The sequence below is a fragment of the Culex quinquefasciatus genome, chromosome 3 (assembly GCF_015732765.1).
Source record: "Culex quinquefasciatus strain JHB chromosome 3, VPISU_Cqui_1.0_pri_paternal, whole genome shotgun sequence".
Lineage (NCBI taxonomy): Eukaryota > Metazoa > Arthropoda > Insecta > Diptera > Culicidae > Culex > Culex quinquefasciatus.
In genome coordinates, this window is record NC_051863.1 from 113,397,230 (window position 1) to 113,469,318 (window position 72,089).

General features: G+C 39.1%; 3 protein-coding genes across 3 annotated transcripts; all 3 read left to right on the forward strand.

The window, feature by feature from the left end:
* The first annotated feature begins 3,796 nt into the window (after nt 1-3,796).
* Nucleotides 3,797-11,974, forward strand: LOC119768986 (agglutinin-like protein ARB_02240). The gene is made up of 2 exons (XM_038260853.1): nt 3,797-4,051; nt 10,652-11,974. The coding sequence occupies exons 1-2, from the start codon at nt 4,049-4,051 to the stop codon at nt 11,771-11,773; spliced, it is 1,125 nt and encodes a 374-aa protein (XP_038116781.1). The 5' UTR covers nt 3,797-4,048; the 3' UTR covers nt 11,774-11,974.
* Nucleotides 11,975-22,671: 10,697 nt separating this feature from the next.
* On the forward strand, nt 22,672-28,239 carry LOC6042845 (mucin-2). The gene is made up of 2 exons (XM_001853548.2): nt 22,672-22,960; nt 26,892-28,239. Exons 1-2 carry the CDS (start codon nt 22,958-22,960, stop codon nt 28,017-28,019), a joined length of 1,131 nt encoding a protein of 376 aa, XP_001853598.2. The 5' UTR covers nt 22,672-22,957; the 3' UTR covers nt 28,020-28,239.
* A 2,502-nt stretch (nt 28,240-30,741) lies between these two features.
* Nucleotides 30,742-59,372, forward strand: LOC6042844 (cadherin-23). Its single transcript, XM_001853545.2, has 7 exons — nt 30,742-31,768; nt 50,240-50,383; nt 50,630-52,622; nt 52,682-54,048; nt 54,106-54,347; nt 56,892-58,318; nt 58,677-59,372. Exons 1-7 carry the CDS (start codon nt 31,552-31,554, stop codon nt 58,786-58,788), a joined length of 5,502 nt encoding a protein of 1,833 aa, XP_001853595.2. The 5' UTR covers nt 30,742-31,551; the 3' UTR covers nt 58,789-59,372.
* The last annotated feature ends 12,717 nt before the right edge of the window (nt 59,373-72,089 follow it).

Here is a 72,089-nt window from a genome sequence, read left to right on the forward strand (position 1 = left end):
ACTCCTACACCTGGACTGAGCTAACGACCTAACCTTTTTTTTCAAATATCGCAATAGCTGAAATTTATGACATGACCACTCAGTTGGAGAGCCCATAGTTAACTTTAAAAAATCAGTTAGGCGTCATCCATAAAGTACGTCACGCTCTTGGGGGGGAGGGGGGGTTGTCGCAAGTGTGACAAAGTGTGACAAGGGGGAGAGGGGGGGTACGTGAGACTGTGACGTCACGCTAGACTATTTCTTTAATATTGTTTTTTTTTTAAATATAGTTTTAAAAATTTAATGTTTGATAACTTTTACTCATAAATCAAACACGATTCAAGGCTTTAAGAAACAGAGTTTTTGATGATAGATTTTATATGCTTCAAAAAACTGTGATGGTGATTTTTATCACTACAACATTGAACAAAATTTATAAAATCCCAACGCAACCTGTAAAAATTAAAAACATTCTCGAATGAATTCCGAATTTCAAAATCGTCCTTTTTATAAATCATGCCACACAGTAAAAAATGTGTTAATATCGAAGCTGTGATTTCTGAAGGTTGAATTTTACAGATTTATTGATGTAAATTTACCTCAATTTAGACTCAAAAAGTGTCATTACACCAGAAAAGTGGTGAAATTACTCATTTTCGGAGGTAAAATTACACATTTTTTCTGAAATAAAAGAAATTGTACAAAACACAAGATAGTGCGGATCGGGGGTCAGACAAAACGTGACGTACTTTCTGAGAGGGGTCAGAGCCAGCGTGACAAAGTGTGACATAGGGGAGGGGGTTAATTTTGGCCGATTTTAGCGTGACATACTTTATGGATGACGCCTTACACCCTAGAAATAAAAAAAAACTAAAGTATTTAAAATGAAAAGGTTTATCTACTTAAGATTATTTCCTATTTTATCTTTAGCATATAATCACAAATAATTCAAAAATTTCAACTAAGACCCTACGACCCAAAAAGATTCATTAAACTCAGAAAAATCATTCTTCATTTCATTTTTTAGGTTGCTTTAATAATTACATTGGTGCAGTTGTTATCCTGAGCTGAGATATGGACTACCTTTCAACAGCTGATTTGTTCAAAATGGGGAGAGAGTTTACTGGTACTAAGGAGAACGAATTTGACAGAGAAGGAAAAAAAATGCAAAAATAACCTTCGAAATAGCTAATAGATGTGGGATAGTTAAAGGTAAAGAGGCATTACTTATTCTAATATCACAGCTCAAGGGGACAACCGCTGCAGCAGGAGATTGACTGAGGTGGCGCACCCCATCCAGAACTTCGGTTGCACTCGCTGGAGCCAACTCCAATCAACTCCATCTTCGCCATCCTGTGGACGTCGTCAGTCGGGTGGAAAGGATCCAGATTTAGCATCATCTTCAACAGCCGGTTCTGCTTGACTTGAAAAATCATTCTGAAAAAAATAAAAAGCGAAAAAAAATAATTCAGTACAGTTTTATATGCCAATAGCTAATTGAATTCAACTAGAACTTGGAGATTTGGACAACTTTTTCAACAAGTAGAAAGCATTCAACACAGTTGATGAATTCTCATGCGAATGAGTATGAGCATGCCAATGCTGCTACTCCGTTTTTACAGATCAGCCGAAGTTAAACAATGAATAAAAAAATATCAGTGGGAGCCAACCATCGTTCACTGTTTAACCCTCTGGTCAATACCGGCGCCCTCCAAAGAAGCCTACAGTTCAACTTAAGGGATGAATGTTAGTCCGATAGTTGAAGTTGCAGACTCATCAAAGACACAGCTTTTCGCTATATACCTGTTGACACCGCATGAGACTGTTGAATTCACAGCATCTCCTTCAAACATCACGGATTTGATTTATTTTTGGTTAGTAGGATAAGGTATTCGATGCCTACCGAGCTACGATGCTATGGGGAGGACTTCCATAATAAACCCGTCGCCGAGAAATCGACAAAGATGCGGACCTATTATCTTGTTTTTTTTACAAATTCTATAGCATTATTTATAAGTTTTCATCAAAATAACAAAAATTTCAAAAACTTTGTTTTTTTTGCTGTCAACACATTTCGCGCAAACAAGAAATCCGCTGCACAATTCTTGAAGGCCAAATTCCATCCGTTCTGTCAACGCCTCTCCGCACGTCCGTTCGAAATGATCCAATTGAATTCGATTTGCATTAATAAGAGCGAACCGTAAGTCCCAACAAAACAGAACTATCGCTAATCTAAATCGAATAAAACCATCTCCCCGTCGAGCGAATCTGTCGGCTTAGATTCGCACCCAAAAAACTGCTCGCGGAAACCAGTTCCAACTTTTGGAAGCATCTTCGGGGGGTTCGTAGTTTAACGATTTTTCCACAAAATTTGCGCAGATTTGGTTGGGGTTTGTTTCAAAAAAGGATCGATGAACTTTCCAAAAACTAGTTTAAGGAATTTTGTTCACAAACCAGATTTTACCTTTTCGTGGGTCTCTTAAGCCCGCCAGAAGATGCTCCCAGAATATCCCAAGTGGTAAAGGACAAAATTTGCATAAAGTTCATCGCGAAACCATCCCACAGGTACCGACTTGGCCACTTCTATTTGGTTTCTCGTAAATTAGTATTTCTTAGCCCCGAAAGCGAGATATACTGGCCGGGTTGTGCTCTTTTTCGGCTGTCTGGAACAACACTTGGGCAGACTCGCGACTTGCAGGTGTCCTCGGGAGGTGTTCGACGAATGCTTCTGATTTACTTGGATTAGTGGGCGTCAACGACGGATGTTCTGGGGAGGAATCTTTCTCGCTCTCACTAAACCAGCGTCTCGCGCTGCGGAGTGCAACAGCACAGGGGCCGTCCATAAACTAAGTAGTCAATGACTTTTTCTACAAAATCACAAAACACATTTTTAAACATAGTTAGTTTGAAATGCTTAGCAAACAATGAATATAATTGACCCATTGAACGATCATAATGTAAGATTGAGCCATAGTGATCATTTATTCAATTAATATGAGCATGAGCATGAGCATGTGCATGGTTATAGTCTACATTTATGCAAAACTTGATGATATTTTATGACAACTAATCAAATTTGACCATCAATGTTATTCTAACTTTCAATTAATCGCGCTTATATGCGCGTTTTGTCAGAAAACATGTTTTATTAGTTTTATGAATATCGTAAAAAAATCAATATAAAATGAACTAATTTTGGTATTCCATTAAGCCATTTTATAATCAGCCAAAACCATTATGTCAATTTTCAAATCAATCAAATCAAATCAAATCAAATTATTCGCTCCCGGATTTTTAAAACAAGGAGATTTAAAACAAAACTAATAACAATAATAACAGTTATATACATTACTGAGAAACAGCAAAATGCTGTGGAAAAAGAGGAGAGTTGAAAAATGGCCAACGATAAACCACATAATTTATGAATGACCCCGTCAAGAAAGTGAGCAAACCTGAGGGACGCTTACGGTTCCATTTTCCAAATCTTGAGTCGAGATATAATCACGCAGTATTGTTGTTATAGATCCCATCAAAAATAGGAGACGCCACGCGATGCTCTTGATAATATGCAAAACGCTACCGATTGTGAAAACTGGCTTTGTTATCAATATCTTAAAGTGAAGAACTATCCGGCGATCGACGATATGCAAATTCATCACGGAAAAACGGACTCAGACAAGCTTCCGAGACACTGCTAAGCAAATTGGAGCGTTTTATGGTTTTTGGAGAGAAAAACTTGATGATCTGATTCGGATGGCAGCTCGCAGCAGCAACTTTTGTGTTAAGCATCCAGAACGATTAGATATAAATAAGACCGAGCTGCTAGTCGGGGCTTTAGTATAGAATTGAAAGTTTGTCGCCGGGGTATCGATGGCAGCAACGGACCCGAAGCTGAACCAAACGGCAGCGGATTCTACGACGAGCAGCAGCAGCTGAAGGAGCTTCAGCAGTTTTAAGGATTAAAAAAGCTTGGCTGTGTAAAACGACACCGGAAGTGACGGACATAAAGTTGTGAAGAAAAAAAACTTGTGATTTTAGTGATAAACTGTTTTAGAAACTTTGCTCAAGCATGGTGAGTGTGAAAATCACTAAAGAAAGTGAATGAAATTGTTTGAAGTGGTAATACATCGATATAAAGAAGAATTCATTGCGTGCCTAAAAAAGGAAATGAACAACTTCTGGTGATCGCAATAGTGCTGAGGGGAAACTGTATCAAACGGTGGATCCTGTTTATTTTAAACTTATGCTGATTTGCTTAAAAACATCAACAATAAACTACAAAAAGCAAAAAAAAAAATACTGGAAAAGTGACAGCCCATAAAAATGGAACGGGAAACGGCTATTTTTTTCTAGAGATTTCATCCAATCGAGCTGGACGTCAAAAATAGTATATTGAACCGCCTACCTGGGGAAAAAAATTGATCAAACTTCAAGAAATCTAATTCAGTAAGAGAACTCGGTGTTCAGTTCCAGTATTTTCTAGTTGTGATACATGTTTCAATCAGGTTGTGAAAGAGTAAATGGTCAAAAAATTAAAGAGATAAAACCATTAAAAATATAAACTTTTTAAACTTCTCAAAAATTGTCATATTATTATGAATTTAACCAACATTTATTTCGAAATAAAGTTCTTGTTAAAAGATTGCTTTTATAAATAACATTTACAGAGTTTTTTTTTTAAGAAAAGGTCCTATAATTTATTGTGCTTCAAATGTTAATAGGACCTTTTCAAACAAAACTCTAGACTTGTAGGTATGTTATGATAGTTTGGAAAAAAACTGTGTTTTCTTTAATATTTGTAAAAATGATAACCACTTCGATCATGAATATAAGTCTAAAGTTGTGTTTAGGCCAAACAAAAACGGCATTAAAGCAAGGCAATTGTCTAAGTCGGCCGCTTATAGGGGAAATTCTCGTATGTTTGGCAGGTTAAGCACTCGCTCCTAACTCCATCCAATTTACTGATTTTCACTATTTAAACAACTAATTTTGCAAACTTTTGATAGAAACTTGCTTGCTCACTTCTTATTGAGCTATTTATCACTCGAATTCAGTTGAAAACGCTTTTAATTAGCTTTAATTGAATGTCAAAGTTCTGACCTGCCAACATTAGAGGCACGCTGGAATTAGATGCTGTTCCCCTATTTCGGCCAAGCTAGGCCGTTGCAAATATTTTTTGAAGTTTATGTCACCGCCCCCTCTCCTTCAAAATCGGTCCAAAAAATCATGGCGCAAAAAAAATCAAAAAACATCATGTTAAGCATATTTGTGATTTATCAACAAAAATTTTTTTTATGGATTCCAAAAACTTCAATAAATATATGCATCGGCCTTATGATTTTTTCAACAATAGATAGTTGGTTTTCGACAGTTTCGGGAAAACACCCGAAAAAAATCACTTTCGGATTGCTTTCGGTTGTTACATTGAATTTGTAGTCGTAAAGTACTACATTGAAAAAAATATAAATACTATAAGCACACATTTCAAGAAATGACATTTTTCTAATATTTGTAAGCCCGGTGGGCCTAAGATGGCGGCCTTCTATATTATTTATCCAAGCATTTGAAAATGGCGAACAGTTTAAATTGATAAAGTCTTTGCCTCACGGAAAGGAGTTCCATATTAAATTTAACAATTCAAATGGCCGATGCAAATATTTAAAAAAGTTTTTGTCCCTCGGCCCTGGCCGAGGTCATGGGGGGGGGGGCAAAAAAATAAAAAAATATAAAAATTTTAATAACAAGCCATAGTCTTCACATTTAAATGAAAAAAGTGTTTTAAAATGCATTTTACACTAGTTCAGTTGTTTTGCAATCATTAGTTTTCAAAAAATCTAAGATCTGACAAAAACAAAAATTGTATCGAAAAAAAAGATTTTGCACTTGAATTTTCATTGAAATTTTGAAGTTTATTGTAAAAATATTTTTTTGCCCCCTGATTTTTCGGGCCAATTTTGAAGGGGGGGGGGAGGGGTGACAAAAACTTTTAAAAATATTTGTACCAGCCTTAGCTGACTTCAAATTGGTGAAACAGTGATTTTTTGGCTAAATTAGCAAAAATTACAAGTAAATTTACCAACTTGGGATTGGTGAAACAGCTAACCCTGATTGCTGATTTGCTATCCAAAACTGACAGCCCAAATCAAAATGACAGGAGAGATTTTACCAAAAATAGCAGCATGGATTTTTTGACAGATCATCACTTCGAGACCAAAACCAAGCTTGTTTTAAAACAGCAAAATTATCATTTTGGAATATTTTTTTTGAAAAACTTTTTCAGAAAAAGCCATATTCAAATATAAGTCTAGAACAGTTTAAGGGATCGTACCGTCAATCGTCGAAATTGTCTGGAAAATCGACACAACATTACGAGATACAATAATATTTAAAAAAAAAAAACTTACACCCTTCTCAAATTCCATTCTCATCATAAAATTATCCAAATAATTAAATACAAAATTAAAAATCCCGAAACAATGCTCATAAGTCGGTTAACTTTTTTACTTTTCATTTCCGGTTTTTCAAGATTTTCCGGTTTAGTAAGTTTACGTTTTCATATCAAATGTAAACAAACAATTACATAGCAACGTATAACATCCCAGCAAGTTTTGTAGATAACCGCACAACGTAACGTGCTTTTTCTACACGAATTATCTAGTCTAGGGGAGTTTGGGGTAATATGGGCGGTGGGGGTAATTTGGACACCCCTTTAAAAATCGATTTTTCTTCGGATATAAAGTGAAAACGGCAATTTAAGTGATAAGGCTAGTACTAGTAATAGCCTAGGAGTATGGACAAACCAAAAAAGTCGGAATAGGTTAAGTAGTTTTGGTATAATATGTAAAAGTTTCCAAAGGCAGTTTGGCAGTTTGAGGGTTGGGAAATTAGGTTTTGCAGGGATTATATGGCAAAAAAGTGGACAATTTTTATTTAAGGGGGTTGCTTCGACGATGCCTGAGATATGTACGGATACATATTGTGCATTTTATCCATTTTTATCATCAAAAATGGCAATTTTTGATAGAACATGCTATGGGGGTAATTTGGACATGCCTTGTGGGGTAATTTAGATATACCTGAAAGTCTACCTGTCAGACAAAAAAATGTAACTTTCATTGTTTGACTTTTTAAAGGGATTCAGATAAATTTAGAGGGATTTAAAATGTCAAAACACTCAAAAAGGAATATGAGCAATGAGAACTTTCACAAAACCCCTATTTTGTAAATTTAGATAAATTTATTTCAATATTCGAATGGATGAAAATCTGATTACTGCACATTTGGCGTTAAACTAGACTCTAATGCTGATTGTTTTTATTTAATTTCTATTTGATGCTTTACAATAAGGTTACGGAATGTCAAAATAAAAAAAATGCATAGTTTCTGGTTAATTAGTTCTATATAAAGATGGGCTTGGATAATTCTAAACGATACCTTAATCACTAAAAACTATACTTGTGCCTTATCCAGAATCAATGTTTAAGAGGCAGTATTTGTAAATAATGCTCGGTTTGTTCTAAAGGTCGTATCGAGGTGCTCCGATGTGGATGAAACTTTCAGCGTTTGTTTGTCTATGCATGAGATGAACTCATGCCAAATATGAGCCCTCTACGACAAAGGGAAGTGGGGTAAAACGGGCTGAAGTTTGAGGTAAAAAAAACATAAAAAATCTTAAAAATGCTCGCATATCCGTAAAACTTGTTTTTATTTAATTTCTTTTTGATGCTTTGCAATAATATTTAAATTTGAAGGGCTACGGAATGTCAAAATAAAAAAAATTAAGAGTTTCTGGTTAATAAGTTCTATATAAAGATGGGTTTGGATAAATCTAAACGATACCTTAATCACTAAAAACTATACTTGTGCCTTATCCAGAATCAATGTTTAAATCATTTGAGAATGAATGATTAAATTATGTATACTACCCTGAACTTTTTGTTATCTTCCTATTGAATTATAGTTCTATCACAAAATCATTATTTAAACCTTTAATGAAATATTATGAGCAAAAAAAAAACTTAAAAATATAAAGCAATTACAACACCAGGTTGAAGGATATAATAAATGTTCAAAAAATCAAATGATAAACTTATTCTTCAACATGTGTCCAAATTACCCCAAAAAAGGTGTCCATATTACATATTACACCACAAGGTATGTCCATATTACCCCACAAGGCATGTCCAAATTACCCCACAAGGCATGTCCAAATTACCCCATAGGGGTGTTCATATTACCCCCATACAAAAATGTGGGGGTAATTTGGACACCTTTTAATTCAATTCAATTCAATTCGGTTTTATTGGTGAATAATCAAGATACAATGAGTTATTTTGAAGTGCATAACAGAGTTTTGGAGTTCCTTACAGCTGTGTGTTGCATCATAATCCATTTAGGAACAATTATTTCTTTAACTAAGGCACTAGCAAGAGTAAGAAAAACTATAAAAAAACTTACAGAAATTGCAAAGGAAAGGGGATAGAGGAAGAAAGCTTAATACTAGATCACAGAAAATTTATCCTTTGTAGATGTGTTTGATCATCAGTTCCCCAAGGGCCAGGAATTGTTCTGCCTTGTTTCGGCAGCTCCGAAACCGCGTCATCATCTCCCCCGCGAGAGCAAAGAACTCCGGCAGGGTGAAGAGATCTTCCCGGTGACTTCTTGCTGGGCCGTACTGCCGCTACCGGCAGCGACCACGCTGGCGAACGAACGCCCCCAACCAGGAGGGAACGCTGAGTTTTCCGCTGGAACCGTACGCTGTCCAGCTGCAGGAACGGCTGCGCTCGTACTTCGCTGAGGAGGGTGGGACGCTTTCTTTTTTCTCTTTTCCTGCTCCTCGAGGTAGGCCTTGCGCGCGACGCATCCGCGGTAATTGCCGGTATGGTTGCCGTCACAGTTCGCGCACTTTACGCGCGGCTTGGTTTGTTCTGCCTTGTCCCCAAGTCCGCCTTTCGTGGCAGTGCGCACGCCTCCGAGAGGTGTGACTCACCGCACTTCACGCAGCGGGGCCGGAGGTTGCAGTTCCGCGAGCCGTGGCCGAATTTCTGGCAACGGTGGCATTGCGCTACGTCCGTCGGGTTCTTGGTGTAAAACCGCCAGTTTACCCAAAAACCGTCCAACGTTTTAGTCCGCCGCAGGTCTTGGATCTTGACGGTGCCGCGGTCGAAGTACAACAGGTACAGTGTGTGTGTACCTGTTACCGTTGTCTTGCGCGAGAGCACTTTAATCTCCCGCGGTTTTATTCCGGCATCCGAAAGGTGACCCTTCAGGTCGGAGATCGGACGGTCTTGATAACCCTGCAAGACAACCTTAACAGGGGGCTTCTCGGGGTTGAATGTGTAGAAGTTGAAGTTGCTTCGCTTCAATTCTTCAAACACCAGGTCAAAATTCTTTTTGGTCAGTGTGATCACTTGCACTGCCGACTTACCGATTTTCAGACAATATCCGAGGCCTTCCAGCAACTCGTCAACATCGTCCGCTAACGTGTCCAAAACAAAAATTGAGGTGGTCTACGTTCCGCTGGAGAGTTGTTCTTTTGACGTCGGCACTTTTTCCGTGCACGACCATCATCGTCGTCGTCGTCGTCGGTAGTGCTGCTACCGTCAGAGTTGTTATTTTCTTCGTCGTCGCTCAGCATCTGGAACTCGTTCCTGATGGGGATGTTGGCGGATGTTGATGTGCCACTGGTCGTGGCACCGGAAGTACCGGAACGGGTTCGCACTGGTGATCCTGGACATATCCAGGATGTAGTAACTTTTTGTCGATGCCTTCAGCGCTGACGCTCCCCTGCGCGATGGCGGCCGACACGGCGTTGGTTTGTTTACCTTTTTGCACACGGCCGGTAGACGAACTTCGCGGGTTTTTCGAGGCCGCACTCGAACTGCCACGGCCACGGCCGGCCTTTGGCATGCTGGAGAAGCAAACTCGCGGGTAACCACAATCAATTACGGCGAAAAAAATCGAAAAAACGATGGAGCACTGAGCACTAGCTGCATGCTCTCGTGCGTACACGGAGGGAGCTGACACCTTTTAATTTTTGCGTTAAAAATGAGGTTTTCATCAAAATTTATCGAAATAAATGATTTTTTTCCATAAAATATGGTCTCTATTATCCTCTGGTGTCATCCACATTCCTTTAAAATATCCATACAGCCCGTGGCAGAGCAATTTCCTTAGAGCAGCGATTCTCAACCTTCTTCTAGGCTGGTACCCCCTCCCATGTAAATCAAGTAGGCCCGGTACCCCCGTTGAGAATCGCTGCCTTAGAGTGTCCAAATTACCCCACACTCCCCTACTTAACTTAGATATGCTAAGTTAGGTGATTGTAGATAGCGCATAACTGATATTCCTTCTCTCCAAAAGTCCTTACTCCACCAACAGTGACTCTGACTCCAAAAGAAAAAAAAATATCTGAAAAATTCAATGCAGTTTTTTCTATAGAAATGTCCCATTTATATAAAACGAGAATTTGAAAATTAGTATAATTTCCAAACTATTGTTTAAAGCACAATTACTGATCCATATTTCGAATTGTGTCTGACTCCAACTTGTTTCTATAAAAAACGGTATAGACTTGATAGTTTACTGATCCTTTGCTTTCCATTAAACACCAGATTAACCCTATCCCATTCCAGTAACAAATTACAATTTAAATTATCTTCTCAATTTTCAGAAAGCCATTATAGTCATAGTCGCTGCACTGGCAGTCAGTGCGCGGTCGGAGTTCGATGGATACCACTACACCACTCCTGCCTGCCCGTTGACCGGACCAACAACCATCACCCAAACAGTGACTGATTACAAAACGCAGATTCAATCGAAAACGGTGCAACTGCCTGCTGTTACCAAAACTCTGGTCCAAGAAAGAACCGATATTATCTACTCGACCATCGTTCAGCAGGTTCCTGTGACCCAGACCGTTACACGCTCCAGTACCGTTACTCGGACTCTACCAGCCCCACCAGCGCAAACCATCACGACTGTCGTCACTCAACCTCCAGTTGTTTCGACTGTTTACAGCACAGTTGTTAAACCAACTCCCGTTTACAGTACTCTAACGAAAACAAGTACCATAACTCAGCCACCAGTGACGCTGCCCCCACAGGTCATTGTTGAGACTGTGCAGCTTCCGGCTGTAACTCGTACGCAGACTTCAACCGTCATCAGAACTACTCCAGTTATTACCAGATTGACAGAAACCGTCGATGTTCCTGGACCTACTGTGACTCTTCCTCCGATTACTAAGGAAATTACCAAGACTGCTCCCCCAGTGACTCGTACCAACACTGCTTATGTTACCAAAACGGAACAAGTCATCAACTACGAGACCATCACTCTTCCTCCAAATACGGTTACCCTCCCGGCAAAGACTTCATACAAGACCACTACCTTGCCAGCTACTACCATTACCAGCACATCCTTGATCGCTACTCCTTCCCCGGTATACAGAACCGTAACGGTGTCCACCACCATTACCCCTGCACCACTCCCAGCATCGACCAAGATCATTACAACCTCGGTCACAGCTCCTGCAGTGACAAAGACGGTTTCCAGCATCAAAACATTGACTCAAACCCAAACTAAATCCCTAACTCAGACAGTGACCAGCACTCAGGTCTCCCGGATCCCGGAGTATGTCACCAAGACCTTCACCGCACCAGCCGTAACCAGCACTGTCTGCAAACCCAACAACGAATATCTGCCACAACCAGTAAACCCACCACCAACGGAATACCTGCCCCAGGCTAAGGACTACCAGCTGCGGTACAACGATGTCTACCCGTTCGGAGGATAGAATCATCCCGCCAACCGAGATGAACACCTTCCCGGCTCTCTAAAGCAAACAAGATACTCATAGGATGAGCGAGGAGCAAGAAGAAGCAATGTTATGGATGATATTGTCGGAGAATGTTGTCACGTGTCGTCGGAAAGATTTTTGAAACAAACAGTTTGACTGATGGAAACGAATAAAAACAAGATTGAATTTTTGTGGCAATTGGGTGTGTTTTAGTTATGGAGTGTTAGGGTAGAGTAGTCATCAATGAGACACGGGGAACAATGATAAAATGGCTCTCACAAGTCGTAGTTTCAACCAATCAGGCTCATATTTGGGGGAAAGGTGTAACTACTGGATACACGTCTGCTATAATAGTGGCTTTGGTTATGGACGCTCCCTTGAAAAGTTAATCATAAATGTTTGATTCTGGGGTGTAAAAGTAAATTATGAACAAAAAATACTTTTTCGCTCGTATGCTGTCATTTACACCAAAACTAATATTTCTTCAAATTTCTTTCGACATTCCATAGGTATTAAGTTGGGCTACAATGTCCTTTCATTAGGTTTGACCAAAATTTAGAATATACCTAGAATCCAGGGCTGTCTCATTGTTCCCCACTCATTTTTGCCCATGGGTAACAATGAGACACTTTGATTTTTCTTCATTAAGCATTTCAAAATCCATGTAAATCTTTAAAAACATGAATTGAAAGTGATTTTTGGGATATTTATAAAGTTTTAACTTCATTTAACCACACATACAAAGTTATTTGGTATAAATATATGGATTTTACAAAATTTAAATACTTTTTAGTATAACTTTTGTTAATTAAAGTTTCATGTTGACAAAATTGCTCTAAAATGTTCAAGGCAAGTCACCTGTAATGGAACAATACAAAAACATGATGTTTTTCTAGAAAAGTATTGATTTTCGTAGAGTGTCTCATTGTTCCCCAGCTGTCTCATTGTTCCTGCCAAGTGCGTCTACAATGAGACAGTTGAATAACTCTGGCTGTAGATGTCCGATCGATCTCATATTTTTTGGTCAATGTTAGAACACACTAAAAGAAAGAAAATGCAACAAAAAGCTCATCAAAACATGCTGAAGAAAAAAATAGAAAAAATGTTGAAAGTTGAAAACCAAAAGTGTCTCATTGATGACTACCCTACCCTATATGATTTATTTTTATGATGGGCAGTTCCTTATCCCCACGCGGATGCATCTCATATTTGTAATTGTGTTTAAATTCATTATGGAGTTATATTCAATGGAATTATTATTTCTCCAAAAAAATATATTTCAAACATGATTGGCAAATAAGACAGCAAACATATTTAGCCTTTCAATTTGCTAACAAATAGCCTGTGAATGTTCTAAAGTACATTGACTTCAAAAATCGCGTCTCCTGGAGAACCGAACATTATCATTTAAATTTAGGGATTCACATCTTAGCCAATATTTCAAAAAAACATTTGCAAATCATTAGCATACGCAAACACACCTACTGGTCAATAACGATAAGTCCACCCATAGTAATGGTTTCCTAGAATGTTCAAGTTTTGTTGTCCTCAGCTAAAAAAAGAAAGGTAAACATTTTTTTATGCAAATATTGCGAATGTAAGTTATTTCAGTATTCACTAATTTCAACCTTCTTTCAAACTTTCGAAACATTATAATTACAAATATCACTCTGCCTATCTCATAACCCGTCTAATTTTTTCGTACGATCATACTTCATGACATTTCGAATTAGGCTCTCGATTGTTGTGGATCTAATCTTCTTTTAATTTTCCAGCTCGACTCCTCACCTTCAAGAGGTGTCGACTACCGCGTTCTTCGTTCTTCAATGAAATAAGCCTTTTCATTGACCGTTACGTGATAAAGTGCCCAAATGGTAAAAATCTAAAATTGAGTTGCATTAGGGGAAGGTGGGGCAAGACGACCATATGGGGCAAGAGGAACAATCGCTCGTACGGCCGTAATTTTTACAATTTTGATTATTTCCAGTATGAGGAAATGTTGCTAGCAATGCAATTAGCTGATTCTACTACCACATAACCGCCAAAACGACGTAAACGCCACGGAGCATAAGATTTAATGAAGTTTTTTTACAAACCTTTATTTTCTTATAATATTTGGAAAGTACAAAATAAGACTTTGGGTTCGTTTTAAGGCTCATTTTATCAAAATGCAATTTTTCCTAGATCAGTAGTGTCCCTATCAATGACTTGCACCTATTATAAAGTATGATTTAACTTTTGGTTATATTTGTTGAGAGCTTTTAAAAAAAATTGTTCAGGTGGGGCAAGTGTACCATATGGATTTTTAATACGGAAAAAATACGAATTGCTGCAACAACATATTTTATTGGGAAATAAATACATAAACGTACTTAATAACTGATAAACAATTGTTAAAAAAATGTCCATACAAAATATAGTGATATTATGAAATTTTCCTTTTTTTCATCTAAGTAATAATCTTTTTCGTAAAAACGATCAAATTTTTGGTAAAATAATATTCTTTAATCTAAAAATGAAAGAAACGTTTCAAATACATCCTAATCTGATGTATCTAAGTGATAACAGTTCAATTGTCAGCAAATTAACATGTTTTTTCATGCATTGTTTCTCTTGCCCCAACGGGTTGTTCGTCTTGCCCCACTAGTTGAGTAGAACATACGGAAAATAAAAAAATTAAAATCATTTTTTGCATTAAAAAAACAGGATTTTTTGAAAACTTGTTCTATCAAAGTCTTAGTCAAGACCTGGAATACCCCCTCCTAACCAAACATATTCCTAATCTCCCTCCTAACCAAACATATTCCTAATCCCAACAGTGATGTGCAGGAACATAAACAGACGGTTTACACATATGACAAAACAAAACTTGACAAAGAACAACATCCTTGTAAGTACAAAAAACACACGACTAACACAGAACAAATAGTAATAGCACACTGATTTTTAGTGATCCAGTGAAGAAGGCTTCAAAATATAAGCCGAAACGTCGGTAACGAAGGGAAACGGTTGTTACTTTTATTCGACGGACTGAAAAGCCAAATATGAAGAAAACGGAAAGATGATTATTATAAAATCCGACACATTTTTAACGTTTTTAATGGGTTACAACGATCATTTCCTTAGCTTGTTACACTTGCCATACTTTCCCCTATGCCTGAAGTCAAAATCGACTAATGTGAGCTGCGTTTTGTTTGCTGACCTTTAATCTCAAAACTGTGTGCTATTTCGGATCTGAAATGACAAATGGCAGAGCTCTTATGAAAAGATAGTCTTAAACATTTTACACTCAACAAGCGACTGATTAGGCTGGATCTGAAAGTCACGGTCCTATGAGGCCGTTATTTTATTGGTTGAAATCTGTCATGTGGTGTGCTAAAAAGGCAAACTCTTGATACTATGTAGCTCCTAAATCAAATAATTGATGGTGAAAACTCTTACATTATTTCGATTGTAAATAAATCAAACGCAATTGCAGGGTAGCGTAAAACAACAGCATCAACAATGAGCCCTTTCAGCTGTAAAATCCTAACAACTCATCAGGCGGAATGAACCCGCGGTCAGTGGCTAGGTAAGTCAGCACCTGTCAAACAACTCCCATGCGACAAACGATGCCACGTCGCAAACACTTGAGTCGGTCTATATGCAGAGCAAACAGCCATTTATGTTGCCCAACGCGAAATGTCTCCTCTTGGTTGATGCGGCTAATGAACATGCCCACAACAATTCCCGCGAGAAGTTTGATCATTTCGATTGAAGCGGAGGAACCTCTAATTCGAAGGATCTATAAAGCTTGCTTTTATGATAGTTCGCTTCCAGTCTTGCTTTACACCCAAACTAAATACACATTCGATGTCAAAGAATTTGACATTTCACCTCTCTTAGGTTGTAGAGGCTCCTCACATGGAACAGGTTTCTAGAAATTGCTCATGCCAGTTCCGCAGTTCTCCAGTCGGCCAATATTTGTACATGATTTTTCGCTGGCTGACACCACTTGGGTTGCCGAATTACCACCACCAACCGTGTAGTAAACCACATGTAGTTCGCACCGGTGGCCTTGACGCCCGGTTGACTCCGCCGGGAATCCCCCACCAGAAATAATCCCCAAATCGCCAAAAATCTTCTGCAGCAGCTCATCTTCGAGCAATTATGATGGTACGGCAAACAAATTAATCAAACAGCGCCAAAGCAAACGAATTCGGATCAAGCCACTTCGCGGCGTAAAGGTCTTGGCTGCTTGTTGGTACAGGAATGTCGAACTCGTACTGTGACTGATTGGAACATATATGGGTATCGGCTGCGACGCTTCGGTACGCACGGCAGAACAAGTGATATTTTACGGCTGGGTGGATTCCAATGGTTCAGTGTGTGGCTAGATCGAATTTTCCAAATGTCAAGCGATGATCTGGACATACTTATGAAATTAGGGTTACGAACGTGATAATGAATCAATTATTCTGAGTAGGGGAATGGGCGGTATTTCCATCATACATATTTGGCCTTATAAGCACTTTGAATTTTTGATACATCTTCATTTAAGTTGAGAATGATCATGGTTGACTGCCAATGAGCTGCTACTCCGTTATTGACAGATCAGATAAAGTTAAACAATGAATCAAAAATGATCAGTGGGAGCCAACCATCCGTTCACTGTTTAACCTCTGAAGATCCCTACTTTATTAGTCAATACCGGCGCCCTCCCAAAAAGCCTGCAGTTCAACGAAAGGGAGGAATGTTAGTCGGATCAGTTGCAGGCTCATCTCCTTCAAGCATCACGTGATTATTATTGTTTGGGTTAGTTGGATAAGGTATTGGCTTTTCGATGCCTCCCGAGCTACGATGCTATGGGGAGGACTTTCATAACAGACCCGTCGGCGAGCTATGGGAAGGTCTTTATGGTTAACATACAAAATCACTCACACAAAATTTATTTTGCTCCACGATTAACTCAACGATCCAAAATGTCAGTGCGTCTTTCGATCATTATATAGAACTAGCTTGTTCACCATAAAAAATTAAACCTTATTCGAAAAAAATAAATATAATTTACCCGACGCCGTGCCTTCCGATCAACGATGATATAGGAAGGACTTTGAAAATCACAAAACAATTGATTAAGATTACAAAAGCACAAAAAAAAACACCAATTACTCAACAAAAATGACGCTCAAGGCACAAATAATTCAGTAAGGCAAGGGCGTGGCTGGTTCTATCCCATTCCCCGGAATGCCATTCCCCAGAATGACCCATTCCCCAGAATCCCACTCCCCAGAATGGTCCATTCCCCAGAATGATCCATTCCCCAGAATGACCCATTCCCCAGAAATATTTATGACCTTGAAAAACATGTTATGTTTCCCATTTGATACAATGCCATTTAGTATAGCGCCGTTTGGCATACCATAATTTGGCACAGTGTTTTCCCTTCTTTAAAGAAGGAAAAATTCTACTTTAAAGGGAAAATTAAACTTTCGGCAGACAGTCAAAAGAGTTATCTATTCTTTAAAGAAGGGAAATTCAACTTTAAAGGGAAATTTCAACTTTTGTCCGCAGTTATGACAGTCACTTCAAAGGGAAAATTAAACTCTTGTCAGCAATACTGACAGGCAAGAGAGTTTTCCCTTTTTTAAAGAAGGGAAAATTCAACTTTAAAGGGAAAATTCATCTTTCGTCAGCAATCATCACAAGTTGAGCGTTTTCCTTTCTTTAAAGACGGGAACATTTAACTTTTGTCAGCAGTTATCACAATAAAGGCGAAATCTAAATACTTCACACTTTAAAACTGATAATTTTTTGAAATAAAGTACATTCATAATAAAAATAAAACTTTTCTGGGGATTGGTTATTCTGGGAAATAAGTTTCTGAGGAATGGACCATTCTGGGGAATGGAATTCTGAGGAATTGGATTCTGGGGAATGGGATAGAACCGCCCGCAATCGACTGAAGTAGGAAACACAATTAACACCCTGTTACTTTGGAACACAATTACTTCGACAAACTCAACCGGCGGCGTGCTCTCGGATCAGCGATGATAAAGGAAGGACTGATATTATCATTGCTAGCAAGAAATAGCACACATAAATACACGACAAAAGCACACACAAAAAAAATCACTTTTCACTCCGAATATTTTTTACGACCACGCGCCCCTTTACAAATTATGCACTCACCCCATACTAACAGTGACCCAAAAGCACACACAAAAAATTAACCTTAATAATCACGATTTCGCGTCCCCACTTCCAGCGCATCAATCTTTGATACATCTTCATTTAAGTTAAAAATAAAATAAAATTGTTTATTCTGTAAGAAACAGCTAATCTTCATTATCATACGCAGTTATCGTACTAATCGTACTAAAGCGAATTGGACTCATGTAATTTCAAACTTGGGGGTTTGGATCCTTGAAGCTCTTCTTTTTATATTTCATACAAGTTGGTTACAATGACGATGGCGATAGTTTCGGTTTGATTCTAAGAACATTTTTATTAAACGGTCGTCATCACTAGAGCAAAAGGTAGCACCTTAGACCATTCACCTCTCAAAAAACCTTCCACTTAGTCTCCATTAGCCCTTATCCTTAATTTCAATTAAATAATTATTATAATTTTAAAATTGGTTCAAAATCCATGAAATTTATAAAAAATTTCAATGTTTTGAAAATACAAAGTTGCAACTAGCAACTGGAATGTTGCAAATGTTAAAAACACCTAAACTCCCAAGCTCAATAAAAGAGAGATTTTATATGGAATAACATTTATTGCGACGGTTTCAGTAATTTCAAAGATACTAAAATGTTTTAAATAACATCGTTTAGTTGTATGGATGGCAACTTCCGATTACCTCAGCTATCGGAATTTCCTTCAACGAAAAAAAACGAAGTTGACTTTATAGCTGTCGGCCACCATTTCTAGTACCAACCACTAGTGTCTTCCTTTTATCTACAAGGACTTCGCCGCCCTGGGCTCCTAAGTGTATGAAAGTATGGCACGGAGCGACGGCGCCGAATACCCATATTTACAGTCATCCCACACATTCGGAACACCCACAAATTCGGAACACTTCTGTAATAATTTGTCAATGGCACGCCAAATGCAGCTTTTCTCTCAACCCTACTATTTTTAGGACCTTTATTTGGACATTCTCTTGCTATTTCACTAGTAAAAGTAGTACTTTTTCAACAAAAAACTTAATTTTTAGACTATTTTATCCATAGCATCAAAACACTGCCTCCAAATGGCTTGTTCCATAATTGTGGGATGTTATTGTGCCTCCCACAATTGTGGAACACCTGAATTTAACTGATATTTTCACAAAAAAAGTTATCAAACCATGTATAAAACATCACTTAGCCTAAGTTTCATTGGTTTCAGTGTGTGAAATCATTATTTGGTAATAAATATGTACTCCTGGAGAGATCCAAAGTTTGTTTACATTCGTAAGAAAAAAGTGTTCCGAATTTGTGGATTTCAAGGGTCAATGTAATTCTTCAAAAACTTCATATAAAAGTAAAAATTTGCAGATGTTCAATACAGCATTCGAAAGATCGCAAGAAAAGCTTTCAAATAAAGGTAAAAACGAATCATTAAGTTCAATTATCGATTTGCTATGTTTTTTTGAACATTGGCCAATCTGGAAACCGTTCCGAATATGTGGGATGACTGTACACAAAGAATTTTAGAGCGCCCGCCGCGGGATTCGAACCGCAATCATGAAAATAATATGCTCCCTTTTCGAAAAATTCTGCTTGCAAAATGTATCAGATATCTTTAGAAACGTTAACCTATTCCATCAGGGCCTGAATAAAATTAGCTTTTTATAGTTTCAATTTGATCAATAGATGCCAATACGTAATACGGGTTTCATTGATACATAATCTGATTAGAGAGTTAAGCATACTAAACCAGTTTACAACAGCCATTCAAAGAAAACGCCACACGTGCCACAAACGCTGCTGGCGCTGCCAAAAACCAGTGGAAATACGACGAAATAGCAGCATCTAAAAACTAATATCCGAAAATCGTTAGTTGACTCAACGAAACCAATGAAGACACGTCGATTCGCAAGGACCAAATTAGCATTTAGTTCAATTAGTACGAGCACGATAACTAAGCGCGAAAAACGCTGTTTGTAGGAACCTCGTCAATGTTTAGGATCCGCATGACGACGTTTCGATTGAAGATGCACTCGCCAAGAATGTGCCAAAAAATCGACGGCCAAAACTTGTCCACGCAAGTGGTCAGTTTCAATTCTCGATCATCTGATCTGTTTTCAAGTGGCCATGAATCAAGCGGTTCGTGAAATTCCAAAATTTCGCCTAGTCAGAGCGTTTAGCCCCGACTCACGGCGTGGAATATATTAAAGTTGGCCAACAGCAACGGCCTGAACCTTATCACTCCGCACTAATATGGGATCAACCGTGGTTCACGAAAATTCGCGCGCGACGTATCGGTCAGAAGCTTTTTGGCCCGAGGAGGGGGACTCTTATGTTTGTGTACGTTCACAAATACCTGCTTGTTTGGCAGCTCTGAGCTTTTTGTCAATAGTGCCCTCCTGCTGAAGAAGACATTGCGGAAGGTGGGCGATTCTCACCAACATTCTCACATGGGAGGAAAATCACACAAGAGCCGACAGTTGCCTGGCTGCGGCGTCGTCGGCATGGAAACGCGCGTGGATGCTGATTGGATACTTTTCTTTTGCATTAGGAGTATTGTTTTCGTATTTATTTTAAGGATCAATCAAATCAAATTATTCGCTCTACAGCATTGTCCTGGCGTTTTCGATTGCGAGATTCCTACTCGTAACTAGGTGTCCGAATGCTTGATTGTTGAGGCAATTGCAAACCTCTTTTTACACCTTAGCTTCCTTCCACCCAAGGATTCGAACTGACGACCTTTGGATTGTTAGTCCAACTGCCTACCAGCGACTCCACCGAGGCAGGACCCAGGGAGACGACTCCTACACCTGGATTGAACTAACGACCTAAACTTCTAGGTTAGACTGGGGCCAACATTTACTTCCCCATCCGACGGAAGGCGTGATCAGACAATTTTTGTCTCGAAAAATGCCACCGGGACCTTCTGGGATCGAATCCAGGCCGACTGGGTAATAGGCAACCGCGCTACACCACGGGTCCCGGCAATTCTGTTCTGTTATTTTCGCAGACTTTGGATTAAAAATATCACCTCAAGCACTTTTAATGTCAAAAATTTAAAAAAAAAAACTTCATCATCCCGGTACGAGAATCGAACTCACGACCTCTGGATTGGAAACCCAGCACGCCGCTAGTCGAAACCCATCCCCTACCGGTCAGTATTCCCAGTGAGCATATTCACTCTTTTAAGGGATCTGACTTTGCCGAGCCAGACAGGAATCGAACCCATCACCTTCCGCTTACAAGGCGAAACCAGTAACCTCACGGCCACGGAAGCTCGGCTAGTCATTAAACCAATCTGAGTGTTTCGTAGCAGATTCGAAAAAACACTCGATTTTTTTCCAAAATAACCGTTACCGATCAGTTTAATGTTGAATTTATTGAAAAAAAAGTTTTTTCAAATGTTTAAAATAAGTTCCATTATTGTAAATTAGTTAAAAAATATGTTTAATCAGCTGAGAACAACAATTTTGTTTTTATGACATTGTTGATTCTGCCATAAGATTGAGAGACTTTTTTCAGAGATGCACGAAAATGAATACTATTTCGACATTGTCGTGCTATCTTTTTGCACGTCGCATTTTGACGTTCCGAGAAAAATGTTTGATCTTGAAAACCCTAAAACTAGAGCACTCAATGGAAAAGGGTAATTCTTTACCAACTCACACGATTTGCGTGAAACATTGTCCTAAGGAGTAACTTTTGTCCCTGATCACGAATCCGAGATCCGTTTTTTATATCTCGTGACGGAGAAACGCCACGACCCCTTTCATGTTTGAACATGCGAAAAAAGAGGTGTTTTTCAATAATTTGCAGCCTGAAACGGTGATGAGATAGAAATTTGCCGTCAAAGGGACTTTTATGTAAAATTAGACCCCCGATTTAATGGCGTACTCAGAATTCCGAAAAAAACGTATTTTAAAAAGTTTAAAAAAATTCTCCCATTTTCCGTTTGTTAACTGTAAAAAAATTTGGAACATGTCATTTTAAGGGAAATTTAATGTACTTTTCGAATCTACATTGAAAGGTCATTTTTTCATTTTGAACAAAATTTTTCATTTTAAAGTTTCATGTTTTTTCTAACTTTGCTGGGTTTTAGAGTGGAATAATGTTCCACACAGCTGTAGAGCAGACAATTACAAAAAATGATGCATAAACATAAGGGGTTTGCTTGGAAACATCATGAGTCATCGAGATTTTACGAAAAAAAAGTTTTGAAAAAGTTACTTTTTACGACCAACATCTTGTCAACCCTTCCCTCCCCTCTAAAAGCATACGTACTTTATGGATGACGCCTGAGGTAATAAAAATGTCTTTATTTCATTTTATACGCATTATACAGTGTAATCTTCATAGTTTACAATCGAATTTACAAGTTTTTTTCGCAGAAAATTTAAATTTTATTCAACACTCTTTTTGCCCCCTTTTTTATGGACAGTTCAATAACCTAAATTAAATACAAAGTATTTTAGAGTGATGATCAAATTTCTTTCAACGTAAGGTTAAGCCTTCCCCTCAACTAAATAATGATTTTCTAGTGATTTAAAAGACCCTGCAAAGTGAATCAATCTCACACTGGCTTAAGCCGACGCTCACAGATGATGACGATGATGGAGATGTCCAGTCCCAACAGAGCATCATCTCGTATGTCTTGGGCTAAAACTGCTGTCTTCTCTGTAGTTGGCGCAGCTCCGTGATGCTTCTTGACCAATTAGATATAAATAAGACCACCGGTCATAACGAGCAACTTAGTTCGCCGGTGACAGTTGGGTAGAATTCTTCAGTTCGGTGTCGAGTTCCGATAGTGGGCGGCCAGAGCGGGGGTGTTTCGCAGTCTAGTGATATTCGCGGGTCTTCGCGAGAAGAAAAAAAAAACACTTGCAGCAGGTGGAACAAGAAAGCAAAAGTGTGATAAAACGTGGTTATTCAATTGCGTAATTGCGAGCGTCCTTGGACTGAAAGTGAATCCGCAATCGAACGAGAAGTGAAACCCAAGAACTAGAACATCCAGCAGCGGTGTGCAACGATGGTGAGTGGAAGTGTGAACTGGGTATCGTGTTCTGTTAGGATCTATCGGAAGGCACATGGTGGCACATGGAAAATGAGAAACTTTGTGGGATCTAGTGTTACAGAGAAGATCACGTGTTGAATTTCGTAACGTTCGATCGTTCTTGGAATTAAGTTTGAATGTTCGGTATTCGAAGATAACTCAAAGAAGCTGTAATGCGAACTATAGCAAATTCGACATTTTTAAGTTGATGTCAGTAATCGCTTTAGTTTCATCTAGGTATGATAAATGTGGACTCCCTGAACATGCTCCAATCGACAGAATTAAGTTTTAGTGAATTCTCTGCCAATAATTAAAATTGGAAATTCCGGGTATAAATGCTATGGAATTATCTTTAGCAACCATGCGCACCCACGTTAATCTATGACAATAATATGGGGGTTCGCATGGATGCTTAACATAGCATTTATAACCAAATTTGCAAAACTATGTATTGGCAGGGAATCGCCTTAAATTAAATGCTGTCGATTAGAGCGCATTTGGGGAGCCCAAATCTATCATACAGGTCATTTAAAAAATTACAGGCCATTTAAAATGCAATTTTTGTCTGCTGTACGTTATTTTGCAATCTTAAGTTTTCAATAAATTTAATTTTGTATTCAAAAAAAACTTTACGGTACTTTATATCGGATTTTTACAACAAAAAAAAGCTAAATATGATTTTAAACGCAAGAAAATGCATTTATAGTAGTTTTCAATTCACAAAAATTCTATTTCAGCTCAAATATTAAAATTTTGTTTTTGCCACAAAATGTTTTTTGCTCCATGATTTTTCGGCAGAGGAAAGAGCTGTAAATTAAAAATGTTACAATGACCTAAATTTGAATTAAATTTTAATAAATCGCAAAATAAATATTTTCAACGAAAGGTCAACAAATTTCACTAAAAACAGTCATTCTAGAATATTTATTACTGCACAGTAGCCATTCCCATTTTGACATCATGTCGAGGAATTTTGGGTCTCCCTTCTTAGACAAGAAAAAATAATAAAATACCTTCTCGCACCTTCCCCTCTTCAATTTACTTAAAAAAGTCTATTTGAACAAATTTTCTAAAACCGCTTGGAATCAATACATAAACTGTTTCAATCAGGTGTGTATTTTTTTCAAACGATAGGTTTTTATCCATAGATTAAAATGCACTATCGATATTGGACTTCAAATGAAGTTTTCGGTCTCTCCCAGGTGGATTTATGTATTTTACTGAAACTTTGTTCAGACCGAAAAAAAAACATTAGACATAAAAAGTTCTGTGAGTAAAATATCGATCAAAGTGGAACGAAACCCGAGAAAGCATGACCGAACTTGCAAGCGATTTAAATTGCAGCTATTTAAACACGCAAATAACATTCCAAATGGGCATATCTCTAGATTCAGATTCAGCGGCCAACATTACTATAAGAAACATTTTGTATCACATGATTTATGGCCGAATACTATTATCCGAAAAACTATCCAATCCGTAACATTTTTATGTTTAAATCTATTTTGGGTTCATCAAATCATTTAGCCAAATAATTCTCAATTCCTAAATTAAGTGAGCATTTTTTGAAAAAAGTTAAAAAAAGTGATTTTTTCGACATAAATACGCCTGGGACAGACCGAAAACTGCAATTTTTTGTTCCAATATCAATAGTGCATCTTAATCTACGGATAAAACCAATCATTTGAAAAAAATACACATTGAAACAGTTTTTGTATTGATTCCAATCAAAGAGGGGGTGCAAGAAAGTATTTTATTATTATTTTCCTGCCTATGAAAACATTGTTCCTAACATCATGATCTATCATTTAAGAAGTGAGCATTCAAAATTCCTCGACATGACCTCAAAATGGGACAGGCTACTGCACAAGGATTGCAAAAAGTAAGATACCTTCATTATCCTCATTTGTCTTTGAGAAAACTATACTGTTTCCAAAAGATTGCCAAAACTAATGGAGAATACCCTAAAAATATGCCGTTTATCAGCAAAACTAAAATTGAAGCTAATCATTTCTTTAGCCAATTAAAAAAAGTTAACAAATATTCCATTTCAGTTTAACGTAAAGCATTTTCAAGCGATACAAAAAAAGATTTTTACCCATGATTCCTAAATAATGCAGTAATCTCTTCTGCATGAAGTCACTAAAAGCAAATCTAACCTTAACCCTTCACGATGTAATCAACCTTGCCCCTGGATTTGTACCTCGAGTTCCACTGAAGAATGAAGTGAACAAAACTCATTCAGCTAGATATGGTAACGAACGGCAATAATTTGTCACTCTTCACACCCACATCACGCCCCGGGTGATGAGTTCCGTCGAAGAAGCTGTGAAAATCCCCCCTTAATGGCCATTTCAACTCAATATCGCAGCTCGCTGGTCGAATCATGATGTGTGTTTCTAAGTAGATGATCACGTTCAAACAATGTAGGCAGAGGTGCAGTTCTAAGCAGAAATCTGAGAAATTAGCGACATTCATCTTGCGTACCCCGGATGTCTCATCGAGAACCAGGTTTAATCTGATGATCTGATTAGGATGAGCAGGATCTGGTAATCTTGCGGTGCGTGGGGGTACCGCAAAGCTGTTTGCAATCAATCACATTGGTGATATTAACGTTGATGAGTCAGTTTTACAATACACAAGGAAATACTGATGGAGTATTATTTCTGGGATGTTCATGATATTCAAACAACTTAAAGTCAAATTAATAATGACACCAATATTTAAACCCTGGCATTTCGAATAACCAAAATTTCAAAATCTTTAAATGCGTGTTGATTTATAATAAATAGTTTGAATTAAAAGTCAGTTAACAACTGTGATGATTCTTTCTCCTGAATATTATTTTAATAAATATCTGAATAACGCTGCTTCAAACTATTCAAAGTCTAAATATCGTTATGTTATCATTTTGAGCATTAATGAACCAGTTTTTTCCGACTTTTTTAATTCTTTCAAAATAAAAAAAAATTTATCCATAAAAATAATTCAAAAGTATCTTTTCTAAATAATTTACATTTCAAAATCAAAACCTAAAAATTAAACAGGTTAAAGTATCTTGAATTGGAAAAACGATATTTCATTCAAAGAATAGGAAAAAACATAAAATGACTTTGTATCAGATTTCTTAAACACCACAAAAACAGACTGTTTTCAATTCACAATAAGGCCGATGCAAATATTCAAAAAAGTTTTTGTCCCTCGGCCCTGGCCGAGGTCAAGGGGGGGGGGCAAAAAAATAAAAAAAAATGAAAATTTAAATAACAAGCCATAGTCTTCACATTTAAATGAAAAAAGTGTTTTAAAATGCATTTTACACTAGTTCAGTTGTTTTGCAATCATTAGTTTTCAAAAAATAAAAGATCTGACAAAAACAAAAATTTTATCGAAAAAAAAGATTTTGCATAGAAAATTTTCAAAAAATCTTGAGATTTTTTAATAAACCCAAACATGCTAAAAATGATTTTAAACGCAGGAGAATGTATTTTAATTTGATTTCAGCTGGTTGCACTTGAATTTTCATTGAAATTTTGAAGTTTATTGTAAAAATATTTTTTTTGCCCCCTGATTTTTCGGGCCAATTTTAAAGGGGGGGGGGGGGTGACAAAAACTTTTAAAAATATTTGTACCAGCCTAATAACGTCATCACGATCCGCAAAAAAGCCACTCAAAACTAGTTCCACAAAAACAGCAACCATTAAAATTTCGCGATGCAACATCTTGTTCGGATCGATTACAAAATCCGCTCGATTCTCGTCCGGCTGATATTTGCCCAAATTCAAATGAAATGGTATACTTGAGAACCATGACCTTCGAATACATTTGCCTGCGTCCAGTAGCGCGCTAGGAGTGTGCATATTTGTCGACTACATTTTTCGCTAATGTTTATTTTTTCAATTTACACTTGCAGAAATTCGCGATACTACTGGTGGCGGCACTAGCTGTCGTTGCTCGGGCCGAGCAATTCTCGGGATATTTTTACCCGAAACCGAGCTGTGCCTTCAACCCTGCTCAAACGGTTTACGTAACGCAAACCGTTACCGACTACAACACCTACACGGAGACTGTCCAGGGACAGTACCAGCGCGATGAGCAGACCATCACCGAGTACTCCTCGATTTACATCACGTCCGCGTACACCCAAACCGTTCCGGTGTACCAAACTTTGACCCAAACCAACACGTTCACTGTGACGGCTCCGGCTCAACCACCACGTGTCGAGTACCGTACGATCACCCAGCCACCAATCGTTTCCACGTACACCACCACGCTCATCCAAGCTACTCCGGTCATCCAAACCGTCCGCGATGTCAGCACCGTTACGCTTCCGCCACAAGTCCTGCCAGCGCAAACCATCTACAACACAGTGACACTTCCGGCAGTCACCCGAACTTCAACCTATCTTCAAACTACCACCGTCCCGGTCGTACAAACCGTCCGAGATGTCGTTACCATCACGGCACCACCAGTAACTCTTCCGCCACAGGTCGTCTACTCGACAGTCCAGCTCCCAGCCCAGTACATCACAACGACCTCCTACATCACCACCACCACACCAGTTGTCCAGACCATCCGTGACACGATCACCATCCCACCGGTAACGCTGCCCGCTCAAACCCAATACCAGACCATCACCCAGCCTCCGGTGACCGTGGTTTCGACCGTCATCAACGCAACTCCAACGCCAGTCTACCGAACCATCACCAACACCCAAACCGTCACCCTGCCAGCTCCTCCAGCCCAGTACCAGACCATTTACTCGACCGTAACCCTTCCACCCCAAATTCAAACGGTCAACAACGTTGCCACCACGACCCTGCGTGATGTTCAGTACATTACCAGGACGATCACCAACACGCAGCCCGGAATCCAGCTGGACGCCCAGACCATCTATTCTACCATAACGCTGCCGGCGGTCACGAAAACGTTCTGTGGTCCGGAGAACACCTACCTGCCCGCTGCCGAAGGACGAGGATTCAACGGATTCGGGGGATTCAGTGGCTTCGGGGGACAGCAGAGGTTCAACAGATTGTACTAAATAAATCAAATTTGTTTCGTGAAGCCCTCAGGCCTTGCCAGGTTATACCAGGAATCTGCACTAACGCTTGTTTGTAGATAGACACGTTTCGAAAAAAAAAACAAACTGCCAGTACCACTCATGTTTTGTAAATATTAAATGTAGGAAGCTTTACATACGCGTAGTAAAGCTTGCCTTTTTGTAAGAATCATGAACGAATAATATACTAGATCGAACAAAACCTCCTGTGTCATACTTATTGAGAACTATGCCAAGAACTTCAATGCTTCACAAAAACCATTTGATACACGGAGGAAAAAGTGTTTCCAAAATCGTGAACAAGCGTTCATGAAAATGGGCACCACGAACAAAGTGTTCAAATTTCATAGTACTTTTTTTTCAAAATCGTACCATGGGATATGAGCACTTTGTTCGAGGTTCTCATTTTCATGAACGCTTGTTCACGATTTTGGGAACTCTTTTTTCTACGTGTAGACCATCCTCAAAACAAAAAAGTTTAGCAGATGCTACATATTTTGCTCATTCTACCAACACAATAGAAAATCAGCTAAATCACATTAAAACTAAACATCACTCAAAACACCAACCCATCAAAGCACTTTCCACATCAATTAATAAAACTTAACTCATTCGCAAAACAAGCTTCCAACAGACATTGTTCACTCATCCAAAAACTGTCGCAAAAGACTTTAACGCGTCCATCAAAAGGTGACGAACCTTTTCTTGGGCTTACGAAAACTTCGTGATGACGAGACAAAAAGAACCTCGCGCCTGTTAAGATGATTATTATTTTTTAAACACATTCCCACGCATTTTGGGCTGCCCTACGAGCGACAAGTTCACAGAGCAATAATTGGAACATTTTAAACCGCGTGGACCCAGCATAAAGTGCAGCAAAATGGCACTCGGTTAAACACAATTATACACGCTAATAACACCATGAATCGAAAAAAAATTCTACGGTAGAACAATCAGCACTCGGATGCAGGGTTGTTTCCAGTTTAACGCTTAATTAGATGCAGATCGCAGCGGTGGACCAAAAAGTGTAAACCAATTCATCACCAAATTCATGAAAATTCTTGAGCTTTTAGGCAAATTGGATGGTAAGCATCTTTGCGTATAATCTTAATGGATAGTTAATAACTTAGTCACGACCTCTAAGTTTTCTATATAGTTTGCATTCGTAAATTCGTATATTTAAAACACTGTATTTAATCAATTCTATGCTAGACCACATGTAAGTAGAATTAGCTTCAAAACACAGTTTCTTCAATCCACGAAATGTAAAATAACAAAATGAAAATATTACGAAATCGGCGTGATCTTGTCGCATGTGGCTTTTTGACGTTCTGAGAAAACGCGTTTTAATGTTTTTAAACCTTAAATAAACAAAAAATAGAACATGCAATGTAAACAATAACAATTTCGTTTTGTTTGGTTGACAATTCTATGCATTGTCCCGAAGTTTGGTTGAATTTGGTTGCCGGAGTTCTGAGTTATAAAAGTTATAAATGTTCACAGTAGTCGGGCATGGATGTGTGTCAGACGCGTTCGGACTAAAATCCCTTTGGCCAGTTGTCGCATTGAGGCATTGAGGCATTTAAAGTTGCACAACATGGCGTCCTTAACTTAATTTGACCAAAAGTCGACGTGTAACAAGATAGCATAAACACGACGAAATCATAAGTTTAGGGAATTTAGATAATTAATTCAGAGTTCCACGAGAACCATGATAAACGAACATCTCACGTAACGGATAAAAGAGGCTAACGAAACGAAACTGGTTTGAAATCGCCTGTAATTATGCAACCGAAAAACGGGTGGTAACGCTATTAGGGGGTGTTCTTTAATTATGTAACTCAAAAATTTTGATTTTCAGGAAACTTCCTCGCTTTTGTTGTCAAAAATAAGACACAAAAAAAACAAATAAATTTAATTTAAGAAATGGTTATAATTTTTCACTTAAAATGTTAGAACAAAGGATTAAAATAATTCAATATAATTCAATATAATTTTTTGAGTTTTTGATTTTTTTAATGATTTCTGAGTGATTTGCCCAAACTGTGTGGAATCCCAAGAACATCCAAAGACTTCCTGGACTTTTGCTTTTTGGGTGTTTTTTAATACCTCTAACTCAACGACATCCAAAAAGCAAAAACTGTTAATTTGGTTTATTGGACCTTTTAAAAAAAAACTCCAGAAGTGCATTTTGGTTTGACCACGTGTCATATCAGGATATCCTTGAGCACGCCACGTGCCAGAATAAAACTCATTAAATAAGGCTGTGTTATCTTAAACTAAAAAAATGTTGTAAAATTATCAGCAAACAAAGTATTTATAAAAATTTCATTCAATCGTTCTATCTAACAAGCCATAAACAAATCACACTCACGTGTTTGCAGCATCCACTGACTCAGTTCAACGACGCGAGAATGAGATACCTTTGGAAAACTCCGCTCAACGCTCAACATGCGATCGCAGAGATCGATTCACTCCGGGCCACTATCAACACCACCGGGCTCAACTCGAACTCCACCGTTGAACCATCTCAAACATCCACAATTCGGCACGTTTTGTCGCGCCGCGCAGACCAAAACAAAACAACACTCAAGTTTACATTAACGCTGCGAGCAAAGTTTACCTGTTGGATTCTCTCGCGCAAGCCGCTCACACTCACCTTAAGTCAGCCTGGCCGTCCACGACCGGAGTCAATCCGTGAGAAACCTTTACCGCGATAAGACGTGTCTGTGCCGGTTAGTTCGGGGTTCGTGGTCTTTGGTCGCGTTCAACAGCTTCAAGGGAGTGCAGAAGAAAACGCTGCCCAGAAGAGAAAGAAAAGAAAGATTTTTTTTCTCGTGTTACGACTTGGTCGCCGTATTCGTCGTCTTGTACGTGGGTTCCTCACGGAACCAATCGACAGAGATGTGGTGAAGAGGGCAAGTCTCGAAGCTTTCTTTGGGGTCTTTAGGCAGCTGTGAAGGAATGTGTTTGAGGTATTTCGTGCTGGCCTGAATTGGTTGCGGATTTTGGTCACTTTCTACAGGACGGCTGAGCGTCCTTGATCCTGATTTCGTGATGTGTGGTGTGTACAACTTGTCATTCAGCTGGAAAGTGTCAAGTGATGATCTCAGTTGAGACGTGGTGATTCAAAGGTCTCGAATCCGTGTTCAAAAGCTGCAAAAAAGAAGATTGTGCAACGTAAACTGGTGTCCGAGATTTTGCGTTCGTGTTGGTGTCCAAGAGAGTCACTTCGTCGTACAGCTCTGGTCAATGGCAGGGGGTTGTAAGAAAACGCTCAACCAGCAGCACTAGGCATACACAAAAAAAATGGCTTAGGAGAGGTCACCCTGGGTTAGCCAGCTCGATTTCCTCTCACCGTGCATGAAAGTGTCCCCTGGTGTTTGTGTGTATGTGACGGTGTATTGATCACCATTTGTTTGAGAAACGACGTTTGAAGGAAACCGCACAACCAGCAAGTAGTGAATAAACCATCGTCGGAAGCCACAGCATCCGCTAAGCCACTTTGCAAGTAATGGCGGCAGTACGGCTGAAAGAAACGACGACTCCGAGGAGGATGTCGATCGGACAACTGGTTTCGGCGACCGTACTCTGCACGTTGATTCTAGTGGCGTGCGTTGAATGTCAGATCATCAACCGAACGCCGCACTTTATCCCCAGCTCCGGCGACATGTCTCGGTTCAGTCTACCGGAGAACACTCCAGTCGGTAGCGTCGTGTACCAGCTGAGAGGTGAGTTCACTTTTGGTTTCACCCTAACCCCTTACACCTGCAACTTACGCACACAAACCCTGCCATTCAGCAGGTTCGTTCGTTTCGGTTCGATTCCTTTCGCGCAAGAAGGCTAGCAAGTTATTCATCCGCTTCTTTCCTTCTAGCTCCGGTTTTTCAACTTTTGCTTCCCACATATAAGGAGGGAACTTCTTCTTCCTCTGTTTCTCCTCGAGAGCAAGAGCCACTTTTGCGCCACCACTGAGTAGAGCTCTTTCGGCTATGGTCCGCTGAGTACCGACCTTCGGAAGAGAATAATGTAGTAATGGAACGATTGGAAACAAAGACTCATTGCATTCAATGCACTGCATTCAATTGTGTGCATTCAATTTGTGAGCACTGAACTCGATCCGAGGTCAGTGGAAAATTTCGTCCACTGGAAGATCGCGCCAAATTTGTGCTATCAGATTGTCGAACTGTTGTTGAAAATTGTATCGCTCCGTTGTTTTTTTTTCTAATTTTAGGTATAACCTATCAATACATTTTGTAAATATGACCACTTAAAAATTACACTACATGTCGTCGTTTTCGTACGTGCATTTCGGGCCAAATTGGGTTAAGAACGCCTTTTTGTGTTGTTGACCTTCACAGATCCGCAAAATTCGATTTCAATCCGAAGATATTCAATAAAAACCGAAAAACTCAGTCTTGTCAATCTTGTCGTGCTATCTTGACACACCCTGAAGATTGCTGACAGTGCGACAACTGGCCAAATAGATTTCAGGTCAGAACACGTTTGACACACGTACAAGCCCGAATACCGTAAACAATTGTAATTATAATTCAACCAAACAAAACGTGCTTGTTGTTGGTGACATTGTGTGCTCTTTTTGTTTATTCAAGGTCAAGCAGCGACGTGCGACAAGATAGCACGACAGCGTCGAAATGATTTGTTTTCAAGTTAGTTCAGTGTAAATTTCAAGACAAAAACACATTAATTTAAAAAATTATATTATTCGCTCTACAGCATTGCCTTGGCGTCCTCGATTGTGAAATTTCTATTCGAAACTAGTTGTCCGAAGGCTTGATTGTTGAGGCAATTGCAAACCTCTTTTTACACCTTAGCTTCCCTCCACCCCGGGATGCGAACTGAGGACCTTTCGATTGCGAGTCCAACTGCCTACCAGCGACTCCACCGAGGCAGGACCCAGGGAGACGACTCCTACACCTGGACTGAGCTATCGACCTAACCCTTTAGGTTAGACCGGGGCCAAAATTTACTTCCCAATCCGACGGATCAATAAAACTGTAATTCGAATCGAACCAACACGTTAACGAATCTACTTGAAACTACCCTCATAGCTGTACTCAAGATAATCCATTATTCAAATATTACACAAGCTTCTATATGAGACAAGAACTTTCTCACTGAGTACACTGAAATAAAAAAATAGTACCAAATTCCTTTATTCTAGGAATTTTGCCTCTTTTCCTAATTTAGTAATCGGGTTTTTTGGATTACTTAATAAGAAAAGGAGCCAAAGTTCCTAGAATTTAGGATTTTGGTACTATTATTTTTTTACAGTGTAGTATATTCACCTATACACAGTTTTAGATTTCTACTGGAGAACTTTGATAGACATTATTATTTCAAGGATATTGTAATTTTCTAGTTACAAGCCTGCGCAAAAAGTAATTGAACACAAACATGTTTTCTTCATTCAATAATTTGATACATTCAAACCCAGTTTATGGATTTACTCCAAACAGTTTAATTGCCCCAGATATAACTAGCTGATGCTTCATTCAAACCCATTTCCCAATTACTACAATTGGCATCGCAACGATGGTGGTTTAAGCTAATTTGATATTAGAACGAATCAAGAAACGAAATAACACACCAGAGATGCTAGTCGAAACCTTAACGAAGTGATAGAAACTGCAGCGAAAATAAAACCACAAAACCCTCTCCTTGAGAGCTTTGCAGGCCCAAGTGTGGTAGTAGGTAATAATATGACGCAATGGAAAGATTTCATGCTAAACGAAGCGCGTTCACCTGTTTGAAGCTGAAGCGCTTGGGAAATAAACACCACACCACGGTCCGTGCACACAAATTTCCGCACCCTGAAAGGCCACCAAGATGTGAATTTGAGATATTTCGGTGCACTGCACACACGCATATGGTTCAGGTTCAGACGTGGGGTACTTAGCGCGTTCAATTCCACTCTGGTCGGTCCTAACGAAGTTTGAACGAGGTTTTAAGCTAAGTGTCGTTATGGATCGTACCTCTTTGAAAAGTGTTTGAAAAAGAGTCATTTGTAGCAATGGAAATTTTCACACGACCTTAGTTGCCTTTCTCATTGAGCCTGCTCTAAAAATGAACTATTTATAAGAACTTCGTAGACCTACCTTCATGTGTACCTATTGACTAAGGATCACCAAACTGAACAAACGTCTGTATGCATGAATTGTGACCAACAATCAATTCACATAACCGACATTCGACTTTATTTAGGGTCCCATACATCAAGTTCCAAATTGTGTGTAGTTTTGAAAAGTAGTTGAAAAGTTATGCATAACATAAGTTTTTTCATATATCTGGCAACCCTGCCTCAAGTTATGACCACTTATGAGTACACTCAAACCCAGATGGTTTGACACCAACTGTTGTCAAACGAACGGGGTCACTTTTTAGTTTGACACCCCTTTTACACGGAGTTCACACACTCTACCAAACGTTTGATTTGATAGTGTGCGTAAGCGCCGTGTAAAAAGTGACAATTCGTCACTTTTTAGTTTGACTTTGACCAACCAACGGGGTACAAACTAAAAAAGTGTCAAACGAAAAAGTGACCAACCACCGGGGGTTGAGTGTATTTAAGTACTATACCGAGTAGCAAAATGTTTCAGGAGTTCTACAAGAACTCTTCAAGATAGCTACAGCATAGCAGTTTGGACCGTGGCAGAAATATATTCTTTTCAAACCTTCTTCAAGAGTTTGGAAGAGTTTTTGGAGAGAGTTTTATCCTGCCGCCTCCACTGTATGAAAACTTTATCCCGCTTCATCATCCGACCTATCGTTGGTTAGGTTATCAAGAGACCTTCCAAACGAGTCTAAATGTTTGAATATCTGGCAACCCTGCCTCAAGTTATGTATGTAATTAAGAAATTTGTCAGCAGTCAAGTCAAAATGAATGTCAGAACGTCGTCTTCCGACAACAGTTGTCAGACCGAGCCCACTTCTCCATGGATCATGAAATCTCTTTGAACAGATTTATCTCATGACTCACACTTTAAACATATTTCGAGGGAGATTTTCGTAGGTTGTGTGAATATCATCACAACAGAGTTACCAAGCAAGGTGTGAGCTTTGGAGTCAAAGAGGTTCCAATAGGTCGGGAGACGAGCTCTCTGCAAAGGGACCAAGTGGAAACGGTAAGCCCCAGCTGAAGTAGCGGCGGTGATGTTGTTGGATGTTTCCATGCTTTGTTTTGGTTCCGCTCGCTTCCTTGTTTACAATTCAAGTATTTATATTGGATGTTGAGCTCTCTCCATTGGAATTTGAATTCGATATCAGCGCTGAACGGGCTAACAGTTTGATTCGCTTTGATTTTTTTTTTGTCTGAATAACTTCATTTGTACTTAAAACATGGGCAATATGGGTATTCAAACTCATGCCAATCAAGCTCATGTTTTTTTTGTTTAAAGAATAACAGAGCTTTAATTTAAATTAACATTTATTTGGTGATATAATACTAATAAGTACAAATTAGTGAAAAATGATCCTATTCTCAGCACGACATTCAATTGGAATCGCCGATTTCAATTTAAATTCCACATAACAGTTAATTATCTCCCAACAACATGTTCCATTGTTTCAATTCCGAACAACTCGCTCGGTTTTAACTCGAAAAAAAACGTTTTCTAAAATTCCCAAAATAAAACAGCTTCTCACATTGGCAAACAAACAAAGCCGGACGCGTCATCTCCGCCACCAACAACAACAGCCGGTGAGATTTCCCCGCGGTCAAATTTCTCATACCAGAAAGACAAGTTTCATGACCAAAGCCAAGCCAAAGCACCAAAGACTCAAAAGATTCACTTTCACGGATCAAATTTTTGAGGAACCATACGCCAGCCGGCCAGGGTCCATTCACTCGGCACACTCACTCATACCACAAACTTGGTGCTACCAGCAAGCATATTATTTTATGGAGATGAGAAAAGACACGACGAAATTGTGACTTGGGCTGAACGCTGCAGGCCTATGTTGGTCGTTCATCTTTGTTGTTGACCGCGGATAGAGAGAGTGTCTCTTGTTGTGTTATGATGTTCAGTGAATTTCTTGCAATTTGAAGTTAAAAAACTAACTTAATCCACCTATGTGGTTGGAGCCTTCCTCACAACAATGGCTGTACACAAGTTTCATCTATTTTTTAGATCCGGCTTCCAAAAAGTACATCGATATCACTTAAGTGGCCATATCTCGAGACAGGGTTGCCAGATCTTCAATGTTTTGCACTCGTTGGAAAGGTCTTTTGATAACCTAACCAACAATGGGTCGGATGGTGGATCCGGACATAGTTTACATACATTTAAGTGAGATCCGGCTTCAAAAAAGTACATCAATATTACTTAAGTGGCCATATCTCGAGACAGGGTTGCCAGATTTTCAATGTTTTAGACTCGTTGGAAAGGTATTTTGATAACCTAACCAACGTCGGGTCGGATAGTGGAGCCGGACATAGTTTACATACATTTAAGTGAGATCCGGCTTCAAAAAAGTACATCAATATCACTTAAGTGGCCATATCTCGAGACAGGGTTGCCAGATCTTCAATGTTTTGGACTCCTTGGAAAGGTCTTTTGATAACCTAACCAACGATGGGTCGGATGATGGACCCGGACATAGTTTACATACAGTTAAGTGAGATCCAAATATATGTGAAAACACATTTTTATACATAACTTTTGAACTACTTATCGAAACTTCAATCTGTATAAAACTCGATCTATGGGACTCTAAACCAAGTCGAATGCAACAAGTTCGGGTCAAATCGGTTCAGCCAGTGCCGAGAAACATGAGCTAGTTTGTTGGTCACATACATACATACACACACACATACACACACACATATACACACACATACACACACACATACACACACACATACACACAGACATTTGTTCAGTTTTCGATTCTGAGTCGATATGTATACATGAAGGTGGGTCTACGACGTTTTTATACGAAGTTCATTTTTAGAGCAGGATTATAGCCTTACCTCAGTGAGGAAGGCAAATAATCATGGTAAAATGTATTTTGAAGCAAACAAATTTTATAATATTTCGTAACACTAATTTGTTGGTCCAACCCGGTAATGATAAACAAAAAGAAATAACAAAAAATACAAGGAATTAAAAAAGGTCGTCATTTCAAACAGGGGTTAACCAACTTAACAAAATTAGGCAAAATATTAAAAAGCAGTTCAATGATTTTTTTTTTTTAATTTATATTTATTTAAATTTCTTTTCCATGTACATTCATTCAGTTAAAATATTTTTTTGAGTGTCCAATCACAAACGATGACTTTTCACCTCAATTTTAAATACTAGCAACTTTCATTTGTTCATGAAATATTGTAGCTTTCGCTATTCAGTGATTTCAAATGTAGGAGGTCCTACATGTACAAAAGGGAAAAGGGATACCTTAAAACTAACTTATAAACTATATAAAGAGCGGATCAATGCAGCTGAAGACTGCAATGATTTTTGTCGAAATGCATCAATTATCTTATTGGACATAACATCCAAAGTGTCAACTTCGGCTAATTGATGAAGTTCACTGGTGCTGAACCAGGAGGAAGTTTCAGAATCATTTTCAGAATTTTGTTCTGAATCCTCTGAAGTTTTTCTTCCTGGTTAAGCAACAGCTTGTCCAGATCGGCACAGCATAAAGCATGGCAGGTCTGAAAATTTGTTTATAAATTAACAGTTTATTCTTGAGACAAAGTCTAGAATTCCTGTTTATAAGTGGATACAAACATTTAATATATTTGTTACATTTAACCTGGATACTTTCAATGTGATCCTTGTAAGTAAGGTTTTTGTCAAAAGCAAGTCCAAGATATTTCACTTGATCCTCCCACTTTAAATTTACCTCATTCATCTTTATAATGTGATGACTTTTGGTTTAAGAAAATCAGCCCTTGGTTTGTGAGGGAAAATAATAAGTTGAGTTTTGCAGCATTTGGAGTAATTTTCCATTCTTTCAAATAAGAATTGAAAATATCCAAGCTTTTTTGTAATCTTCTTGTGATGACACGAAGGCTTCTGCCTTTGGCGGAGATGCTTGTGTCATCAGCAAAAAGTGATTTCTGACATCCTGGGGGCAAATCAGGCAAGTCAGAAGTAAAAATATTGTATAAAATTGGACCCAAAATGCTTCCTTGAGGGACGCCAGCACGTACAGGTAGTTGATCAGATTTGCTATTCTGATAACATACCTGCAGAGTACGATCCGTCAAATAATTTTGAATAATTTTCACGATATAAATCGGAAAATTAAACCTTTTCAATTTCGCAATCAAACCTTTATGCCAAACACTGTCAAATGCTTTTTCTATGTCTAGAAGAGCAGCGCCAGTAGAATAGCCCTCAGATTTGTTGCTTCGAATTAAATTTGAAACTCTCAACAACTGATGAGTAGTTGAATGCCCAAGGCGAAATCCAAACTGCTCATCAGCGAAAATTGAATTTTCATTAATGTGCGTCATCATTCTATTAAGAATTATTCTTTCGAATAATTTACTAATAGATGAAAGCAAACTAATGGGCCGATAGCTTGAGGCTTCAGCAGGATTTTTATCCGGTTTCAAAATCGGAATTACTTTGGCATTTTTCCAACTACTGGGAAAATATGCCAAATCAAAACATTTGTTGAAATTTTGACCAAGCAACTTAAAGTTGCTTCTGGTAATTTTTAATTAAAATGTAAAAATGCCATCCTCACCAGGGGCTTTCATATTTTTAAATTTTTTGATAATAGATTTTATTTCATTCAGATCCGTATTAAAAACTTCATCTGATGAAAATTCTTGTTCAACAATATTCTGAAATTCTATTGAAATTTGATTTTCAATAGGACTCAAAACATTCAAGTTGAAATTATGAGCACTCTCAAACTGCTGAGCAAGTTTTTGAGCTTTTTCCCCATTAGTTAATAGAATATTATCACCATCTTTTAAAGAAGGGATGGGTTTTGAGGTTTCTTAAGAACCTTTGAAAGTTTCAAAAGGTTTGGAATAAGGTTTAATTTGTTCGACATCTCTTGCGAACTTTTCATTTCGCAGGAGAGTGAATCTGTGGTCAATAACCTTTTGCAAATCTTTTGAATTCGCTTCAGTGCAGGATCACGAGAACGTTGATACTGTCTTCGGCGAACATTTTCAGACGAATCAGAAGCTGAAGATCGTCATCAATAATGGGAGAATCAAATTTGACTTGGACTTTAGGAATAGCAATATTCCTAGCATCCAAAATTGCATTAGTTAAAGATTCCAAGGCTGAATCAATATCAGCTTTGGTTTCTAAAACAAAATCATGATTTAAATTATTCTCAATATGATGCTGATACCTGTCCCAATTAGCTTTGTGGTAATTAAACACAGAACTATTGGGTCTGGTAACTGCTTCATGAGAAAGTGAAAAAGTTACTGGAAGATGATCAGAATCAAAATCAGCATGAGTCACTAAAGGACCACAATACTGACTTTGATTTGTCAACACCAAATCAATTGTTGATGGATTTCTAACAGAAGAAAAGCAAGTTGGCCCATTCGGGTATAAAACCGAATAAAGACCAGAAGTGCAATCTCTGAACAGAATTTTACCATTGGAATTTACTTTTGAATTATTCCAAGATTGGTGTTTGGCATTAAAATCACCGATGATCAAAAATCGAGATCTATGCCGAGTAAGTTTATTCAAATCCCCTTTGAAATAATTTTTATTTTCCCCAGTGCATTGGAATGGCAAATATGCAGCTGCAATCATAATTTTCCCAAAAGAAGTTTCAAGTTCAATGCCCAAACTTTCAATAACTTTTAACTTAAAGTCACGTAACGTGCTATAAGTCATACTACGGTGGATAACTATTGCAACTCCACCGCCATTTCGATTCATTCGGTTATTAGTTATAACTTTATAATCTGGATCACTTTTCAAATAAGTGCCAGTTTTTAAAAATGTTTCGGTTATAACAGCAACATGCACGTTATGAACTCGTAAAAGTTGAAAAATTCATTTTCTTTCGCTTTTAAAGAGCGAGCATTAAAATTCATAATATTGATGGAATTACTTAGATCCATGATTAAACTTCAGGGTAAGAACAACATCATTCGCAAATTTTAATCCAATCTGGATTGCTTCCATCATGGATGTAGCATTACTCATTGTTTGAATCAAACCAAACAGTGAGTTTTGCAAAAAGTCATTTTTCAAACGTAACATCGCCGAGATCAGAAGATCCCAAAGCGTTGCCAGCAGAAAAATTTTCAAATGAGATTTGAGGTACCTGCCCAATTTCAGAAAGATTGGTAGAGGATTTAAAATTCGTGGATGAACCCGAAACGACGTTAGCATAAGAAATGCCATTGTTGTTACCTAACTTTTCCACGGTAGGGGTATTTCTAGAATTGTTCGAGTGAGACAGCACGAACGTTTGATTTAAAGATGCAGGTACAACCTGACTTTGAGAAAATTTCGGTTTGGATTTCGGCTGATGCTTAGCACGAGAATCCAAAACCTTTTTCTGATGGGGCAATCCCAAAATTTGATTTGTGATTTCCACCACAATTTGCACATTTAAATTGGGTGACTTCTTTCACGGGACAATTGTCCTTGTCGTGAGAAGAATCCCCGCAAACCATGCATTTTGGAACCATGGCGCAATGATCAGTACCGTGACCGAATGCCTGGCAACGCCGGCACTGGGTCAGATTCTGGCCATTACCGCCATGTTTCTTAAAATGCTCCCACTTTACCCGTACATGGAACAAAAACTGAACTTTGTCCAAAAGTTTCAAATTGTTGATTTCATTTCTGTTGAAATGAATCAGATAAAATTGTGAAGTCAAACCAAAGCGAGAAATATTCCCGTTTGATTTTTTCTTCATTGGTATTACTTGGGATGGGGCAAAGCCAAGCAACACCTTAAGTTCGTTTTTGATCTCATCCACCGACAAGTCGTTGGAGAGACCTTTCAAGACCGCCTTGAATGGCCGAGCATTCTTGGTCTCATACGTGTAGAAATTGTGTTTGTGGTTTTTCAAATAACCAACAAAGTTTGGTGATCTTGTAAAGATTCCGTCAACAAGCGACATTCTCCTCTTCGACCAAGCTGGAACGAAACCTTCAAATTGCAAGTTTCCTTGCAATTCTTCAGTTGCGTTCGAAAGCTGGCCAAATCGGAGACGGAAGTCACAACAATTGGCGGAGCCTTTACTCGTTTCTCGACGGCAGAAGGCTCAGTACGAGGAGAAGGTTCCTTGTCATCAGTTTCGGATAAAACACCGAAACTGTTTGTCAATGGAATTGGAGGATTGACCTCACATTCAGAATCAGAATCAGACCTCAGAAGAGGCTGTTTTCTTTTCTGTTTCCGTTAGCCGGTTTAGCGTTCAAACGCTTCACCGACGTAACGACCAAATCTTCAGAAGATTTGCGTTTACCTTTGTTTTGACGCATTTTGCAAGCAAAGTTCTCTTAAAAAGATGGCTTCGTTTGTAAAATACAACAAAATTTCAGGCGGGGTTAGTCTTGAAAAGACTGTTTAGAATTTTGGAAAATAACTCAGGTAGTCTTTAAAAAGACTGTGAATTTTGTTTTGAAATAACTCTGAGCTTAGGTAGTAAAAAAAAAAAAAAATACCGCAGCTCTAGTGTCCGTTCACCACGAAGGTTCGCAAGACACTGAGCAGTTCAATGATAATAATAGAAAACTATATGATGAAGTATATAAATCCCATTATTAACGAAATTAGAATATAACAAAATATAAGAAAGGAAAGGTAATATGAAAAAATTCAAAATATGTTGAAAAATGAGAAAAAAATAATTCTGAAAACTTGAACAAATTATTAAATACAATAAATGATTTTTTAAAAATACAAACTAAAATATCAATCATTCGAAGCGCGTGTCTGTTAAATATTAAAAAGATAACCCAAAAAGACAGGACAAAGTTTTCCGGGAATGCTTACAATTTGAAATTTCAAAATTGAATAATTAAAAATAAATAAATTCATAATTTCAAAATTATTGATTTTTCTTTCCGATGATTAATTTTGCATGATGTTTAGTAGATATTTTTGTATTCAATATGGTTACAAACTAAAAATGTCCGGGTTTATTTTTTTCAATGATGATTTTAGGAAATATTGAACAAATGATCCTTCAAATATTAAACAAATGACCATTGAAAAAAGTGCTGTTTTCACCACTAGAAATGAGTATTCTAAAGTTGAACTTTTAAAATTTTGATGACTCATGAAGAATACATCCAAAACCCTTATGTTCATACCTCAACATTTTTGTTTTTGCTTGTCCTACAACTTTGCAGAATATTTGTACACTCTAGAAAGGGTTAACCAAATTTACCGCTCATAGCAAAGTTTCACGCAAATCGAAGAGGAGTCGAGGCCACTTTATCTCATTTCATGTGAGTTTGCGGAGAATGATCCAAGGTTGTTTTGATTTTTAACACAGCAAACGGTGAATGACTACACGCATGGACGTTTCACTTAAAATCTCATTCATAGGGTGTTTTCCGGAATCTTTAAAAAATTGTATGAAACTCGATGCAAGAACGATTTTTTTATCGCTTGGCAGAGCCTCATTGGTTAAAAATCGACTCGTGCTGAAAATATCCTCATTTTGCAAATTGTTGCATAAACTACAATTTTCACAAAATCATTTATGAATGTTTTCCAGAAACCACCTGTCCAACCACAGAGTATTAAATAGAAAATTGTAGAAACATTTTCAGCCTTTCAAATATTTTTTGTTTGGAGTATGACATCACGCATCTTCTTTTTGAATTTTTCAAAATAAGTATAACATTTAGCCGATTTCGACTCTTTTCAAAATTTTATTACTCCGATTTTAAAAATCACCGACTCCTAGCCCTGACTCCCCATCTTGATTTTAGTTTACTTTAACCCTCTGCTCCCCTAATTTTTTGCTTCGATTTTTTTTTTCTATTTTTCTCGTGTTCAGAAGGTTATTTTGAGCAACTTTGTTTTACGAAAAACTTCACTTCTCTTGGTTTATGTTTTTTTTTTTTCATTTTTAGTATTTTAGTTTGCATTTATCTGGTTTGGTTTATGTTTGTTTTTGATAGAATTTGGCCTATTCTACCACCTTTAATCATTACCTCTTGTCTTTCTAATTTTTTCATGTTACAATCATTTTTTCATTTTTTTCCATGTTTTTCACATTTGCCGCTATAGAATGATACCATTATCATTTAAATTGTTAGAAAGTGCGTAGAAGCATTACTGCCTACTTATCTTAACATAATATAGAAGACATGTTAGTAAGAAACACAGCCAGAGTGGACCCCAGAAAAAAATGACATTTTTAAAAAAACATTGTCAAAGTTACATAAAACAAGTCAAACTTCCAACCTTAAAATTTTCTAAAATTCCAAGAGTTCAAGAGTTCAAAAATGTCAAAAGTTCAAAATTGTCGAAAAATTCATTTTTAGCGAATTTTCAGATCGAAACCCGTCTAGAGGCGGTGTTGGGTTGTAGAGGGTTAACTTATTTAAACATTGTTTCTTGATTAAGGATTTTATGATCTCATGCAATTTTTTGCCAACCTTGGCTGCCAAGCGGCATTCACCCCGGTCAATATTTACCATCCTCAAGATAACCACCCAGATGAAAGCACGAACGCTGGTGGTGGTTATTGAACTTGCTTTCGGTGAGCGAGCCAAAATTCGTCCATAACCTGAAGCTGCGCGGCCAACGGCTTCCGATCGGCATCAGCTGGCGGGAACTGGGTCAATTGACCAAAAATACAAACGCCACTGGCTGTCGGTCGGTGATATTTATTTAGCGGGCGCTTTCAACATTTGACTACGCCCAAAATATAGTGGCCATGTTGCCTGTGATGGCCGTTTGCGGAGATCATTAGAAGAGTTCAGGTTCGTCGCTTTCACCTGCGAGATGCCGACGTTGTTTGGTTGATAGGGGACTTTGACTTTGGGGTGGTGCTGAATTGGCGCGGTCTATGCAAAGTATAGCTCAGGTTGGTTGTTTTCTCTATCTATCTGTTGTTTTTTTTTCGGTGGAGCTATTATTTCGCAAGATGCACAACCCACGAACCGCCAAAGAGATGAAGGAAACGTCAGTTTGTGTGTAAGTGGCTGGGAAAATCGATGAACGTTTATGGAAATAGTCGTTAATTTTCTATGGACGCCATACAATAAAGCTGAAGATCGAGTGGGGAAATTGGAAGAAAAGTAGCTCTGCTTGTGCTTTGAGTTGGCCAAATTGTTTGTGATGCGATAGTTTTACACAATGTCTTGCATAAACGTAGTTTTAATGGTTTTACTCTAACTGGCCGCATGGGTAGTTATGGCATGTATCGATGAATCAAAAATTACGAGCTAATTTGGGTATCTCAAACTGCGATTATCAGACTATGGATATGTTTAGCCACTTTTGTGTTACGCTTGTGTTTCACGAATAAAACTTGAAACCTTTCAGGCAATTTCTGAAAATTTCTTAGTAGCAAAAGGTACAAATCTTGTTGCCATTGACCTTTGAGACAATTCTCGACTCACTGAACTGGACAAAGTAAATAATTAACAATTATCCAACAATCATTAATTAACAGCATGTACGTGAACCGCACGTCACATCATAAATCCAACCTTAATTTGTCCACATTAGAAAAAGAAGACAAAACGTGCCGTGGGAGCAAATTTGAGTCTTCTCGAGTTGTTGTGGCGCGTAAACCCCACCCGGTCGGTGAAGTCTCGTGAGCCACCCTCTACGGCGTGTGTGTTTTAAGAAGAAACGTTGATGCTCGACGCTTTGGTCACATAATTATGAACCGTAATGAATGGGTGTGTCTACTGAGAGGCAGCTGCAGAATGCAAGATAAAAAAAAGTGCACTTTCATTTATACTCCAAAATGCAACTTGTCTGGAGTGTGTGTGTGTGTCGACGTGTGCACCATAAAACATGTGCTCCAGTGAACTAGTTTCTCATGACATTCAGCCTGACTGACAGTGAGTAGGTATGGTCGAGCGAGGCGAGGCTTTTTGATGATTGAGAGCTGAGTCGGGTCCAGAGCGATCCCACAACGGGTTGGATCTGTGGCTCCAGTTAAGCTGAACAACATGAAAATGAACATTGGAAAGGAGCGCGGCCTTGACTCAGTTCAATGCTTTAGAACACTAAGTGGCGTTTAACGCAGTTATGCAACGGCTTTGGTGTAAACAATACGTCGTCATAACTGAGTTGATTTTTTTTTTTTAAATATGTTTGAATGATATTTATGATATTAAATTTATAAACACGGGACCCGTGGTGTAGGGGCAAGCATGGTTGCCTCTCACTCGGTCGGCCTGGATTCGATCCCAAAAGGTCCCGGTGGCATTTTTTGAGACGAGATTTGTCTGATCACGCCTTCCGTATGACGGGGAAGTAAATGTTGGTCTAACTTAGAGGTTAGATCGTTAGCTCAGTACAGGTGTAGAGGAGTCGTCTCCCTGGGTCCTGTCTCGGTGGAGTCACTGGTAGGGAGTTGGACTCACAATCCAAAAGGTCGTCAGTTCGAATCCCGTGGTGGATGAAAGCTTAGGTGTAAAAAGAGGTTTGCAATCGCCTCAACAATCAAGCCTTCGGACACTTAATTTCGAGTAGGAATCTCACAATCGAGAACGCCAAGGCAATGCTGTAGAGCGAATAATTTAGATTTATATTTATAAACATGCATTATGCAGCACTTAATGTTTGCTCGTCAACACTAAGAAGTTCGATTACGGCATTTAAAAAAACTGTTACACGGAGAAAAATCTGTTCCCAAAATCGTGAACAAGCGTTTATTGGAACCACGAACAAAGTGTTCAAACTCCATGGTATTGAACACTTTGTTCGTGGTTCCAAATTCCATGAATGCTTGCTCACGATTTCGGAAACTGATTTTTTTCCGTGTAGAAGCAATTAATATAACGCTCTATGTTTGTTTGTTTACATTTGTAATTAATATAACGCTTTTGAGTGAAGTGAGCAAGAATGTTTCTGTAAACATTTTTGTAAAATAATCTGTTTTCATATAGCGAGAATCGGCAAATTTGATGAAAATAGAAAAAAAAATTCTTTTGTTTCATCAATACATTTTTTTCAAGCCCTTACGTTTTGTCTTGCTTTGCCTTTATATTTGCCTTGAGTATTTCTCAGCTTGAGACTTTAATGCGTAGTAAGGCCGTTGCAAATATTTTTAGAAGTCTATGTCTTTGTCGTTATGTTATAGAAAAGCATTCATCAATCATTTGTTTTCAAAAATCTAAAATCATGTCTAAACCTGCTTAAACATTATTTTCATCACAAGTAAATGTATTTTAAGTTTTATTAGTTGGTTGTTTAAAACCATTTATTTTTCCCCTAACTTTTTTGGTCAATTGTATAAAGACGGAGATAAAAAAAATGCATAGACCTAAATAATGTTCCACAGATTAGCTCTTTTAAACTGTTACAATATTGAGTCAGAGAATGAAATCAATTTGAAAACAGAAATTCCTATTAAACATTTTTAATCATAAATCATCAGGAAATTCAATAAGACACTTTAAGTTTACTGTTACAATTACTACAGAAAAATATGTTTCATTTCGTTTTTGATCTGTGGATCAAATATCAAAAATTCATAAAATAACTGGGATTTAATTTGGAAATAAAAATGAGAGAATCAATCTGCAACGTTGTTCCTCAGAAAACCAAACAGAATAGTATAAAAACTTGTCTTGCAAAATGTCGAAGATTTAAATTGAAGATATAAAGAAAATATAAAATCAAAACAAAATGTGTAGATAATCCAAAAGTGGAAGAAGATAAGTTAAACAAAATCAAAAAAATCAAATTACTCGCTCTACAGCATTGCCTTGGCGTTCTCGATTGCGAGATTCCTACTCGAAACTAGGTGTCCGAAGGCTTGATTTGTTGAGACAATTGCAAACCTCTTTTTACACCTTAGCTTCCATCCACCCTGGGATACGAACTGACGAACTTTGGATTGTGAGTCCAACCTCTCATCCAGTCGGCCTGGGTTTGATCCCAGAAGGTCCCGGTGGCAAATTTTGAGACGAGATTTGTCTGATCACGCCTTCCATCGGACGACCGGTGGCAAAAATTGAGACGAGATTTGTCTGATCCCGCCTTCCATCGGACGGGGAAGTAAATGTTGGCCCCAGTCTATCCTAGAGGTTAGGTCGTTAGCTCAGTCTAGATGTAGGAGTCGTCTTCCTGGGTCCTGCATCGGTGGAGTCGCTGGTAGACAGTTGGACTCACAATCCAAAGGTCGTCAGTTCGAGTCCCGGGGTGGATGGAAGCTTAGGTGTAAAAAGAGGTTTGCAATCGCCTCAACAATCAAGCCTTCGGACACCTAGTTTCGAGTAGGAATCTCGTAATCGAGAACGCCAAGGCAATGCTGTAGAGCCAATAATTTGATTTGATTTTTTGAAACACGAAATAAAAGAACAGAATGAGAGAGATGAAAATTAATATGCTTAATTTTTTTTACATATTAAACATATTTCCTAATCAATACTAAATTGATTTTTTTTTTCAAAATAAATATATATATAAAACAAATTTCAAATTTATGAAAATTTTAAAAGCAATAAAAGATTTTTTTACAGTCGATGAAATAAGCAAAAAAAAAACAATAAAATTAATGTAAACCTCACCTGAAGACGAACAAATTTTATATTTTTTTCTAAGCTCAAGACGAAAAATTCAAATTCAACAATATTTTTGCCAGCGTTATCTCTTATTTGGTGAAGATTGGTGTTTGATGTAAACTATCAATTTTTTTCTTGTTATGGAGCTGCTGTCTGTGGTTTCTGAAGTTTTAAAAAAGTCAGAAGAGGAAGATTCGACCCCACCCTATTTTCCTGAAGCTTTTCGTTCAATGTTATTCCCGTTTGATACTAGTATTGTTATTTTCAAATTAAACCATATCATATCTTGAATTTATTATTCTATTACACAAGTTTTTGAACATATTTAAACAGATGTTTATTTTCTGCCATTTTAGAGAAATCGTCAGCTGTGTGCTATCTTGTGACATAGACCATTTTGGTCGAAAATGAGTTTATGATGACGTTTGGCTATACTTAACAAACACTACAAGATGCTTTAACCCGATTTTGGAAACTCACTTCCGTTTCCCGGATATCGCAATACACACTTGTGACATAGACCAATTTATCATCAAAATGATTGTGCACACTTGTGACACGTCATACATGTTGTTGGAAAATGTGGAAATTTTTTCTTGTTTTTCACAAATTTATGTACACACATATTTTCTAAAGACAATGCAACCGTTTGTTTATAAAAAAATATAGTGATTAAGTTGATTAAACCATTGATTTGTGCTGACACGTAGTACAATTTTACTTTCGAAACACACTTGTGACACGTGCTTTTCAGATGTTTGTTTACATTATTTACTGTATCTTTTAATTGGTGAAACCAAATTAGTTGAAACTTGGAGCGTTTGCTAAGCGATAGTATTCGAACCGATTGCTTCAAAAAGTTTGGCTCTATCATTCATAGTTTTGGAATTATTTACCAACAAACTTTAAAAATCGATTTTTTTCTCGAAAAGTACTAAATGGTCGTTGTCACAAGATAACACACAGCTGACGAAATATATCAATCAACTCAAACCTACAATCAAAACAAATCTCTCAATCTCCTGACCCACTGAACAATACCGCCAACACGACCTTCTCTAGCATTCTTAACCTCCAAACACACTCATCTCCTTCCTGCTGAAGAATCTCACCCGAAAAAAAGAGGCTCATTTTCACATTCCAAGCCAAAACACTTTCGATAATTGGACCTGTTGTGTCTGCGCCGACATTTCCTCATCGAGAGTTGCCTTCACACATCTCACTTTCATTCCACTCATGCTCTCTGAGATGCTGCTTTTGCTTGTCGACCTCGTGTTGTCGATTGTGTTTGGTGGTGCAGCTTAACACACATCAACAATTGTGTGTTATGTTTGCACAAATTCGATTCACTCCGTAAGGAGCAATTATCGTTGTTTACCGGTCATAATCGGCCAAAATACCAGCGGTAATAATCGGGATCGATTGGAGCAATAGACACTAAATTTGTTGTGATTGGAGCATGGACGACATCTGTTTTATTGTGATGCAATATAAATGTTTGTTTCTGAAATCATTTCTCATATAGGCCTCTAGTTTTTTTTAAGTGGGAAATCCCAAATAACAAATCTTATTCTCAGAACAATACTCATTATTCAGCTCTGACCCTGAAAAACGCCCATAACAGTCTTCAAAAATGTACCACCAAATCACAACTCCCCCGTAAAGTCATTTCTCTCCCCCGAAGAAACTTCAACTCCATTGTATGCGAAAGTTGTCCCATTTCTCACAGATCACTGTCAAGGAAAAGCAACGATGACGACGACGATACAGACATCCAACACAGTCCCTTGGCAATAGTTTCTTCTCGAAATTCATCACCCTGGTGGATGGCGAATAGACTTGGTTGGCCATAAAACGAGGAACCGTTTACACGGGGCACCTGTCTTTAGCCAGTGACACAGCGCGGTAGCGCTGGCCATCGCGATACCGTCAACTGAAGTGGTTTTGGGAAAATAATTACCGAATTTCAAAATAAATACTTTTCGAATAAACATAAACTTGTATTCAAGCTTGATTTTGCTGAAAATCATTAAAAAATAATTGAAGATTTCATCATATTATGAGATAGATTTTACAAATTTGATGAAACTGTAATTCAAATCACGTTTTTCAACCAATTTTTATGGAAACCAACAATTATTGTTAAACGTGAATCAAATTTATATTTACCACCACAATACAGTACCCAATGAATAACATCTCAGGAATGGGGATGGCACGCAAACGGTAGAGTAATGATGGCGAAATCAGCGCAAGAAATAATACACAGAAGACTTTTTAGCATTCTCGGTCGGTACTTGTTGTCCCGCTTTCCTACTTGACCTGCTACCTGATGGTAGTACACATGGCACTGCGCTCCGCTAAGAGAGGCCGCGAATTTTAAAAGTGCTTTACGACCGACTGTCAGCTTGTTCGGTAGCGGTACCGCGCTGTTCTGACTTTCAATTAATCCGTTATACTCAAGCTACTTCTTCTTGCCCGAGATAACCGGCTAAACTGTTTCACCTTCTTCCTTGCTTGCAGGCGTTGACCCCGAGGGAAGTAAGCTACGTTACAGCATATCCGGACCGGTATTCAGCGTGGATCGCGACACCGGTGTCGTCCGGTTGCGGCAGTCCCTTGATCGCGAGCTGCAGGACAGCGTGGAAGTGATCATCAGCATAACAGGTAATTGGCCGAGGCAACTGGTTTAGCCGATGCTCGCAATTAATTGTATGTAGACCTATGGGGTACTCGTACTGGCCCAAGCAAATGCCGCTTACATCACAGCGGGGCCAGATCACGTCAGAGAGACCCGCTGCTGTTGCTAAAACACGGCACTTTCACAATCGTTAACTTGCAATTTCTCTGTTTCTCTCCCTGTCTTTTTTTTTTTTTTGTCTATCTCTTTCAACCTCTCCTTGTACTAACTAGACGAAGGTGTACTGGGAACCGAACCGAACACCGTATCGCTGAGGCGTGAAATTCCGATTCGCGACTTCAACGACAACGCCCCGACGTTCATTGGTCGACCCTACAGTGCCAAGATGAGCGAGTCCACCAAGCCGGGTGCGATCGTAAAGATCACTCCGGACATCATCGTAACCGACCTGGACGAGGGAATGAACGCAGATGTGAAACTGTCCTGCTACCTTGACCCCACCAAGGAAAATGACGATATTTGCGAGGTTTTTGAGGTAAAGACTGAAAAAATTGCTCAAGGAAAGTATAGCGCCTCGATCGTGCTGAAGAAAACGCTGGATTTTGAAACTAGACCTTCGTACATCCTGAGCATCCAAGCCAAGGACGGAGCTATTACCAATCCCCTCAAATCGTACGCTTCCGTTGCCATAACGATCATGGACGTCCAAGATCAACCACCGGTCTTCATGAATGCACCCTATTCTGCCTCAATCCCGGAAAACACCCCCGAAGGTACGGTCGTCCTCACGATCAACGCTACCGACGGTGACACCGGTAGTCCGCGACCAATCGTTCTCTCGTTAGAGAACGAATCCATGGGTCATTTCAAGCTTCGATTCATCGGCAATCCACGGGGAGGAGTGGCCGAACTCGTAACCACCGATCATCTGCTAGACCGAGAGAATCCCAAAATCATTCAAAACGGAGGGGCCTATACGTTCTCGGTTCGAGCCACCGAACTGATCAACAACGAGCTGCCCGGAGACAGCACCAGCTCTCAAATTACAATCGTCCTGACGGATGTTGACGATCATATACCGGAGTTCAACAAACCCTCATTTGTGGTTTCTATCCCAGAAAACCTCGAACATGACACTCCGCTGCCCGATCTTGCGATCATCGTCACCGACATGGACCTCGGTGCCAACAGTAGATACTCCCTGTCGCTTAGAAATATCCGGAACTCGGAAGGGGTCTTCGCCGTAGCACCCACCCATGGTGAAGGACGAACTCCGATCGTGGTAAAGGTGCTGGACACATCGAAGCTGGACTACGACGTGCCGGATGTAGACCAACGAGTGTTCGTGTTCGACATTGTTGCTTCCGTCGATGGGGTGGAAAAGTCTAAAACCGAAGTCACTGTTCAGCTTCAGGATGCAAACGATAATTCACCGATATTCCCCCAGAACAACTACAATCTGCAGGTTAAGGAGAACTCGCCAAAGGGTTTCAGAATAGCAGACATAACAGCAATCGATCAAGACACTGGAATGTTCGGCAAATTGTCGTACGCTGTGAAAGGCTTTGGCGCGGAGTATTTCTACACCGATCCTCAGAAAGGTGGAGTCTTCGTCAACCTTAACCTTGACTACGAAGAACAGAAGAGTTACAGTCTGGCGCTGGTCGCTACCGACGGTGGAGGACGAGAAACAAACGCCAACTTGCTTATCGATATCATGGACGTCAACGACAACTACCCAACATTCGAATCGCTAGAATACACGCGCACAATCCGGGAAGGTGCAACGGAATTCGAACCGCAGTTCGTCGTGCACGCCATAGACTTGGATGGTCCCCAACAAGGAGGTGGCAAGGTCACGTACTCAATCGAGTCCGAAAACAGCATCTCCGGCCACGTGTTCACCGTAGATCAAAACACGGGGGAGATCAGAATAACTCGTCCCGTCAACTCGATGGACACCGAACGCGGTCAGTACGAGTTGATCGTGTCGGCTATGGACCACGGCGTGCCACCGCTGAAGAATGATACTCGGGTGTTGGTCAGGGTGGGAATCTCCGGCAATCAGCGACCAATCTTCAAGGGACTGTTTTCGAATGGAAAGAACGACATTCCAGGACCGCCCAGCTATCGAGTCAGTATACCGGAGAATGCGCCCGCTGGGTTCGGCGTGACGAACGTGAGTGCAACCGACCCGGATGGAATCGATGATCTGCTGATGTACAAGATTGTCGGCGCTAGCGATAACTTTGAGATCAATGACCAGTAAGTATCACGTCTGCACTAATCTTAATACATTTGTACAACTTCTGTCTCTTCAACAGCACCGGAGAGATCAAGGTCGCCCGCGATGCCCGCCTCGATCGGGATACGAACCCGGAAAGCTACACGATCGTCGTGAACGCCATCGATGCGGGATTTCCCATTCCGGAAACGGCCACCACAACGGTTCACGTGAAGATCCAGGACGTCAACGATAAACCACCCAAGTTTACCCAGCAATCGTACACGGCGTACGTTTCCGAACGCAGCAGCATCGATTCCGAAGTACTGCGAGTGATGGCCACCGATACCGATATGAGTGCGAGAATTTTGTACTCGATCGTCGATCCAATTACTGCGAAAACCAAGTCCGGTATTCCGCTGTTGACGACGACGCCGTATGACTTCAAGACTGCTTTCCGGATCAGTGAAGACGAGGGTGTTATCTACGTGAATAATACGTTGGACTACAACTATGCTGCCATTATAACATTGACTGTTCGGGCTGTTGATGTTAGTGCAGAGTACAATGTGGATATGCAGGAAGATCGTGCTGAGGTAACTCTGTACGTGCAGTCGTTCAAGGATACTAATCCGCTGTTCAAGAATAAGGGATGGAACACCGTGCGGCCAAAGATTGAAGTCAAGGTGAAGGAAGAGATGCCTCTCGGCAGTGTGGTCATGAAGGTTGAGGCGGAAGATCCGGTCGCGGATGTGCCGATTACAGATTTTGAACTAGTCATGCCGGACGTTGATGGATACTTTAGTTTGAACGAAAAGACTGGCGATGTTATACTGAACAAACGGTTGGACTATGAAACTGCTAACAAAACGCACATTGATTTTGTGGTTCGTGCCATGACGAGTAGTCGTAAGAGAGAATCCTTAGCCTATATTAACGTAACGGTAGAGAACGTAAACGACAACGCGCCGGTGTTTGAGAAGGAGATCTACCGAGTTACGGTCATGGAATCTGATCGCTATCCCCATCAAGTGATTACAGTTCAAGCACACGATAGCGATGCCATATTGACGGAGAAGGATCACCTGCTTGGATACAACTCGCTATCATACAGTTTAGCTGGATCTCACGCCAATTTGTTCACGATCAACAACAGGACGGGTGAGATCGCCATAGCCCCCGGTCAAACCTTGGATCGTGAGAAGCAGTCGGTGCTGAAGCTTTCGGTTATCGCTGAAGATTCTCCGGGAAAGACCGCTGACGCGAAGCGTGGCTACGCCGAGGTCATTGTCGACGTTCTGGACGTAAACGACAATGCACCGCAGTTTGGCCAAAAGACGTACACGGCCGTGATTCCGGAAAATGTCCTCGCGGACACATTCGTAATCGCCATTACCGCCAACGACCCCGACGAAGGGCCCGGCGGGGAGGTTCGGTACGATTTCTTGAACGAAGGGGAAGCTAATGGTTGGTTGTCGGTAATTTATTACATACACTGGTGATAACAATGGTTTCTTTCAACAGGCCTGCTCCAGATTAACACCAAAACGGGAGAAATCAAGACCAAAGTGCTGCTCACCGGTAAAGGTCGTTCGGAGCCGTATGAAATGATCATCCGCGCCCAGGACAACGGAAGTCAGCTGCCAAAGCAGCGCTCGCTGTACAGTGACGTCACGTTTACGCTGTACATTGGCGATATCAGTGCCAACGATGGAATTCCCTTCTTCATTGCGCCCAAAGTGGGACAAATAGCCAACGTGACCGAGGTAAGGCCCCTTCGGGGACGATCCCACACGACACAAGTGAATATTAACGATGATAAAGTGAACTCTCACATGTGATGCTTCAAATTGTCAAACATCAAACAATGCGGCGTACGCTGGGGGTAAAAATGCATTGATTGATGACCACGCGTCAGACTTTTCAGCATGTGGGATTATGCTCAGAAGGGAAAAAGGTGTGAGACTTTAATCGGCTACAATGGAGAATCCCCAACACCGGAACGCGCACCTCACAGAATGAGACTGTCGCTCTCCCGATCGTTCGCTGCACTGACAGCTAAGCCTAGCGCCACCCATGCGGTGGGTTCGGCACCAAGCGTCACCTTGGCGCATATTCCAAAAGGGACTATGCCTTTACGGCAAACTAGTATCTCACATCCCCCTTCTTCTCCAAAAAGACTTCAACTTAGGGATAAAAGAACCATTTTAGAAAAGGGAGTCAAATTTTAGAAATCATCACAATCAGGTGAAAACAATTCATATATTTAATTGTGCTCCTTCAATATCCGAGCTGTTTCGTGTTCTCATTACCCTCTTGGTCAAACCATTCCAGATAGCATCACTGCGTAACGCTGTTTCCCTACAAAAAAAAAATCATTCGTCCTCGGAATCTTCAGAATTCAAACCACGAAACATAACATAAGTACAATCATTATATATTTCGTTTTAAAAATCACTATCACCCAGAAAATCCAATCGCTATTTTAACTTTAAATTTCTCTTTACTACATTCCATCGTGGTCCTAGTCTAAACAATTGTTATCCATCAGCATTCAGACACATTTTTAGTCCAGTCAAGTCTCAGTCCAGATTTTATTACATAGATCAATTCCCGCTCTGAATTTTATAACCAATCCTAACATTCAGACACTAAAAGATATCAAAGACATTCTCCGGTCAACCTGCCTGCGAGCGCCTTACCACTCAATTAACCGTGGCACTGCAGCGGCGTCCCCATTCGCAAGAATTCGTTGCATTTCCTACGGTCTTCCAACCTCACAATAAGCAATTAAGCTTTCTGCAGGTGTCTCACCTCGCAAGAATTCCGAATGCATCAAAGCTTCCTAATGCATCAAAGCTTTCATCTGTAAGCGTCCTTGATTGTCCTCTTCTGTTAATAATCTCATTCGTAAACATAATTTTCCTAGCGGTTTTCCCAGTTTGTTTCGTAAACAGACATTCCCAAACGCCTTTTCCAGTTCGCAACCAGTCTGATTCGTAAACAGATATGTCTAAGCAGCCGTCCTAGTTCGGTCCATGAACGAACATTTCCAAGCAGCCATCCTAGTTCGATTCGAAAACGAACATTTCCATACGGTCGTCCCGGTCCGCAACACGTCCGATTCGTGAACAGACATTTCCAAGCGGCCTTCCTAGTTCGACTCGTGAACGAACATTTCCAAGTGGCCATCCTAGTTCGATTCGTAAACGAACATTTCCAAGCTGCCTTCCTAGTTCGACCCATGAACGAACATTTCCAAGCGGCCATCCTAGTTCTATTCGTAAACGAACATTTCCAAGCGGCCGTCCCGGTCCGCATCCCGTCTGATTCGTAAACAGACATCTCCAAGCAGCCTTCCTAGTTCGACTCGTGAACGAACATTTCCAAGCGGCCATCCTAGTTTGACTCGTGAACGAACATTTCCAATCGGCCATCCTAGTTCGATTCGTAAACGAACATTTCCAAGCGGCCATCCTAGTTCGATTCGTAAACGAACCTTTCCAAGCGGCCATCCTAGTTCGATTCGTAAACGAACCTTTCCAAGCGGCCATCCTAGTTCGATTCGTAAACGAACATTTTGTTGAAAATAGCAAATTTCCGATTGATAAGCCTTTCTACTGTTGACAACTTTTATATTGGCATAATTCGTCAACCAATCTTCAAAAATTGGTCAATTTTTTTGACGATATTAAAATCGTCTGGATCGTCAAGGGTTAGTCCCACAATTTGCCAAAAACGTGGTGAATTCTGTGGATCATCTAGGGTTAACCGCGTCTTGTCTTGTTTTCACAATTTTCATCCCTCACTGTATGTCTGCATCGAGGATTCGCCGCTCTCATTCCTCCCCCGTACATCTCCACTCACAAAACCCGTAATTTCCAAGCAACTCACCAATACCAAGACACCAATGGCACGAGCTCCGCTTCTTCCTCTCTTGCAGTAGAAACAAAGACACTTACTCTTCCGCGTGTTGGGGATTCTCCGGGGATAAAAACAGGTTCTATCCGTTTTCACCGGGTCCCGGTGATAATCCGGCAGGATCGCCATTGTGAGACTTTAATCGGCTACAATGGAGAATCCCCAACACCGGAACGCGCACCTCACAGAATGAGACTGTCGCTCTCCCGATCGTTCGCTGCACTGACAGCTAAGCCTAGCGCCACCCATGCGGTGGGTTCGGCACCAAGCGTCACCTTGGCGCATATTCCAAAAGGGACTATGCCTTTACGGCAAACTAGTATCTCACAAAAGGGACCAACTGTTTTGACGTGAAATTGATGAGTTTCGTTTTTTCTTGCTCTTCACAGAATGCCACAATAGGCGCACCGGTATTTCAAGTTATTGCTAGTGATCCTGACAGTCCTGCCACCCCTAGTGGAACGCTGAGATTCCGTATTCAGTCAGATATTGAGGATGCTAAATCGTTTAAGATTGACGCCAAAACTGGATTGATTTCAACTACAAAGTCGCTTGATCGGGAGTCCAAATCCATGTATAATATCATCATCGAGGTTAGCGATATGGGTGAACCACCGCAGGCTTCCACGATAGTACTTAGGATCAATGTACTCGACATTGACGATCATCAACCTAGGTTCGTACGGGATGTCGACGCGCAACCAATTGAGATGATGGTCCTGGAAGAACAACCTGCCGGATCAATAGTTGGAAACCTGTCCGCTCTCGACGAAGATATCAACGAAAATGGAGCGATAGATTACGAGTTTATCGATGGTAATGAGCTGGGATTGTTCCGAATCTCGCGAACGGAGTCAAATGCGGCCATTATCACCACTACGAAATCACTCGATCGGGAACAAATGGAGTACGTGAGTCTGACCATCAAGTGCTTCAAACATCAAACCAACCCCTCTCCCGTCGTAACGAGCTACAACAAGTACGACAAATCCGAGCAGAGAATACTAATTCACATCGTTGATATTGACGATCATTTGCCGCTGTTCGAGAAAGAAAACCAAACTGTCGGAATTCGGCATAACGTGCCAATTGATACGCCAATTGTGTCGTGCAAAGCACGGGACGAAGATTCCAACGCGGCTCCCATCGTTTACAGCTTGGAGAAAATTGCTTTCGTGCCTCAGTTTTACTACCGAGGCAACCAAACCGATAACTTCACCGATCTGTTCAATCTGAACAACCTCACCGGTGAGCTACGAACAACTCGCAGCATGTCGGACCATGTCGATGGATTCTTCCAGGTCACCATTAGAGCTATCAATTCACCCAACCCAGAACGTGCTACGTATAACTTCTTCAAGATATTCGTAATCCGCGATAAATCTCTCCTGAGATTCGTCTTCTCCAAACCACCCTCCGAGATCAACAGCATTCTACCTAGTTTCGCCTCCGAGCTTCAAGCAAAACTGCACGAATCGAACCTCGAACTGTCCGTGTTCGATGCTCAAGTCCTCGCAAAACCAGATCACAGCCTAGATTTCACCTCCACAAGCTCATGCTTCCAACTGTCCCGCCACGGATCGGCGATTCCGCCCCAGGAGATGCTCAGGATCATGGATCGGCAGGAAATTAAGGACGCGCTGATAGAAACCTATCTGAAGTACTCCGTGCATAAGATTGATTCTTGCTCAATTTCGAGAAAGCCACCGACGGCAGCGCTGATCGCATCGTCCGGAACGTGGCTCGTGATCCTGGCGGGACTGATTGGATTCGCGGCGTTTGCTTCCACCATGACTGCGTGCTGTTTGGCTAGGAGGTTAGTAAATGAACTCGCTGGTTTAGGGTATAGAGTCAGAAGGTCAAATGACATAAGGACTGATGTAAGGTCAAATTCATACAAATCAATTCAAAAATAAGTTACAGTTTTAAAATTTGACTCTCCAACGAATCTTTTTACCAAATCTAGAGATTTACTTGAATCGGAAACAAATTAGTAAAGTTTTTAGATAGGTACTTTAATTTATGATAACATGTTGTCTTTGTTTAACATTTGTACAGCTTTGATTCGTGAAATGTTTTTGTATTCTACTTGATAATTAATATCATTTTTTTTTTTTTTTTTTTTTTGCACCAACATGATTGTCAAATGAATCTAACCCCATATTTCATTTCAGGTACAAAAACCAAATCCGGACCTCGTCGCTATCGCATCGCATCTCCGGATCGGACATTTACGGTAGCGCCACCCCGGTTCTGTACACCGAACCCATCTACGGTGCCCTGTAGCAGCTACAGTAACATCTTCCAAGCGACACCTGTTTCAACAGAAATCGCATATAGTCTGTGTGTTTGTGTACAAACCAAGTCAACTCGCGCAACAAGTCATAGGAGGAATGTCGCGCGAGAAAAAAACAAAAAGAAACTTATGTGTAACATAATCTTACGTGCGCGCATTCTGCGCAATTGTCCCGTTGAGGCGCAGAGAGGCCATTATCATGGCCATGCGCCCCAAACTGCGACACTGAACGTAAAACAATTCGCAAAATTTCTTGCCTTTAGGAGAAATGAAGCAAAAGATTATTTGGCGCAAACGGCACGCCATAACCTCGACGCGCGCGACCGGCTGAGTAGAGTTAAGTTTTGGCTAAAAACGCAAACTAAACGGTCGTTTGTAGTTAGGAGAAAGCTATTTATTTTTTGCTGTAACATGTAGGAAATCTGAGTGAATGTTATGCAACAGGTGAATGCGAAACGTGAGCGCACGAACGCAACGCGCAGAACGTGTGCTAGAATGAGTCCGAGAATTTGTGTTGATGTAAATAGGAAAAACTAAACAAGTAACAATAAAGAAGTTGAATTTTTAAGCCCAAGTCTCACAAATCGATTTTATATATCACATCAAAGGCAAATCAAAGGTACAAATATTTACTGTCATAAACAAGGATTACGTCCATTATCCTAGCAAAATTTTCTAGTTCACGAATATAAGCCATTAATTACATAGAAAATACTTTAAAATAACATTATTCAACAACACAAAAAGGATTAGTCCTCATCAGCTGAAGCGTAAACACCGAGGCACGCAGATCCGCTCCGTTTTTTAAACCGTTTAATCAGATACGCTCCATGGACGCCCAGTTGGCACACAGTGACATCAGAAGCATTCCACTTCTAAGGGTCCACGTCCAAGCAAACCAGTCAAACATGAAAGGGTAAAAAATAAAGTTCAAATTACAAGCCTAAATCCGCATTGAGGCGCGTTGTTTAAAATTGCCTCCCCCCGAGTCGAGACGAGACCATAATAAATACATTTCACCAGCTAATCTGGGTCGATCTTGGCCGGGGCGACGATGTCCTACACGACATAAAGCAAAAAGTTTTAAACTTTTCGTTTCCTAACCACCCTACCACCTTTTTTCCCCGAACGAGAGCAAGAAGTATCAACATAAATGTTAGCAGTTATTTGAAGGACAAAAGGGGAAGAGTAAATTACCACCACCCCTTTCCTTCCCGCGGGTGAATCCTATTCTGGGCTTGGCCGCTAGCTTGCAATTTGCTCTCTAGCTTCCTGGCAGCATCGAGTGCACGTGCACTAGGTACAGGAATTGCGTGACTCTCTCAATCGTTGAAAAATCATTCAGTTTTTTGGCCACAGTTTTTTCTGGAGAATTTAAAAGTGAAATTATGCAATTAAATCGTAGGATTATTAAGACTAAAATTCCAAAAATAAGATTTATAAGATCTTTTTTGTTGCGTTTCAAGGATTCTATAAGAACCAGGTCTCCTCTTCTGCCGTTCTATGCTTAATTGCCCCAGGTTCAAAAAAGTTCTACTGAGAAAAACGCGATTGAAATTCTTCGACCGATTTCTATTTTTCTGCTCATAATGGAAGTCCCTGTTTATCCTATATGTCCCTAATTACCCCAGTTGATAACTCTTAGTTAGTGTCTTTTTGCTATACAACAGGAAAGCAAGGCACAACGCTTCGTGAAACTAACGATTTCGTGAAAGAAAATACTTGGTGGGACAATTATGCGTAGAAGTTTAACGATGGGACAAACAGACTTAGCGTTGTTTTATTGAGTTCTAAATTAAAGTTAACGTCAAAATAAAATAAACCTTCCTGGGGTGTTAAGAAAAACTTACGTTAAAGGTGTTAAGGGGTCTATATGACCCCGAAATTGAAAACGCTGGCAAAAATCCATCTTGCAACCGATTTTAGTTCTTTTGGACGCAAACGAAAGGTATAAAAGTCTAGAAAGGCACCTGTGCAATGTGGAACCGATTTGGCCACTTGGTTCCTGGGAATCGATTCCAAAGGAACAAATTTTCCAGCAAACCGGCCCTCCGTAGTTTTATGAGATTTAATGCATAATAAACTATATATACGAGTCATACGCTCCGGAACAGGTTGCATGCCATGCCTGAAAGTGGCCAGATTGCTATTTTGGTAAAAGCCTATCGTGTGACATTAGGGTGTAATATCAAAATCGATTTTCCAGCACAGCAATTTTTCTGTTCCTTTTGGGGTCCTAAACAACTCCCCAAAGTTTGGGCACGATTGGATTAGTCCTCACTTTGCGCAAAGCGATTCAATTTTCCATATAAATTTGTATGGAAAACCATTTTGAATTTTGATATTTATAAAATCCACGTTTCAAGCTGTACTAAAACCGGATTCATATTCAAATGCTCTGGAAGGTGCTCTACAACTTTCCCGAAGAGAGTATGGTGCTAGCATGTCCCTAAGAGAAGATACAGCGTCCAAAACTCGTCTAAAACGTGATTTTCGAGCAAAAAACACATTTTAGACGAGTTTTTAACACGCTGTATCTTTTTTTAGGAGCAAGTTAGCACCATACTCTCTTCGGGAAAGTTGTAGAGCACCTTCTAGAGCATCCGAATATGAATCCGGTTTTAGTACAGCTTGAAACGTGGATTTTATAAATATCAAAATTCAAAAAAATGGTTTCTCCCATACAAATTTATATGGAAAATTGAATCGCTTTGCGCAAAGTGAGGACTAAACCAATCGTTCCCAAACTTTGGGGAGTTGTTTAGGACCCCAAAAGGAACTGAAAAATTGCTGTGCTCGCTAAATTTGGACAACTTTATTTTTTTCCATACAACCATATTACACCCTAGTGTGACATATCAAACTTCATGGAATAACAAGCCATGCACACTGGAACTAATATCACAGAGAACAAATGTACATCTTTGTTCTAACTTGTGTGTAAACCGTGCTAACTAAAAAAATGCTAAATCTTGCATCAAAGAAATTAGAGTGTGCAGGATACGCTTGGCGGCGCCACCGTCGCTGCTGAGAATACTTGACTTAACAATCAAAAAGGCTCAATAATTTCGAAAGGAAATAAATGTTAACCTCGTTTAAATATAAAATTTACTTCTGTATAATTCCAGTTGACTAAAAATAATGCAAAAATGCATTAACATTAACGAAAACATAACAGAAAATTCATTCAAAAATGATTTTTCAAGCGACAACTTAAAATAGTCCCTTTATACATGTTATGTCCGATTTCGTTTTGTTTACCTTCTTTGGCGCGTAAAATTGCAACCCTTTGATGAAGGACAGTCAGACATTGGTCTGATGTCGTTCGTACGGAATGTTTTATGCAGTGATTAGATGGTCCAACGTTCTGCTACTGTAGGCCATCATGATTTTGGAAGTGGCGCTATCTAGGCGGATGGTGCACACCCTAGCTCTTTTCAACGTATTTTGGTTTGAATTTTTACACACGTTTTTCAATGCTGTTTGTTCAATGACCATATCTGGCCACTCCGGAACCGATTCCGGATACCCTTAAAAAGTGGCCAGATTGATATTTTGGTAAAAGCCTATCGTGCGGCATATTAAACTTCATGGAATTACAAGCCATGTACACTGGAACCAGCAAAAAGCCAACTGGACCATATCTGGTCACTCCGGAACCTGTTCCGGATACCCTGAAAGTGGCCAGATTGCTAATTTGGTGAAAGCCTATCATGGAATTACAAGCCATGTACACTGGAACCAGCAAAAAGCCAACTGGACCATATCTGGCCACTCTGGAACCAGTTCCGGATACCCTGAAAGTGGCCAGATTGCTAATTTGGTGAAAGCCCAACGTGCGGCATATCAAACTTCATGGAATTACATGCCATGCACGCTGGAGCAAGTAAACAGCCAACTGGATCATATCTGGCCACTCCGGACCATTTTGTTAAAGTGCTTTTTTTGTGCATATACTTTTTGGTTATAAAAGTCAAGTTTAACTCTCATTTAGACAGTAATGCTTCAAGTATGTATGTTTCACAAGAGACACAAGAGATGATAACATTTTTTTTCTTCGTTAATTGACCTTCTAAAACAGGTCTTATCTATTTTCAGAAAATAACTAAAAAATATATGATTTCAAAACATTAAAAAAAAACCTAGTGTTTATTCCTGAGATTGGTAATTTGCTTATGAGACATTTATGCGGACATGTGCAGTAAAGAGCCTCATTAGAACAATTAATCAAATTTAGTCAGGATATAAAATTTACAATCATTTATTCATCGAAACATCTTTGGTTACTTCTAATTTGAAACATTTGAAAATTAGTAACTAGAGTGACTCACAGCCTGTGCATATTTAAAATGAAAACCTGAGAAAAATTACGCTCCATACAAAAAGAAGAAATGGTGTATGGAGAAAATGCCACGGAGAACTTTGGAGAAAAACCATTCGGCTCAGTCTAAATAATCTTAAAAAATTAAAAGCGCACGTATTTCTGAGGACCCCAAAGTTCATGCTTTCTCTCGAGTAAAGTTTGCAGAGTCGGAGGAATACGGCAAGTCTAAAATAATAAAAATAAAACTGATTTTGAAATTGGATTGAAACAAATAAAGTATAGTCCAAAGTCGATTTTACGAAGTCTTCGCAAAAATTTCACTTCAGATATTCAAATCTTCGAATACAGTAATTGTTCGGTAACTGAGAGTTTATGCAAAAATGAAATGAACTAATAAAAAAATATTTTTCAGCATTCTTGAAATTTCATGCCATGTTCAAATAATATTTTAGGGATATGCTCTGGAAATATTTTCGAGTAACTCTTATTTTTCTTTTTACATAAAAAAAATATTGCATTGATGGACTCCTCGTCATTATCGGTCTGCCAAGTGAGCAGCACTTGTTACGGTTCAAGTACTGTAATCGAATGTCATATCTTGGGTTGTTGGGTTCAAATATAACTTCAAATATGCTCTGAAATTTTTGTTTAGTCCGGCGCCCTCAATTTTTTAGCACCGTTTACTTCTAATGAACTTATTCCTGAAAATATATGATTCAATTGTTACAATCAATATTTCTCATATAATTCTTTACAAAAACTAAATTTTTAAAAGCACCAGCAAATTGAAAAAAAATATTCTTCATTGATAATAATGCATGCTCGAATAAATTTAACAACAAACACAAACTTTTCCGCCAGTGCCAATCACATCTCTCAAAAGTTAAACAAATGCAGCATAAAATTGCTAACCCTTGTTCCTGATGGATAAAAAAATAAAACACCCAGCCAACCCACCCTTTCGAAACGCACGGTGGTAGGTAGAAGGGAAATAAAACGCGCAAAAAAATGCGTTCAAACGCGTTACAAAAATGATGTCATAAAAAATCTTTTAAAAAATCGACCCACGCTCAAGTACAACAATGTCCTTTTTTTACTCTGGCTAAGCGTTTGCGTTTGCGTTTAATGGTAGAAAAATTATGTTAGTTTTCTGCAACCTGGTGGCACAGCGAAAGGCGATAACCATTATTCACGACTAGCGCGTGTGCGTGTGTGTGTGTTCACTTTGTATGTTTTAGCTAAAGTGAAAAAGGGGTTATGCTGGGACAGGGGAAAAACGTCATAAATTTTGTCATAAATCGGTGCAACGGAGATTCGACGGCTTGCTGCCGCGGGTTAACGGATTTTCTACATGGGAGGAGGAGAGTGGATGGTTTTGTTTGCCCTGGGGCAGTTAGACCTTAACCCACTCGAGGTGGTCAGCTCGCACCATGTGGGTAATCAAAATTGCCGTTTGCTCTCTCTCTCTCTCAACATAGTTGGGTGTTAATCCTTTAATTGGCAGTTGTAGATTATTCTAATGGTTGATTGAATGGTAGAGGAATTTTCGAATCAGTACTTGTAAAAAACTGCAAAAGTATTTCCCTGATTCTAAGAGAAACCAAACGGACCTAGCATAAGTTAATAAGACAATTTAACACTAGAGCGTCCAATTTCGGTGTTCCCAGGAAATTCCCGGGAAATTTTAAATTTATTGAAAATTGTTATGATCTTGGGTTTAATTAATATTATGCAACAAAATTGTATAGGACATCAACATTAATGGTTTAAATAAGTGTGAAGATCAAGATGCAGTCAAGCTGCAAGTAAAAAATCATTCAACTACAAGAAAATGTATTTTGGTATTTTTTGATGAGAAATATTTTTTATCCATGTGTTTAAACTGTGAGTAAAATGAATCCACAATAGGGTGACAATAAAAAATCGACATCAGAGATACCCTCTGACTCGATTCCTAATGCAAAAATAAGTATCTGTGCCAATTTTGAGCCAAATCGGTTAAGGCTAAGGGGTCGCTTTTCATCGTTGAAGTTTATATGGGAAAAATCACGAAAATGTATGGGGAAAAATATCGTTTCAGTAATTTTCTGCTAGGTGCCGCAGGTCTCGCCCAAAATTGTCCAAGTGTGAGATTCTTGTAGGAAATTTAATTCCCTACAACTTTGTCGAAGGGTGCAAACCGATCCGAGTTGATCCTGATTTTTGATGATTTTCTAGAAAAAAATATTTTCTTATATACTTCCTATATACCCCTTGTATAGGGTAGCGTAGTCATCAATGAGACACATTTGGTTTTCAACTTTCAATGATTTTTGTATTTTTATCATCTCTCATTTTCAATGAGCTTTTTGTTACATTTTCTTTCTATTAAAGTGTTCTAGCATTGACCAAAATATGAGATCGATCTGATGTCTACAGCCAGAGTTATTCAACTGTCTCATTGTAGACGCACTTGGCAGGAACAATCAGACAGCTGGGGAACAATGAGACACTCTATAAAAATCAAAACTTTTCGAGCTAAACATCATGTTTTTGTGTTGTATCTTTGCAGGTGACTTGGCTTTAACATTTTAAAGCAATTTTGCCAACTTGAAACTTTAATTAACAAATGTTATGCTAAAAAGTATCTAAATTTTGTAAAATCCATACATTCATAAAAAATAACTTTATATTTTTGGTTAATTGTAGTTTAAACTCAATAAATATGCCAAAAATCACTTTAAATTCACGTTTTGAAAGATTTCCAAAGATTTTGAAAAGTTTAATGAAGAAAAATCAAAGTGTCTCATTGTTACCCATGGACTGAAAAGAGTGGGGAACAATGAGACAGCCCTGGATTCTGGGTATATTCTTAATGTTGGTCAAAACTGATGAAAGGACATTGTAACCCAACTCATTCCTTATGAATAGTCGAAAGAAATCTGAAAGAAAAATAGTTTTTGTGTTAATGGCAGCCTATGAGCGAAAATGTATTTTTTGTCCATAATTTACTTTTACACCCCAGAATCAAACATTTATGAATAACTTTGCAAAGGAATGTCCATAACCAAAGCCACTATTATGGCAGACGTGTATCCATGAGACACACTTTTCCCCCAAATATGAGCCTGAATGGTTGAAACTACGACTTGTTAGAGCCATTTTATCATTGTTCCCCGTGTCTCATTGATGACTACTCTACCCTACTTTCAAGTATATAAGCCGATTTCTTTTCATCGCATTGCTAATAACTCATCAGGATCAACTCGGATCGTCTTTCACCCTTGTACAAAGTTGTAGGTAATTAAATTTTCTTCTTTCGCGTTCGAAAAAAACAGTCGAAAATTTATATATATATATAGATTACTTGCTTGTTTCCTCTTAAACTGATTGCCACTTGATATTCGATTAAAATTATTTTTAGAAGTAAATATGCAAAAATCAGGTTCTGTTAGAAATACATTCATTTCCTCTAGTTAATACATTTCAAAACAGTGCTGGAAAGTTCAACTTTTCAGCACTACAAACAGTGCTGAAAATTACTACTTTTCAGCAATGTTTTTTGTGAGGAAAAGTAGGACGTTTCGTCTCTCCCGAAGAACAGGAAAAGTTGACAGTTTCATAGCGAAATTTCAGCACTGAAATAGATGCCAAAAAGTTGAATTTTTCAGCACTTGTTTTGAAAAGTAATTCTTTTCTGCAATGTTTTGATTCCAACGATGGATTGACTAATTAAATGGACATTTGACTTACAATATCCTTCAAATCTTCATCGGTCTGATGGCCGAGCGGGCTATGGCGCCAGTCCTCACTAATGGTGCTGGATTTGAATCCCGTCGGTTGCAACTTTTTTTTGTGTTTACGTAAATTGTACATGCAGTGTGTAATATTAAGTGTCTTTTTTGACGAAGGTGATGTGCATGCTTTTGCATGCGATTTTACTATCGGATTTTTTGCTGTGCGGGATCGTGCTCAACTTTTCGAATGCCTCGTATTTTGGCATTTCAAGTACCCTTACAAAAAGTGTACAGAGTACACATGGTGGAACAAACCACGTGACCTTAAAATTTTATATTTTAAAATGTTTTTTTTAGCAGAAATGTCTAACTTTAAACCAGAAACGTTGAACAAACATACAATCACTTAAATAAGTTATGAGTAATCTGTACTATGATTTTATCAAAACTAATTGTAGTATGGAATTTGCCTGGGTTTTTTTTCTGTTCATTCAATTTTAGGTCAATTTCACCCAGACTCATGCATGAAAACTTTATCCGATTGCGGTTAAAACACATCCAAAACTAAGTGAAAAAGCGTCCAGAACTCAATCCTTAGTGAGTTCGGTTTTGACGGAGTCTGCATGAGTTTCAAATGCATCAAATCTTTAGGAAATCAGCAATGCTAGAAAAAAATAAGCTCCTAACTGTTCTAAACACTGCTGTCCTTTTTCAAGACAGTCCCGATTCACCACAAATTGACGGTAAAAAATCAATTAATTACACCAAAGTCACAATTCAACTAACAATGCCGTCAACCAGTTTACAAAACTTAATCAACAACAGCCGTGTGCGACACGAGTGTAAAACAAATAGTAGCATATGTTCGCGCTGTTTTTATGATGACTCCACTTGAACTGCTCATGTTCTTCGTTCTCGCGGGCGGTAACATTGTTAGCTTTGCTGTTCGCGTGTTAATGCTACCAAAAACAAACAACTATATAACTCTACTCTACGGTGTTTGTGTCATAGACCGTTGATTGCTATCTGATAAAGGTGCTTACCTTTGTTAAACAAGCAAGCTCAGGTGAAAAAAGGGAACAGCAGTTTCATACGGACAGGCTCATTCAAAGACATAAATGACCCGCAAAATCAACGCGCAACCGGAGATAATTCAAATAAATGAACCATAGACAAAAAGGAAAAGATGCTACTCTTGATGAAATGTAATTTACATACGAGAATCATTCAGAAAGAGACAACAACCCTAACCGGTTTAACGTTGGGCATGCACCACCCAGACCAGACAGCCCATAAATTATGCAATGTTTTGTCATTTCTGAAACAAACATGAAAAATTTAATTTATGCAAACGATTCCAATTGGGAACGCTCCTTCAGAACCGGTGCGGCGCCGGTTGCGTTAACGGAATTTTCACCGGGGAAATCGGCTCACGAAAAGGGTCTTGGTCCTAGTGGCGGGAATTTGAATAACAATCGCAGTGGTAATGAGCCTTTTGACTTTTGCAGGGGTTTATTGGCCGATGGACGGGAGGCGTCTAACGACAACAGATCATTTTGGGGGGAATTCCAAGTTGACGCAAGAGTGAAAATTTAATTAAATTTTTATGGTACTTTTCATTACAGCCTCGCATCACTGGCTGGCACTGGCTGTTATTCAATGTTGTGTGCAATGACGTTTCGAAGGGGTCGGTTTAACAAATGAGTAACTAGGGAATTATGCTGATTAACAGTGCACATGATACGAGATTATTATTGGAAAATTATACGAATGAGATAAATATGGACAAACCTTGCAATTTGATTTTAAAAGACGCAGTTTATAGGTTTTAATCATTTCCTATAAACTATATGGGTTTCGCTATGTTTATTGGACCCTTTCCAATAAAATTCTAGAAATATGCATCATTTTTTTAAATTTAAGCAAGTAAAAACAACCAATAGAGGCAGGGGGGCAGAACGGCCCGCCTAAGTAAAATGCGCAAAAAACCATGGAAAAACATACGAATTTATGAACTCAGTGTAGTAGGCTTATGCTTTGGGATGTTCCCTTCAATGTTGTATACTTGGTTGATGAAAATTTTTAGCTAAAAACTATTTTTGAGCCACTTTAAAACAAAGTTTTTTTCGGCTACTTTTCCTGGGTGCGGGGCAGAATGGGCCTTAAACGTGATTTTTGAACCTATCAGGAGCGACATAATTCATTTAACCAAAATTTCATAACTTTTGATTGTTTTTATAAGGCAGGAAAAGGGTGGTCCATTCTGCCCCCAAGTGGATTTTAATTTAACACTTCCACCACCAAGCCTCTAAATGATTTCAAGGTTCCGTTGTTGTTTGATTACCTTCGTAATAGCTCCTGGTAACATTATAAACATTGAACAAACTTTTTCAAACAATCTTACTTTCGAGAAAGCTTATTTAAGAATCTCGAAATAAACAGCATTTGCGTGGTTTTGTCAACAAATTTACATTTTTGCTCATAATTCTAAAAATACAATAAATTCAAACGTCGTTTTCGGTGTGGTGATGTTATTTGACGTCCTTTATAAGACCCCTGCCTTACAGTTGGTCTAAATCCATTCTAAAGCCCAAAACCAAAGGTGGCCCATTCTGCCCCCCTGTTCCTATATTATTCTCTTCCAACTCACAAAGTAGTAGCCCCGACCCTCTTCGATTTTAAAGATACTATACTGTAAGAGGTAATTTTGGACCTTGGTCATGAGTTCGAGGTCCACTTGTCGATATCTCGTGACGGTGTGGCTGTACAACCCCTTTCGCACGTTTTTTTTTCAATTATATCTAGCTCGCAACCGTGAAAAGTTAGAAATTTGTTGTCAAAGGGATTTAGTATAACATTAGACGCCCGATGGCGTACTAAAAATTTCGAAAAAAAATGTTTTGTCAGAAAAAAAGTTAAAAGATGGGTTTTAAACCACTGCCATTTGCGGTTACTGAACTGTTAAAAATCGAGAGACAAACTTAAACATTTGTACATAGGGGTTTGTATTTACAATAAGTTATCTTTTTTGCCAGGTTTTGGACATTTTCATCCCTAAAACCCAAGTGCAGCAAATTATACATAACACTGGCCCTTTGGATGAAGTTTTGTGACTCGTAAATTGCTAGAATACGAGGATTTTGCCTGAAAAAAAATGAACTGCAGTATCTGGATAGTTTCTTTATTTTAGAAATAAATATTTTTAGGAGCAAATTAGCACCATGTCCTCTTTAGGAAAGTTGTGGAGCACCTTTCAGAGCAACCTAATATGAGTCCGGTTTTAAAATAACGTGAATTGTGATTTTTTTGAATATGTTGAATATGAATATGTTGAATATGAATATGTTGAATGAAAATGTTCATAGAAAATTGAATTGCTTTGCGTAAAGTGAGGACTAAACTAACGGTTAGAAAGTTTAGCGTCCAGATCGAAAAGGATCTAAAAATTTGCTGTGCCGGAAGAATGATTTAGTTATTACACCCTAAAGCCCATATATATTTACAGAAACTTGACAAAAAATACCAGAAATTTTTTTGAAGAGTTCTACTTCCATGTTTAAGAATTCATGTGCTATGCAAAATCCTTATCCTCTCTAGAAACATTCTTTAAAATATCAAATAACAAACAAAGTGCTACTTCCGAAAAAATTGCAATACATTTGACACTTCAACCAAACCCAAAATAGATTACCACTCCTCCTTCTTGGTAAAGGATTATCTTCCAAACCGCACTCAGGAGAGGATTTCCTCTCCGAAAGCCAAAAGGGTGACAATAGAAATCCTCGAAATCCTTCTTTGCTGTCAAGGAATTTCAGCCTTCTTAAAAAAAGAGAGGCGTATAAGTTTGCTTTTCCAAATGGGCTATAAAAATAACCGAAAATCTGAGCGGCAGACAATCGGTCCCGTGATTAAACAGTGACACGTGCGAGGTGTCGATTTTTTTCGAGGTTCGTCTCCAACTGACTGGCGAAGTCCTCTATGCGCAGCCATGCGTGTGGCTGCAAAATAGGAGGGGTGGTGACCGGGAATGAAGTGCCCAGCCGGTGTCTACGCCGTTCTATTCAAGCCTCAATTGAATACCGGTGATAAAATCACTCGACCGTGCACACGTGTCAGCAGCGGAAGTGAATCCTTCCCGAGAGTCGAAGGATTTTTTTGTTTTGTTCAAAAGGTGACAAACCCAAACGGCAAAGTTGCTGACTAACAGTGTAAGTCGTCCTTTGTGCAGGGGTCGAAGAAAGGATAAGGAAGTAATTATCAATGCAAGTACGTTCGTCTGCGCTACCGAACTGTATTATTATGCTAATTGATGGTTCTATGCAGAAATCACTGATCATCCGGGACTGCTCGGGACTTCCGGAAAGTAAGTAAGCTCATTAAAATATCCTGAGAGGACTTTGATGACAAGCTACAAAAATGCATCTCTGAACATCTGTCTCGATGGCGAATCTCGAAACGAAGGAGTTACCATCGATTTATCAACGCCACCTTTGCAGTGATCCGTATCGAAAAAATATCTATAAAATCAAATAAAATTCACCACACTTCTGGCGTGTTTGATTTTTTCCGATGAATTATTAGCCAAAAATCAGCCTTGAAATTGGCACATCGCGTTTTACTGCAAGGATTTCTTCGGGTGTATCGAATCGCCGCACCACGCCCTTTGAACTCTTTTAACTCTTCCGATCGACCCAGTTTGGTGAAATAGGAAAAAAAGGAATCGCATCATCTATCACGCGCATAAAAAATGGTTTTGCCGAAAGGGTGCATGATTCGACACAAAGTGACACAACTGAGATCAAAAGAGAGCGGTCGTAACATGTTACCGCCTATGAATTTCTATAAATTTCTTGTATTTTTTTGGAAATCTGTGTTTCGAAGTTACTTTTGAGAAAATCTTTGTATGAAAGGGTTTTGTTTATTTTTTTTAAATGCCTGTTAGATACCACAAAAACAATTAAACAGAATGAACAAAATAATGCAATCAAAAATTAGGGAGCACAAAAATATAAACAAAAGACTCAGACTCAATTTCTGACGATTCAACTATCAGAAGTTCGATAACACTGACCTACAAAAATGGACAAAACTGACTGCGCAGGCTCAACTCGAGGGGAAGCATGAAGTTTGGGGTCCCCACAAACACGTGACCTTTGATTTTTTTCAAAAATATTTAGTCAGCGCCGAATTTCTTTTCTCCAAAGTTTGTATGGAGAATTATGGCGATTCGTCGTTGTTGCATACAACCAAC

Bases quoted from the DNA above. Each gene is read 5' to 3' on its own strand.
- LOC6042844 (XM_001853545.2), top strand. From the start codon at position 31,552: ATGGCGGCAGTACGGCTGAAAGAAACGACGACTCCGAGGAGGATGTCG. The intron at 50,384-50,629 runs GTAATTGGCCGA...TGTACTAACTAG, and splicing joins AGTGATCATCAGCATAACAG to ACGAAGGTGTACTGGGAACC. The intron at 54,348-56,891 runs GTAAGGCCCCTT...TGCTCTTCACAG, and splicing joins AAATAGCCAACGTGACCGAG to AATGCCACAATAGGCGCACC.